This window comes from Suncus etruscus, chromosome 18 (assembly GCF_024139225.1).
Source record: "Suncus etruscus isolate mSunEtr1 chromosome 18, mSunEtr1.pri.cur, whole genome shotgun sequence".
Taxonomy (NCBI): Eukaryota; Metazoa; Chordata; class Mammalia; order Eulipotyphla; family Soricidae; genus Suncus; species Suncus etruscus.
The window spans coordinates 23,234,899-23,306,987 of record NC_064865.1 but is presented as its reverse complement, the minus strand read 5'-3'; the positions used below and the strand labels follow the sequence as shown (position 1 = coordinate 23,306,987).

Genomic DNA, 72,089 nt, shown 5'->3' with positions numbered 1-72,089 from the left:
CAAATCAGTTGACCCTTCGCATGGATTGTTTGGCCATAATTCTAAACGTGGCTGTAACTATCTCTCTCTTTATTTTTGACCATTATTAGAAATCAGGCCTCAGTAATTCTAACAAAGAAGGACAGTGAAAAGCCCGCCAAAAGTCTCCTGCTGAGAGCTCCTTTGTGATCTCTGTCTCCTCTCACTTCCTTAAAGGTATCTGGTTTCTACTTACCTGTCTCTTCACATGCTAATTCTAGCTCTGATCTCATTGGTTTATCCCCTTTTTCCTTTCTCTCTGGCTACGCCCCAAATATCCGTCTATTTAAGGCCCAATAAAGCTCTGGCCTCCCTCTCTCTGGCCTCACCTCTTGTTTTCACCATGTAATTCTGTGTGGTCTCATTTATTTCATATTTCATATTCGCCTCTTCATGCTCCCGCTTGACTCTCGGTGGGAAAATGAACTCACTAAGGTTATGCTTAGAGACTTTTTTTTTTATCTCATTAGGATAAAGGGTCTGCAGCAATACACAACATCAACAACAAGAAAAATAAAAATCATATTGATCATAACAATAGATGCAGAGAAAGCATTTGATAAGGTCCAACACCCATTCTTGATCAAAACTCTCAGCAAGATGGGAATGGAAGGAACCTTTCTCAATATAGTTAAGGCCATCTACCACAAGCCAGAGGCAAATATTGTCCTCAATGGAGAAAAACTGAAAGCCTTTCCTCTAAATTCTGGCACAAGACAAGGCTGTCCTCTCTCACCACTCCTATTCAACATAGCATTGGAAGTACTCGCTATAGCGATTAGGCAAGAAAAAATTATCAAGAGAATCCAGATAGGAAAGCAAGAAGTCAAGCTCTCACTGTTTGCAGATGACATGATACTTTACTTAGAAAACCCTAAAGACTCTACCAAAAAGCTTCTAGACCTCTAGAATTAGAGATGTGGGTTGTTGTACAGATCATAGGCCAAATCCTAGACTAGGGCTTTTTTATTGGTCCCAGGGTACATTGCCCAGTCATGGTTGTCACTGTCAGTCTTCTGTAGATAGCTATGTTGGCTTTTGCACTGATCAAAGGGTGATAAGTCTTCTGATTTCATTTTATCGTTAGATGGTGAGTTAAGACAACGTGCTCTTAGATCAAGATGTTGGCATTTCCTCATTGTCAGGACTTCATTTCAAAACTGGCACATATTTGTGTCATAGCAGAATTAAAATTGTCCCAGATGGAGTTAGGTTGCTGGAGCTGTTGCAAAGAACTGTGTCAGTTCTATGTCTGAGATCTAGGGTTAGGGGTTGGATGGTTCCTGTCTAATTACCTGGAGTTTAAGTTGGGGCCACATGACATATGTTCAAGGTGGGAGATGCCCCTGTTTGTAAAAAAGTATGTGTTCATATCCCTAGTAAATAAGAGCTTGTTTCTATACGTTAAATTTCCCTTTTTTTTTAGTATGCCTTTGCAGGAAGAAATGGTGCTATATTATACTGCTGGTGCATTTGGGGGTGGGAGTGTCAGGCTCCATCCTCTCTGTGCCCTGTTTTTGATCTGAGCTATTATCCCAGGCAATACTTTTTATTGTAGATTTTTGTACCAAGCAGAACCGAAAGAGGTGAAGTTAAAGAAGAGAAGAAAGCAGAAACAAGACTATACATGTATGTATACACTCACATATATAATGAAAAAAATTTTTAAATGAGTTAAAGAAGGTACTAATGGGAACAAATTGATGAAGGAAGCTACCTTACATTTGGGGATAAACAGGTTAAGAGGTAATATTATATAGATCTTAAACTTATAAAGGAAACATAGGCTCCCCTTTGTATTTTGAGATTTTCTTGTGAGGTGTGGAATCCAGGGCACATTTTAATCACACACTCTGGTCTTCTTGACATTGAGAAAAGATTTTTGGCAGAGAGGTCTCGGGTAGAGTTCTTGCACTAAGGATCTTTCTGAAGCTGAGTCTGGTATCAAACAACAGTCCACGTTTGGGAGAGGTGAGAAGGAGAGCCACACAGCATGAGTCAACCCTGATGTTGGTTCTAGTTTTTGCCAGGGATGAGGTGTGTTTCTGAGTGGGTGTCCCTTTCTTGGGTGCTGGGTAATGGTTTATTGGGGTAGGAGGTCGGTCTTGGTACCTAATGGGTTAAGAACTGAGGGTGAAGAGCTTTAATAAGGTAGAGTATCAGGTTGGGATTTAGGATTTCTGAAGGGGAAGAAAAGAGGATAGAATATAGAAGGGGCTATATATATTATAGGCATGAGTTGTTTACAATTTAGCTTTGGCTCTCATGGAAGAGTCCTTTATGTGCTCATGCTCACATAGAAACATACAATAGTTAGCTTAGGTATAGCTTAAGAAAAAGAGTAGGGAAGAGCAATAAATAAGAGGAGAACAGAAAAATAGGTAAATATAGTAAAAGTAAGGTAAAATACTAATAAATAAACTAAGAGAGGTTGGACTGATGTGTCAAAGTTGGGAGGTTTTCTTAATTTCTAGGGATTTTATTAGTAATGGGGTTGGGCCTTCCTGAATGAGGGTTTCAGTATTATGTGATGAGCAATTTAGGATACACATAGGTTTCACATTTCGAGTACTAAACAATGTGTTAGTGGGACCTGTCTATGTAGGCGGTTATGTAGTATTGTCCGCTGTACTTTATGTATTGAATTTGCTTTCCTAAACAGAAAGTAACAGTGTGTTTTTTGTTTTACATAGATTGAATTGATGATAATGAGGAAGAGAAGGTAGAAGAAGAAAAGGAAGAAAGAAGTAGAGTGAAGAGAGAAGAAGAGAAAGGAGATGTTAATTTGCCTAAACATGTTCGATGAGTAGGTACTATTATGTAAATCTGTGGGTCACAGTTGATTGCTTCAGTGTTCTGGCTGGTCACATGCTTCAGGTCCTAATAGAGGCCATAACCCAGAGATAAAGGGTATATTAAAGTGTTTTATCAGGACATTTTCATAATGCAAACTGAGTATGGTATCTAGTGTGATTGGGCACTGCGGTGTCAACTTAGGTTGTCTGCCCTTTGTATCCAAGAGCCCTCTTGTAGGGAGTCCCTTTAAGAACAGACAGAAAATACAGGATTGAAATGCAGGCACAGAATTTTGCTAAAAGCAGGCAGATTTGAGAATTTATTGTTAACCATTAAGACTTAAGGGCACCAAACAGAGAGCCATAAAGCAGGTAGCCTCGAGAAGTAAATGTAAACATTTATGATCCCTTTATCTGTATATTCCACCTGCCAGAGATAGGGTCCATTCTCAATACATACCCGACCTGATGGAGACAGAGCTCATTGTCTGAACATTCCATCTCACCTGCCAGTGGATCCTGTTATTCGTCCTGTTCAATATATCTACCTCTTATTGACATATTTACAAGCAGAGCTGTGCCTACAAAATAGTATTTAAGTTGGGCCTTGAGTTTCAATTAATGTAATTGGGTTCAGTCTTGGCTGAAATCCTTTTCCCATTTTTGTTTGTCTCCATGTCTTTGTCTGTCATGTCTGTCTATGTGACTGTGTTTGCATCTCCCTCCAAGAAAGAATAACCACATCTTAACTGGTGCCCCTGCAGAAAGGGCACCCACACTTCACCCCGCCTGAGATCCAGTGATGTTCCAGTCTAGGTCTCCTTGATTTCTGTTACGTTTTTATTTAATAATATTTTTAAATTTATTTTTATTTATTTCTTATATTTTATATATTTTTTTCTTTAACTTCACCTGTTTTGTTTATGCTTGGTACAAAAACCTAGAAGAAAAAGTCTTGCCTGGGTTAAAAGTTAGGGTCAAAACCAGGACACAGAGATTGTATAGTCTAACATTCTTACCCCCAAATGCACCAGCAACATAATATGACACCATTCGCTTTTATATAGGCACACTAAGAGGAAACCTCATGTACATAAACAAGATCTTATCTACCAGGGATAAGAACCTATACTCTTTAATACAGGTGTGCCTCCCACCTTGAACATATGTCATGTGAACCCAACTTAGACTCCATGTGATTGGACAGTGACTATCCAACACAGAACCCCAGATCCCAGACATAGAACTGATATAGTTTCCTGCAACAACACCAGAAACCAAACTCCCACTGGGAAATTCCAAATACTGCTCTGGTACCAACTTGTACCAGTTTTGATATGGTATCCTGATAATGAGGAAATGGCAACAACTTGATCAAAGAGCAGTTGTCATATCTAATCACTTAATGGTAAGATGAAATCAGAAAACATATCATCCTTTGATCTGTGCAAAAATCAAGAGCCCTAACTACAGAAGACTGACTTTGACAACTACGACTGGGCAGAACTTATTCTGGCACCAATAAGAAATATCCCAGCCTAGGCTTCAACCTAGGATTTGTACAAAAATCAAGATCTCTAATTCCAGAGGTCTTCCTTTGACAACTGTGACTGAGCAGAACTTCTGGAACCATAATGAAAGACTCTACCCAAAGCTTTGGACTAGGATCTGAGCAAAAACCAAGACCACTTATTACAGAAGACTGATTACAACAACAATGATGGAATAGAACTTCTAGAACCATAAAGAAAAACTCTATCACAGACTTCATCCTATGACCTATGATCTCTAGCTACAAAGGCTTGATTTTATCATCCACAACTGAGCAGAAAGTTTTCTGGCACCTTATAAAGACCTTGTGGTGTGATAATAAGCATGTACGAAGCCAGTATTTTCTCCCATTGACAATATGCTTCAAGGACGGAGAAATCCTAAATCTCTTAGGCCAAGGGAATTCCATTCCCTTCTTATTCCCCCAATATTTACTGTGCCTATAAAAAAAAGAAAACACAAAATCTTGCCATACCAGCACTCCTTCCTTTGTATTTTTTATTTTTATTTTTTCTTCTTTTTTCTTTCTTTTTTACTCTGTGTTTATTATTTGGTGATTTTTTTTGTTGCTGGATGCTTTAGTTTTGGAAAGTTACTGTTCTGTTCTTTTTTAATATTTTCTTTTTCTTTTTTCCCTTTTTGTCTTTTTTTTAAATAAATTTTTATTGTGATAGAAGTGTATTACAAGTCTTTCACAGAATTATTTACGGTACATAGTAACAATGAATGAAGGGCATTCCTACTACCAGTATTGTCCTCCTTCCACCCCTGTTCTCAGCATGTATCCCATATCTCCCTCCTTTACCCCCAGAATACTAGTGTAACTGGTCTCCACTTTACAGCTTGTTGTAGATTGGGTATGACTTTTTCCAACAGAATCACACAACTTGAATCATCTTGTTCTGAGGGGGGAGATTAAGAGGGAAGATAAAAATGAATGACACCAGGAACAATCATATGAACATCTAGTGGAAATAAGAAATGATCATACTTAAACACCAAACCCAAAGTCAATGACAACAGAATTGATACCCAATCTACAACAAGCTATACACAGAGGGAACAGTTACACTAGCACTCTGGGTGGGGCAAAGGAGGGAGATATTGGACACTTGCTGGGAACTGGGGTGAAGGGATGACAACACTGGTGGTGGGAATGGCACTGATTTATTGTCACTACATACCTTAAATATTACTGTGAAAGGTTTGTTATTCACTTTGGTCACAATAAAAATTAAAATTTTTTCCTCATCAAATTTCCTGGTATACTACTGAGTGAAACTACTATTAAATTTTGAGCCCAGGATCTATTTATCTGAAGCAATATTGGTGGCTTGGAAGTTTGACAAGTTTAAGTTGTTGAGCTGGATTATTTCTGTCTTAGGGTATAAAGTTTAGAACTATTGCGTTTTTATGCAGAAAGGGAGTCTTCTCCCACTCTTTTTGAGAAGGTTCCAGAGGTGTAATCCCAAATCAGACCACTTGGGAAGAGTTGGCGGCCATCATTTTCTTTTGGAGCTTAGTGGAGGAACAGAGCTGTTTTTCTCTGAACTCCATATATTTTCATAAAATACCCTATACTTGTACTCACTTTAATTTCAGCTTTGATCCATTGAAATAAGAAACATCTTATATGAATTGTGTCATCATGGAGTTAAAAGAAAATATGTTGTACATGTTAGAAAATTATATAATACAAGGCATAGTTCATAGTGATAGATTGGATAATGATCACTCAGTAATACCTAGAGAACCCATAGGTGTCTTACTTCATTTGATGACAACTTTAGATTACTTGATTCTTAATATAGTATTTGGAGAGCAGCAAGTTGAAGAACAGTAACTCATAATCTTAGAAAATATGGCTTTTTAAAATTATAAGTTCCATGCATTGTGAGGAGGCATTTATATCCAACTCAAACAGTGATCCTAATATAGAACGCTCAGTTTAAGGGTTATATAGAAATCTGAAGAGTCACTCAAAATATGTATGGTTATTCCAAAAAGGAGACAGATGTCCCCTGTCAGAAAGTAGAGGGTGGACTGTCCAAGTCTCTGGTTGTAGCCATCAAATTTTGAACATAACTAGAGTATTAATAAACTTGGGTCAGAAGATTAATCCAGGTGGTTCAGTACAGAGAAAGATCTGATAATTAAGAGCATTCTGTCATTTCTAGTACACTTTTTTTATCTTCAAATGATTATTTTTATTAGGGGAAATGGCTGAAACCACCCATAAAAAACCCAAGAGTATAACAATAAGCAATAATGAAGAAAGATAAAAATATAACTTATCGTTACTATTATTGCCTTATTTCTTCACTTCTTTTATACCAAGCACGAGTTTATCTATTGGTACTTAGACGTAGATGATGAATTTACTTCACAAAAGGCTGTAGTTTTCACATCAGATTTCCCTTGTGGAATCACCCATGACTGACTCAGGATGATTTCCACAGAGCAGCTAATTTTATGATTATCAGGGAGGCCTCAAGCTGTTCATGTGCTAAGATGTAAAAAGGAAGTGCTCCCAACACAGTCAAGTACTAAATTATCTTCCCATAGGCTGCAAAATATCCTATGGCACTGGTTTTTTTTTACATAGGCATATTAAAACTGGAAAATATTAGAAACTAAGAGGAGTTATCCATTAGGGATAAAGATTCAATAATTTTCTACTACAAGGGGCATTCCACTCTAATCATTTACTCATGAACCTTGGAACCAGCACAGTTCTCTGCACCTACTCTAGGAATCGACCATCTACCAGTAGACCTTGGATGGGCACCAACTAGCCACAGTCTGTTCTTCCCTCTCTATACCTATATGAGTTCTGGAAATCTAAGTCTATTCCAACCCCGAGGAGGGTTGGGACAGACTCCTTCTAACAGAACATTCCTACAAAGGATGAGAGGCTCAAGATCACCTTACGGCTCAAACTGTCTTTGAGAAAAATTTTTCCAAGGACCTTGAGGAACAATGAGACTGCAGATGGCAATAAGATGGGATGCTTTGTGGGTAGGCATACCTTGTTTATGGGCCAAAAACTTATTTTTATATTTTTCCAAAATTTTGCTGCACCTATGCAAAATATTGCTAACCTTTATCTTTAGAAGCATATGCCATAATCTTAGAATTTAGTATCTGAATTATTTTATTTTTCTGTAAATCAAATAGGGGGTGATGTTTGGTTATTGATCCTACCCTAATCAATAATTGTACTCCACCCTAGGGTGTGATCTGGTGATAGTATATTGAATTATTCCTTACTTGGTATTCTTCTCCCACCCTAGGGTAGGACCTGATTCTTGTCAATAAGAGGTCTGAGAAAGGCAGGGGTTATTTTTTGGTCTTCTTCCACTGAGCTGCACTCCATCTTAGGAGCAGAAAGCTTGGGTGGTTTGAGTTCCTTGTTTGAAAACTGGATTTCCTGAACCCATTCTTGTATCTCTTCACTGTGTAGATTATTTTCTGCTGATCTCTACAACTGGAACTGTTCCCCCTGTCCTAATTGGACAGGGGAATGGGAACTGCTTTTCCTGTCTGGGAGTTCTGTAAGAATAAAATTTCAACCAATCTCCTAGAGAACGTGACCCTTCAACTAACAACTTTTATCCAGATGTTGGATTGTGTGGAGTATTTATAATTCTCTTAATTTCAGAAAGAGACATGATATTTTAACAAAACGGTATTAGGGTATGTGCATTTGGGACTCTGATAAAAAGTGTATTTTGACAAAGGGTACATATCTACTATAATTTGCACATTAAGCAATGTGTAGGACTCTAAGGATATGGGTGATATGATTTCAACTCTCTTTTCCTGCTCCCTAAAAGTTAACATCACTCAAGATTAGAAAATAGTTCTTTGCATCAATGGTTTTCACACTATTGTATGTGAAAAAGGTCAATTCCAAGTTTTGCCAAAAATATCTGAATAAAGGGAAAAAACTTGAAGTCATTCTTTCTTTAATATATTAGACTACAATAAATGATTCCATTTAAATACACAATTTTCTTTTTTAATCATTTTTAGTTTTATTTATTTTTATTTTTATTTCATTGAAATCATTGTAATCTACAAAGTCCTTCAGAGTTGAATTTCAGATATAGAGTGAGTCAGGGTCATTCCCACCATCAGTGTTGACTTCCTTCCAGCAAAGAATTTATACTGCATCCTATACTATCACTTTTTTTTTTTAGTTTTTAGGTCACACCCGGCGGTGCTCAGGGGTTACTCCTGGCTGTCTGCTCAGATATAGCTCCTGGCAGGCACAGGGGACTATGTGGGACACCGGGATTCGAACCAACCACCTTTGGTCCTGGATCTGCTGCTTGCAAGGCAAATGCTGCTGTGCTATCTCTCCCTATACTATCTCTTTATATATATATAAATATATATATATATATATACTATATATATCTCTCCCTATACTATCACTTTTGACCCTTGGTCTGCCAGTATAACAGGCCCATTTAAGTTTAGATTGCTAAATTTTAGGCATCTTGATTCTATTGTTGTTGATCCTGGCTTGAGTATTTAGTTCTGTCCTTATTTTTTCCTCCACCAATGCACTTAAGATCACTTGGCCCCTGAACCTCAGCTTTTCTTTTTTCCTTTCATCTTAGTTTTATAGGAAAAGTGAAGAAATATGTGATAAAACAAAGTAATTGGTTTCCCAAGGTTCTATGAAAAATGTGGGAGCCCCTATTTTAAAGATAAGAAAAAAGAATAAATTAAATAAAGTAAAATTTAAAAAGGGTGTTTTTTTATGCATAGGCACAGCAAAAGATGGTTAAATAGAAAGCAAAAACCTTTGGCCTACCTATGAAACATCCTACCATAAGGCATACTAAATTGCCTAACCCAAAGATTTTTTTTTGTAGTTCAGCAAAAGTTCTTCTCAATCACAGTTGTCACATTAAGGTTTCTGTAGTTAGAAGTACTGTTTTTTGTACAAATCCTATGTCTAAGTTAGGGTGTAATGGAGCATCTTCTGGTTTCATCTCAATGATAGGTGGCAATGCAGGGAACATTGCCTTAAAAGCAAGTTGTCACTGTTATCAAGTCATCAAGACAATATATGAACCCACTTTGGAGTAAGTCAATGTCAGGGACTCATTAGGACCTTCCCTAGTAGAAGTCTGATTCCTGGTGCTGGTGCAGATAACTGCAAGTTCCAAAGACAGGATTCAAGTTTCTGGGATGAGTTGCTGATGACCAATCAACTGAAGCCTAAGTCAAGTCACTATGACAAAGGTGCAGAGTGAAAGTCGCCCTATGCAATATAAAATTTATGAGTTTCTATCCCTATTAGATAAAAGCTTGTTTGTACACATAAGATTTCCCCCATTTTAATGTGTCTATGCAGAAAAGAACAATACCACATATTACTGATTCATAGGAAGTTAACAAGTCAAACAATCTCTATAACCTGGTGCTAGTAGATAAAAGAAACCAAATACTAAAATTTCCTACTAAACAAACCCTAAAAGGTAATGGGGAAAAACTACCTCTACATAAAAAATATACAATAAGACTTATAACTATTAAAGTAATACATCTAAAGAAATATACAAAGGAGATATACATATCCCCTTTAAATCTTTAAAATAGCCTGGGGAGGGGGATAAAATCCAGCCTGCAACTTGGTCTTGTGGAGTCTGAAAATGGCTTCCATTAGTCACATATCAGTAAATGTCCTTGAATTGGGGGTTTGAATTGGGGGTATCTCAAAAACCAATCTTGTAGTGAGCAACAGTACACAGAAAAGGGAAGTAGGAGAAAAGGTGCTGCTGAAAGCAAATCAGCAGCAGCAGTGGTGTTGACAGTTTCTTCTTGGGCTGAAGTAAGGAGGGCTGGGAATCTGTCTTTTCACATTGGGAGTTTTTAGCCAGCTCATTGGGGTGAGGGGAATGTTCTGGTTCCCAAGGAGCTATGAACTAAGGTAAAAAGGGTTAAATGGGGGAAATATAACAAATCAGGGATGAGAGAGTGTGAAGGGTTAGAAAAGATTTGTAAAGTGGTAAGCGGAAAGTGGGAAGAATGAGTTATATATATCAAGGGGGAAGGTCAATATACAACATAGACTGACATTATGTATATTACAGATGGACATTAGACAGATATAGAGTTGGCCAACACAAACACTCATACACACACACACACACACATTAGTAGACACAGTCCTTTAGTTACAGTTTAAAAGCTGACCAGTTGGAATGGGTCAGAACGCTTATAAAAATTAAGCTGGAAAATCAGATATAAAGGTTTTTATTTTCTAGGCAAATCATCATTGGTGAGGGTAAACTTTACTGAAGAAAAGCTTCCTGGGTTAGATTGTAAATACACAATTTTCTTATTAAGAGTTGTTCTTTTTAAAATTTTTAAAAAGTTAATTTTTCCTAACCTCTATTTTATTCAGTTCTGGGATGGAGGGGTCAGGTCACTATTATATAGCTCCTTTATATTTCCAGCAGAGAGATGGGAGAATCAATACTGTCAGTCTCTTGGTAGAGCTGAGCTCTTGTGTGAGGTCTTCAGGGAGTTACTACAGAAAGTTACCACAAAAAGATGTGGTCAATGATCCTATACTACACCCTTTTATTGTCAGTAAGCTAAGATGGAAATGAAGATCTTTGGACTCTGTGGTCTAACATTATATTACTAAATGATAAAATATTAAAAACCACTTTAAAGAAAGTTTTCTGATTCACATAAAATATATGGAAACAAATTATTCTCTTCCCAAGTGGTTTAAAATGAGCTCCAGATACCACTATTAAGAAACACTTTCCCATTACCTGTTTTTAGCAGTAATAATGATAATAGTTTTTAGCAGTAATAATGATAATAACAACAAAAGTATGTAATAGCTAAGAAATGGAATAAACTTAGGGATTCAAAAACAGTTAAATGGAATCTGAATGTGTAATATACATATACACAGTAGAATACAACACAGATGTAAGGAACAATGAAATCATGCAATTTGATATAACAGATGGAACTAGGGATATTATGTTAAATGAAGAATGGCAAATACATAATGATCTTATATCTGCATATTATTTACCTATATCCAATTTAATTTCTTTTGTTTGATCCTATAATCTGAATATCAATTAGTCTTTGAGCAATACAATATACTTTGAGGAACATTACTTTAAAAGTTACTCTACATTGGCCTCTACAGTTCATAACTAAAACTGATTTGTCTATTTCATTTGACTATTTTGAAATCAGAAGGATTATGAATCTTACTCTATCTAATTCTTGAAGCTAACAAGTATACAGAAAAGTATTAAACATATAATATGTTCATATTAAGATTTCTAAATTCTTATACCTATAAATTATTAGTAATACATGTCTTTGACTTTGTTTTGTTTTGGGGACACACCCATTGATGCTCAAGGGTTACTCCTGGCTACGTGCTCAGAAATCGCTCCTGACTTGGGAGGACCATATGGGATGCCAGGGGATCAAATCGCAGTTCGTCCTAAGCTAGCACTTGCAAGGCAGACGCCTTACCTTTAGTGCCACCGCTACGGCCCCTGTCTTTGACTCTTATTCTAAACTCCTATCCTTGTATAATGTTTTACATTCTGAAAATTTTAGCTTTTATATTACATTCTACAACAAACATAATATGATCTCAATACATATAAAGTAAGAAATCTTTCATAGGCATCACAAGAAAATTTTTAAAAAGTTTAAAATGTGCTAATGATTCTATTCTTTGTATCCCTGAATACTATCTTTAATGTTGTTGCCCCTTTTTCTATGTCTGGGTAATCTTTAACTAAGAAATTCATTGCAGCGAACTACACTAAATTCATCACATTCAAATACACTTTTTTTTGTATGTGGTATCAAGGTGTTTTCCAGCTAAGTATTTTCAATGAATAGATAATGCAGGATTTCTCTGACCTCAGTGTTTAGGAAAGTGTTTATCCACTGCTTTTTACCACACTAAAGATAAAGGAAGAGAAGATAAATTTTTGAGTGAATTTTTCAACATGCTAAAGTCATATTAACTGTGGTAGTTTAGTACATTTGGAATCGTTGGAGATTTGTCAATATTTGGAGAGAATAAAATATGTATGTTAAACTTCATAAAGGTGCTGATCCTTCATAGAGACAGAACAGAATGTGGCCAGAGACAGTGGGGTATGGGAAAGCTGGAAAGATGGGTAGAATACAACTTCAGTTAAAAGTTGAATGTGTGCAAATATAATGAATTATTTGTTGACTGCAGTTAATAGCTACCATCTACAGAACAAGTGACTGGCTGCAGAAACTACAGTACATACACAATGGAGTATTACTTGTAATCAGCTGTAATTATGCAATGTGCTGCTTTATGGATAAATTTGGATATCATACTGTGTGAAGGTATAAGGAAAAGGACAGAATGGTCTCTCTCAGATTTCAGATTTAAAAACACATAGTAGGGAATTAACTGTCCAAAGGCAACAGAAGCTAAGAATGGTCTTTAGTAGGAAGTTTACCATAGTATGTGAAGGAACATTGGGATTATAGTGGAGGGAAATAGAAACCCTGGTTCAGGGTGTAGTAATGGTACAATTAATGCAAAAAAAAATCCCGCTATTAGAAGTACTATAATCCACAGTTAGTTCCTTAAAATTAAACTGAATAGCTCCATATTATATGTAATCATTTTTTTAAAATGCTATCAAACATAAAAGGTAAATAATAACTGATTTTGAACATTTTTACACTTGATGGCCATCCATATATTTATGGTTGAGAGAATTAAAAAAAACTGTCATCTATACCCCCACATAATGGAATTCTACTTATTGTATTTTCAGGGTATAAAATGACTTTTTAACCCCTGAAAAAACTTGTTGAAAGTCGGGGGTCATCTTATACGCCAGTATATGGCATGCTGAAACTAACTCCAGCTTCAGGGATGATTAATCCAGCCTCGTCTTACTGCCGGCATCCCTCTGTTCAGCTTTTTTTTTGGTGGGGGGGGGGTTGGGGCCACACCCGGCAGTGCTCAGGGGTTACTCCTAGCTGTCTGCTCAGAAATACTCCTGGCAGGCACGGGGGACCATATGGGACACCGGGATTCGAACCAACCACCTTTGGTCCTGGATCAGCTGCTTGCAAGGCAAATGCCGCTGTACTATCTCTCCAGGCCCTCTGTTCAGCTTTGATGAGACACAGAACCCATCTTATTAATCACTGCACCCCAGTTATCTGCTCTTGGAGGAGCCTTCTTCTTGCTCTCAATGTAGATCACTGTTTTATGTTTACATGTTTGATGACAAACTTGTTTATAAGTGATAGTTTCCAGCTAAGTGCATGCATAACATAAGCATTTGAATTAAAATTTTCATATTGAGGGGAGTCTAGCAGGAGGAGGTTTGGTAGGCCCACGCCATGCCGGAGGCCTGCTTGGCCAGGCCTAGGGGGGGTGCGGGATTTGGGTAACCCCAGCACCCCTCGGCCACCTTGCTCCAGATCTCCAGGGCTTCCCCGGGCCACACGCCTGGGCAAGCCGGTGAGTTGGGTCCCTTGGTGGAGCCTGAAGGTACCCTAGGCCTTCCCCCACTATCCATGCAGCTCCCTAGGGAGGGTCTGGGTGGGGCTCTGAACTTCTGTTCTCCCAGCTTCTTGAAGGATCTCTCCTTCCTGGGAGCCGGGAGTCTAGCAGGAGGAGGTTTGGCTGGCACTGGTAATCTCTGTCCAGTCTACATTTTCAAAATCGCGCGGGGGGCTATCGCCCTCGCGCGCACAAGAAACATTAATAGTACTCTCACAAGAAACATTAATAGTACTCACTATCATTGAATTATGTTTTTATGTATGCAGAATGTCCATTTTGTACTCTGCCCTTTTGCATACCCCTTCATAATTTCATACTTCTCTTTAACTTCTTTAACTCCTATCATCATTACTCCTTTTTTACCCTTTCTAACTTAAGTACTGTTGAGTCCTAATTCACAGACCAAAGTGGTGCCCTAGAGTTAACACCCACCCAACTATTTTAAAAGGCATAAAAAGGACACATATCTTTTCAACATTTTATGGGTGTTTTCTTTGACGGCTATAACTTTTGCTAAATACTTTCTTATACAGTGATGATTCCCCCCCCCCGTGTTTTTTATCTTCTCTTTGTGAACTGCTCAATATGGAATTTGGTGTGAAAGAATCCCTCAGTTTAATACTTATGTTTGATCCAAGTCATGGGTCTTGTTGGAAATGTTCTTATGCCCCCATATATCTGATAGCACCACGTGGCTTTATATCTTGTTTGCATAGGCACACTAACATGGGAAAATACTATACATACCAAAAAGTTCTTATCTAATAGAAATGGGAACACACAAATCTTGTAGTGCAATGAGACCTTACACCCTGAACATTGACATAAAGATCTGGCACAGGCCTCAGAAGAATGGGCATTCTCCATTTACCCCTTGATCTACAGAAGACATTTACAAAACATCCAAGGTTGTATATAACATCACCCGGAGGCATTCCTGTACCAGGGACGATCCTACAGCTGCTCTGACATCGATCTACTCAAAAGAGACATCCCTTAACACTTAGAAGACAACAAGAACAATGACCTGCTTACTGGACAGGGCTTTCTGTATTGCCCCTTTATGGTGAGGTTTGTCTATAACATCACCTGGAAGCAATCCTCTACCACGAAAGACCTACAGCTGCTCTGACATCGATCTGCTCAAAAGAGACTTCCCTTAACACTGAGAAGACTTAACAACAACAACCTGCTTACAGGACAGGGCTTTCTGCATTCCCCTTTCATGGTGAGGTGAAATGAGAAGGCACTCCACATCATGACTTCAATGTAGGACATGCAGATTCCAGAATCTTTAATACAGAAACATGAGACCAACAACAGAGACTGTGTGATAAGTGTGTTGGCGCTACGGACAATGTCTTGGAGCGAACGATAACTTTCCTGAGGCCTAGAGCTGGTCTTATGCCAGGAAACTTCAGGGGTAGGATCTCTTTGTATTTAGCCCAAGGCTATTCCTTTCCATGCCTCTCATATTTTGGTGGGCCTATGCAAACAACAATTGCCACTCTAACACCGTTTTTACTGTGCTCCTTTGACTCTAATCCTTAAAACACACCCACTTAAAATTTGAGGTTAACTTAAGCTAATATGCATGTACATGGAAATGTAAAAAATACTATGCCTCGGGCACGGCAAGGACGCCCCTCCCGCCAGCCCCGACCGCGCGAACGGCTCCATTTCTTTGGCTGGGGCCCCCTAACCCCCGGCACGGTAAGGACGCCCCTCCTGCCAGCCCCGACCGCGCGAACGGCTCCATTTTTCCGGCTGGGGTCCCCTAACCCCCGGCACGGCAAGGACACCCCTCCCGCCAGCCCCGACCGCGCGAACGGCTCCATTTCTCCGGCTGGGGTCCCCTAACCCCCGGCACGGCAAGGACGCCCCTCCCGCCAGCCCCGACCGCGCGAACGGCTCCATTTCACCGGCTGGGGCCCCCTAGCCCCCGGCACGGCAAGGACGCCCCTCCCGCCAGCCCCGACCGCGCGAACGGCTCCATTTCTCCGGCTGGGGCCCCCTAACCCCCGGCACGGTAAGGACGCCCCTCCCGCCAGCCCCGACCGTGCGAACAGCTCCATTTCTCCGGCTGGGGGCCCCTAACCCCAGACAGAGTAAGGACACCCCTCCCACCAGCCCCGACCGCGCGAATGGCTCCATTTCTCCGGCTGGGGCCCCCTAACCCCCGGCACGGTAAGGACGCCCCTCCCGCCAGCCCCGACCGCGCGAACGGCTCCATTTCTCCGGCTGGGGCCCCCTAACCCCCGGCACGGTAAGGACGCCCCTCCCGCCAGCCCCGACCGCGCGAACGGCTCCATTTCTCCGGCTGGGGTCCCCTAACCCCAGACAGAGTAAGGACACCCCTCCTGCCAGCCCCGACCGCGCGAACGGCTCCATTTCTCCGGCTGGGGCCCCCTAACCCCCGGCACGGTAAGGACGCCCCTCCCGCCAGCCCCGACCGCGCGAACGGCTCCATTTCTCCGGCTGGGGCCCCCTAACCCCCGGCATGGTAAGGACGCCCCTCCCGCCAGCCCCGACCGCGCGAACGGCTCCATTTCTCCGGCTGGGGTCCCCTAACCCCCGGCACGGCAAGGACGCCCCTCCCGCCAGCCCCGACCGCACGAACGGCTCCATTTCTCCGGCTGGGGCCCCCTAACCCCTGGCACGGCAAGGACGCCCCTCCCGCCAGCCCCGACCGCGCGAACGGCTCCATTTCTCCGGCTGGGGCCCCCTAACCCCCGGCACGGCAAGGACGCCCCTCCCGCCAGCCCCGACCGCGCGATCGGCTCCATTTCACCGGCTGGGGCCCCCTAGCCCACGGCACGGCAAGGACGCCCCTCCCGCCAGCCCCGACCGCGCGAACGGCTCCATTTCTCCGGCTGGGGCCCCCTAACCCCCGGCACGGTAAGGACGCCCCTCCCGCCAGCCCCGACCGCGCGAACGGCTCCATTTCTCTGGCTGGGGTCCCCTAACCCCAGACAGAGTAAGGACACCCCTTCCGCCAGCCCCGACCGCGCGAACGGCTCCATTTCTCCGGCTGGGGTCCCTTTGCCCCCAGGAAGGTAAGGAAGCCCCACCCGCGCGCCCCGACCACGCGAAGGGCTGCTTCGCTCCTGCTGGGGTTCCCGTGTCCCCGGGAAGGTAGGGAAGGTCCGCCCACCCACTCTGACCCCGCGAACGGCTGCCCTCATCCTGCTGGGGCTCCTTTGCCCACGGGAAGGTAGAGAAGTTACGGTCACTCACGCAGACAGCGTGAACGTGCCCCGCCCCCCCTCGGAATCTCCTACCTCCCAGAAATAGCTGGCAACAATAAGGCAAAGCAACGAATCAGACCACAGAAGGAGCACAAGAAGAGCCAAACCGCAACAAGCCCACCTAACAGTACCACTAGATCCACCCTCAGGGAGGGGACCCATTCCCACACCACAGGGAATCAAAACAGGCTGAAAGTGGAAGAAACAGCACTCTAAAGCACAGCAATAAACACAAGGAAATATGGGTAAATCAAAGAGAACCCTAAGATCTGAAGATATGGAGACAAACCTTAAGTTTCCAAGTCCGCCAAAACACACAGATCTATGGGAAAGCAACCTAAAAGCAGCAATGAAGAAGGAAACGCAAGAACTAATTAAAGAAATGAGAGAAACTTTAGCTACCGAGTATAAAACAGCTATGGAGGAACAAATCACCCAAATTAAAGAAGAAATGTTAAAGAGTATGAGAGAGTCCATACAAAAAGAAGTGAAGGAATTAACAGACAAAGTAACAAGCCTTACTAGCAGAAACACAGAGTTGGAGAAGCACATCGAAGAACTCGAAGGAAAACTGCAAACAAAAAATGACCAAGAAACCAACAAAGAAATAAAAGGCAAAGCACTGGAAGGAAAAGTCCAGTACCTAATGAACAAGGACAAAAGAAACAATCTAAGAATCGTGGGTATACCAGAAGGGGAGGAAATAGGGAAAGGAGAAGAACAAGTAGTCAGAGACATAATAGCAGAGAACTTTCCCACCCTTTGGAATGAAACTTCAGGGCAAATCCAGGAAATCAAGAGAGTTCCTGGTAAAATAGATCCTAATAAAACTACACCAAGACATATAGTAATCCAAATGGCAAAAAACAAAGAGAAAGAGGAACTTCTTAAGGCAATAAGAGAGAAAAAAAACCTCAAGTACAAAGGTAGGGACATAAGAATCAAACCAGATCTCCCAATCGAAATAATCCAAGCAAGGAGACAGTGGAACGACATATTTAAACGACTGAACGAAAGAAACTTCCAACCTAGAGTCCAATATCCGGCAAAATTATCATTCATATGGGAGAACAGACTGAAAACATTTTCAAACAAGACCGAACTAGAACTATTTGTCCAAACAAAACCGATCCTAAACGACCTACTCAGAGATGAATTACACAATCCAAACCCCCGATTGTAACAAAAGCCACCCTACACAACACAACCACACAACAGTCCTCTCTCTCAATAATCTCCCTAAATGTTAATGGACTAAACTCTCCAATTAAAAGACACATAGTAGAGAACTGGATTAGGAAAAATAAACCGGACTTCTGCTGTCTACAAGAAACACACCTACAGCTACAGGATAAGCATAGGCTAAGAATCAAAGGATGGAAAGTAATTATTCAGGCCAATGGAAAACAAAAAAGAGCAGGGACAGCCATTCTCATATCAGACCAAATTGCATTCAACCTCAAGAGAGTGGTCAGAGACAAAGAGGGTCACTACGTACTGATCAGGGGAACATTAGATCAAGAAACACTAACCCTGGTCAATATCTATGCACCTAATGTAGAATCAGCAAAATATGTGAGACAACTGCTGGCAAACCTGGAGAAACACATGAAGGGAAATGTGATAATAGCAGGGGACCTCAACACTCCACTATCACCACTGGACAGATCCACCAAACAGAAAAATAGCAAAGAAATAAGAGCTCTGAATGAAAAATTAGAAGATTTAGGGCTAATAGACTTATATAGAGCCCTCCACCCCCAGAAAGTAGAATACACATTCTTCTCAAGCCCACATGGAACCTTCTCCAGAATAGACCATGTTTTAGGATACAAAGCCAACCTATATAAGACCACAAAGGTAAGGATCATTAGAAGTACCCTCTCAGATCACTATGCAACAGAGCTCAAAATCGATGTCAAGAAGAAGCAATGGAGAAAAACTAATACCTGGAGATTAAACAACATGCTGCTCAACAACAGCTGGATCAAAGAACAACTCAAGGAAGAAATAAAAAGATTCCTTGAGACAAATGACAATGAAGAGACAACATGTCAAAATTTATGGGACTCAGCAAAAGCAGTAATTAGGGGGAAACTCATAGCAATACAGACCTATGTCAAGAAACAGGAAAATAACAAAACCAACAGTTTAAAAGATCACCTCAAAGAATTGGAACAACAGCAACAGAGAAATCCAACCACATCCAGAAGGCAAGAAATAATAAAAACTAGAGCAGAAATAAACAACATAGAAACTAAGAAAACAATACAAAAAATCAATGAGACCAGGAGTTGGTTCTTCGAAAAAATAAACAAGATAGACAAACCATTGGCAAAACTCACCAAAAAAAAGAGAGAAAACACCCAAATCAGTAGGATCACGAATGAAAGGGGAGATATTGCAACAGAACCCCAAGAAATACAACATATCATGAGATCATACTATGAACAACTATACTCAACTAGGCTAGAGAACACAGTAGAAATCGATAGATTCTTGGAAAAACACCCTCTTCCAAGACTGGAAAAGGAAGATCTAGAGATCCTAAATAGACCAATCACCTCAGAGGAAATTGAAGATGTAATTAAAAAACTCCCTAAGAACAAAAGCCCAGGCCCAGATGGATTTACAGGTGAATTCTATCAAACATTTCAAGAAGAGTTACTACCACTTTTCCATAGGCTCTTCCAAACCATAGAAAAAACAGGAATCCTTCCCAACTCCTTTTATGAGGCTAATATCACACTCATTCCCAAAGAAGGCAAAGACACTACCAAAAAAGAAAACTACAGACCAATCTCACTAATGAACATAGATGCAAAGATACTCAATAAAATCTTAGCAAACCGAATCCAGCACTTTATCAAGAAGATCATACATCACGATCAAGTAGGATTCATTCCAGGAATGCAAGGCTGGTTCAACATACGCAAATCAATCAACATTATACACCACATCAACAACATGAAAGACAAAAACCACATGATCATATCAATCGATGCAGAGAAGGCGTTTGACAAAATCCAACATCCTTTCATGTTAAAAACACTCAGCAAAATAGGATTAGAAGGAACCTTCCTCAAGATAGTCACAGCTATATATGAAAAGCCTACAGCCAACATTATACTCAATGGTGAGAAGCTAGAAGCATTCCCACTAAGATCAGGAACTAGGCAAGGCTGTCCACTCTCTCCACTCTTATTCAATATAACCTTAGAAGTCCTAGCAATAGCAATCCGACAAGAGAAGGAAATCAAAGGAATTCAAATTGGGAAAGAGGAACACAAGCTGTCTCTATTTGCCGATGATATGATGATATACATCGAAAACCCTAAAGAGTCCACAGTAAAACTCCTAGAAACAATTAACCAATACAGCAAAGTGGCTGGTTATAAGGTCAATACACAAAAGACAGTAGCGTTTCTATATACAAACAATGAAGCTGAGGAGAGAGAGATTAAAAATACAATTCCATTTAAGATAGTATCAAAAAATATCAAGTATCTAGGAATCAACCTTACAAGAGAAGTGAAAGACCTATACCAGGGAAATTTCAAAATACTTCAGAAAGAAATTGAAGGCGATCTAATGAAATGGAAGAACATCCCATGCTCATGGATAGGTAGAATTAACATAATCAAAATGACTATCCTACCCAAACACCTATATAGATTTAATGCAATCCCTATCCAAATCCAGACACAATTCTTCAAAGAATTAGAACAATCATTCACAAAATTCATCTGGAACCACAAAAGACCCAGGATAGCCAAACAAATACTGAAAAACAAGAAGCTGGGAGGCATCTCCTTACCTAACTTGAAACTATATTATAAAGCCATAGTAATCAAAACAGCATGGTACTGGAACAGAGACAGGACCTCAGACCAGTGGATCAGAACAGAATTCCCAGACATAAACCCCCAGATATATAGCCAACTAATATTTGATAAAAGAGGCAAGAATCTGAAGTGGAACAAAGAAAGCCTATTCAACAAATGGTGTTGGTACAACTGGAAAACCACATGTACGAAAGTGAAAATCAACCCATACCTTACTCCTTATACAAAAATCAACTCAAAATGGATCAAAGACCTTGAAATCAGACCCGAATCTATAAAGTTTATCGAGAATAAAATAGGCAGAACACTCGAAGACCTATATATCAAAAAGGTCTTTGAGAATGGAGCACCAATGGCAAGAACGTTAGCATCAAATATAAACAAATGGGACTACATCAAACTAAAAAGCTTCTGCATGGCAAAAGAAACCCTACTTAATGCAAGAAGACAGCTAACAGAATGGGAAAAAATTTTTTCACTCGACATATCAGATAAAGGGCTAATATCTAGAACATACAAAGCACTCAGAAAGCTGAGCCCCCCAAAACCAAACAAAGCTATAAAAAAATGGGGAGATGAAATGAATAGACACTTCTCTGAGGAAGACAGAAGGATGGCCAACAAACACATGAAAACATGCTCACCTTCACTCATCATCAGGGAGATCCAAATCAAGACAACAATGAGATACCACCTTACACCAGTGAGGATGGCTCACATCAAAAATGACGGAAACAACCTTTGTTGGCGGGGATGCGGTATGAAAGGAACTCTCATCCACTGCTGGTGGGAATGCCCCCTAGTCCAACACCTATGGAGGAAAGTCTGGAGAGTGCTCAAAGAACTCAGAATCGAGCTGCCATTTGACCCCGCAATTGCTCTCCTAGGCATATACCCACAAGATGGAAGGACATTCATTCCAAAATACGTATGCACCCCACTATTTATCGCAGCACTCAGTATAATAGCCAAATCTTGGAACCAACCTAGATGTCCAACAACAGATGAATGGATCATTAAGATGTGGTACATATACACAATGGAATATTACATGGCAGTTAGAAATGATACAATCACAGACTTTGCAGCAACGTGGATGGACCTTGATCATGTTATGTTAAATGAAGTAAGTCAGAAGACAAAAGATAAACACAGAATGGTAGCACTATTCTGAAACACCTAGAACATATATTTTATACATAACTAATACCTAAGAATCAGATAACAGGGTTTAACAGGGTAGAAACTCCGAACACTGTAATAGTCAACATATACATGGGAGCAGTGACCAAAATACATGAAGAAGGAATAACGCAAACTCTTGACTGCACATTATACCGCAAAGAAAACAGTAACATAGAGAGAACAGGTATGTAATCAGACTACTACAACAAAGGTCCACAATAACCCCTTAGAGATCGTTAACAGGAACACAAGTATAGAACACCACGGGAAATCACGGAATGCGATGGCAACATACCATAACACTACGTTTTACTCCCTTTACCTTACTATATATTAAATAACCTCTCAGCTTTTCTGTCCACAGGCGCCATTAGATACAAAGGGCGGACAAACTAAGATGGCAACTCGGGACACCACACGAGATACCTTACCTTGCTTGCACTATGAGATGGCCATGAGAAAACTCTTTAACATACACTTTATTTCTAGGTTAAACCTTCTTTTAGGAATTGAAGCACGTGACCAGTCAGACCACCAAAGCAGTACCCGCGACGTACAGACCTAAACTACAGACTCTAGCCATCGAACACATTCAGCCAAACCAAAATTCCCTTGTTATTCTCTCCTTTCTTCTCACTACTTTAGTTTTTTTCTTTATTATTATTATTTTTTAAATATATATATTTTTTATATATTTTTTTTCCTTTTTCCTTTTTTCTTCTTTTCTTTTCTCTTTTTCTCTTCTATTCTTCTCTTTACTTTTTTCCCTTTCTCTTCCCCTTTTCTTTCTACGATATTTTCTCTTTTCTCTTCCTTCATACCCCTCCCATATACCTTCCCTGTTGGGGACTGACTTGTTTGAGGCCATTTTGCTGTTCTTTCTGCCATATTCCAGCTTTTCACCTAAAAGCTATTTTGCAGTCTTGCTGTAAGTTTTTGAGCTATAGAGAAAGGAATGTGCAACTGTAGATATAATTAACTCTAGCCCGGAGGAGAGCAACAGTGTCCGGTACCGTTATCAGAAACTAGGCCTCACTCCTTAAGACCACATTTCGGAGTGAACTAGGCTATTATCAATAAATGTATGCTACATTGTCTGTTCAAGATCACTGAGGCAAGCACATCTTGCACCAGCTCCTGATAGTTAAGCAATTAGGAATGCAGCTGGAAGGTCACTAGAAATTTCCATGGAAACAGCACGTTCATCATAACTTGAAGGTCATCCAGCCCCCCTAGACCCACTGCCCACTTCCTTATTTAGAGAATGCCTAAATTTCTTTGTTCCTTGAAACCTGAAATATATTCTTGCCTTGTATGGGCCTTCGCGCCAAAAGTATGACTGACATCACCTTTGTACTGCCCCCTTCTCCTTCATTATATAAGAAGGAGCTGTAGCCCAATAAAGGTACCCTTGAACAGTGAGACGCTGCCTTGGGTCTTTATTATTAACCTCTTTCAGATTTTTTACAGGTGTGGTTGCTCTTCTACTCAGCAAAATAGGAGTGCGGTTGTCTGAGAAGCCTTTCCAGCTAATTCCTGCTGGCCGGGTCCCCCCTGGGGGGGCTTCAGGACACCGCATTTTGGCGCCCAACGCTGGGCTCGAAGACCACCGCCACACTCCGAACGACTACGGGTCGGCGAGTCCGGAGCTGTTTCGTAAATCGCAGGATATACCCCATCCGGGTAGGCGTTGAAACGAGTTAGCCTTAATCAAATATTTAAACTGCAGTTTTTTCAGTCGTTCTGATCACCGCCCCTGATTGGCTCTTGGGGCTTCGCCCGTTGGCTTCACTTCCATGGGTGTTTTCATTGAGTACTGAACTTAAATTCATTATTGATATTCAGTCTGAGTTGAAAGCCAGACATGTAGAGGTTACCAAAAAAGAATATTTGTAATTTTCTTATGTTTATTCATAATGTATGTCATTGGTTTATTATTACCTGTCCAGAAATTGTTGCGTCCACTTGGGACAAAGTAGGACATGAAATGAGTGATTATTTTGTAAATAATGATGATTCACAGAAGGAAAAAATTATGTTCCAATATTGGAGCCTGTTAAGAGATATCATTGTAACTAAAAATGCCGGAACCGCCAAAGACATCATCCATGCCGTTGAATCTCATGTACAACAAGTCTCCCGTGAGTGTTCCAGGACTCCCTCTCATTCTAATTCTGTCTCTCATCTCCCTTCTCCCTCTGAGAATACTTCCCCTTGTCCTCCCTCCACCACTGATTCTTCTACCTTTGTCTCCAAAGTAACTAATGCTCTTAAAGATCTCTCTAATGCTTCTCATTTATATCCCTCCCTTACTTCTGTCCATGCTTCTGCTCTATGCACCCAGACCCCTACAGAAGAGGCCGCTGCACCCTCTGTGCAAAATCCTAAACAGCCCTTCACTTCCCTAGCTTCAGCTCCGTCCCTGTTTCACCACCCTCCCCTCCTTAGCCAGCAATTGCAACAATACAAAGCCTTTAATTGGAAAAGCCTCAAAGAGCCATTTCAAGCCGTAACCTCCTATGGCCCCCAAGCCCCTTACACGCTCTCCTGCTTAGAATCTAAAAGCTGAACTCTTTGTCTCTTGGGAAGTTAACTTTTTTTTTCGCTGCAAAGCCCTTGCAGATAGGCAGGAATCCTGATCTCTAAGCTCTTATAGCTGGCCTCGCCTCTTTTCATACCTTAAAGGTACAGCACACACTTTCCAGGTCCCAGCTTGCCAACATGGCTCTTGCTGCCCTCTATGCCTGGAAGTCGCTCCCTAGAGCCAGCATTCCAGCAGCTCCCCCAAACGCGGCAACAAACTGTTGCTGCTTTCTTCCCCCCCCCCCCTTTTCTGACTTGAGTTCCCAACTCACCACAATTACATCCATGGTCTCTCACCTCTCTAACAAACTTGATAATGCTCTTAGCTCAAAAGCCAGTGCTACTACCTTTCCTGTCTTTCTCCCTAATGGAGAAAGTCTTCCCCCGCCTGCTCAGCAGCCTCCACCGCGGAGAACGCTCAGTCCCTAACCATGGCAGATTCCCTCCTCTCACCGCTCCCCCTCTTAAAGCTATAGAAATGAAACTACTTGGCCAAATTAAAAATCTTAAACAAATCTTAAGCCTTCAAAAACAGGCTGCTTCTCTTAATTCACAGGTTTCTGCCCTTCAGGCGTTTCCCCCCCCCCTCCTAAATCTATAGTTGTCTGTCCTCTGCCCACTGAATTCCACGGCCAGGCCCCCCCTCTTGAGAACTCAAAGAGACAAACTAATGAAAGTGAGGCTAAGTGCCATAAAACAGAAACTGCTGCAGTGCCTACAAAAAATTCTAAGGGCACAGTGAGTAGGATAATTACAAAGTATCATCTGCTAAGCCATAAAACCTTGCGATATCTACACTTTGCTGTTAAAACTTCTAAGCCTAATGTACCCTTTACTCAGTACATTTTCTCAAACCAATCCTCAGCCTCCTTCGGCCTCTTTCCTGCCAGCCTTGGAAAACAGCCAGCTCAGGCCCTGCCACTCCCACTTTAAGCCTTCCAATTCACCTTGAAATACCCAATCTTTGTTATTCAAAAAAAAAAAAAAAAAAAATCTGAAAAGTAGCATCTCTTGCATATTCTCAAATCAATTAATAAAACCATGATTCTCATGGTGCTTTTGCAACCCAGACTCCCCTCTTCGGTTGCCACTCCCTCTAATTCCAATAAATTAGTAATTAATCTTAAAAGATTGCTTTTTTTTTCTCTATATCATTACACCCTGCTAACTGTAAATAATTTGCCTCTAGCCTTCCTGCTGTTAACTGTGCTAGCCCCTCCCCGAGCTATCAGTGAAAGACTCTGCTTCACCTTGTCAGCCCTACACTTCGTCAAATATGTGTTATTAGGTTTAGTGCATTAAGTGGTGTAAAGTAATTATTAAAACATTAAAAAGCAACAGAAAGATAAGAGCAATAAACTTTTTTTTTTCATGCCTCTCAGAAAATTTTAAAGCAAGGTCATAATTCTGTCACTTTACAGATAACAAAATATTGGTAAAAGAAAAACTTCTTTGTGTTTTAAAATCCAAACGAACACAAAAGTGTTAAATTTAAATCTTATATTTCTATTAAAAGTTTTATTTTAATTTTTAAAGTATTTACAAAATTATGTGAAAAATAATGTGGTTAGCCTTTTTAAACAATATAGTTAATTTAATGCACAGTGAACACCTAGGTGTGCTTTATAGTACCCTTAGTTTTAACTTTGTGCTACAGCAATGGTTGTTCTTTATTTCTGCATTGAAAGAACTATTATTTTAAGTGCATTCAAAATATCAGCACATTATACAAATCTGTATATTTGTGTCGCAGTAAAAAAATAATATAAATGAAAAATATATTATATATAATTTTATAAGTAATATATAAAAGTAACTAAACTTTATAAGCAAATTAACTAGTATTAAATATAATTTTAGTCTTAAGTTCTAAGTGTGTAAATGTATCAGATGTCTTTAACTATATTTTATAATAATCTAAGCATTTAGTTAATTTAGTATATAATATTTTTTACAAATTATTCACTTAAAGTCTTCATAGTAAAAACAGTTGTTTGTTTTTTAAAAAATCAGTTTTTATACCTTTAATAATCATAGTTCATGCTATTGTGTTTAATCATAAAAATTTTAACACTTTATTGCAGCTGTCTTACTGTTCTACTGCAAAACCAATTTAAAGAAAACCTATTCATTTACAGCAAATCATTTCATACTTCCAAGTAGAGACTCCTTCTACAGTGCTCATTAACCATTTTACTTAATGTTTTAAACTTCAAATTAAAATTGTTTTAAAAATGTTTTGTGTTAAATCTAAACCTTAAAATTTATTTTCAGCAAAGTTCCACTCCATCTACATTAAGTACTTCTCAAAACTAAAAAAGTTTTTCTACAAAATTTTTTTTCTCTTCTTCTCACAAACATGTTAGCTAAATATTTAAAAGCGCTTGTCAATTTTTTATAAATAAGTCTTAAATCAATCCTTTTGTCTGTTTATGTGTCTGTTGTGATGAATGAAAGTGGCCACAAGTGTAAAATGTTGTGTTTAGTGTTGTTTTGTTTTGTCTGTTTATTTGTTATCTCTACATTTTATAATAATACAATTTTTAAAGCCTTATCCATTTTTTAAATTTCAATTAATTTTTTCAACCTGGTTCAGTCTGGTCAGTTCACAAACTGGCATCTTACAATTAAAAATCATGTGTTAAAAATTATGTATTAAGCTAGCTTTGTCCTTCTAAGAACATGGCGGAAAGTGTGAGGGATGGCAAACCCCAGATTTCTCAATGGCCATCGGGGATAACTTTTCCCTGGAGAATTTCTGGACTTTGCAGTCACCTGGCTTTCCTGCTATGTGTAAGTTCAAGCCTATAGAATATGTATTTATGGCTAAAAAATAGCATCCAGCTTTAACATAATAACTAGAAGTTTAAGAAAAATCCTTTATATTCAGTTTAAAAAATTTTTTTTAATTAGCAATTGTTAATTATAAATTTTCTTTTATGCCAAAGTCTAACAGAGGTCAAATAGCATTCCCGTGGTATTCAAAAATAACTAGTGTAATGTAAATTGCTAATGTTTTCTGCAAATTCTTAATTTTTATATGAAGTAACCATTTTGCCTTCTGCCAAGCTGTTTTCTTATAAACCTCCTGCTAGACGCCATTCCTGCAAACCTGTTTCTAACTGACTCCACCTTTGACAATGCTGAATTAGACACTCTGCCTAGCTGCCTTGGATGCCCACCGATGCCACCAACAACCTCCATCCTCTCTACCTCCATCCCTTGGCCGGTCTTGCAAGTCGACCTTTGTGCCCTAACCATGGGTGCAAGCCTATACTGGGGCACCTCCAATTTCCGCCTGCCTCAACCTCGTGCTGTTGACCCCGATGACTATTACTCCCCTGCTAGCGGTGGCTGCAACTCTGTTATTCGCCGTGATGTACTACGCCACCCCTTCACCACCTTCTACGTCTGCCCTGGTCACCACCGGCCCCGTTCCAGCGACTATAAGTGTGGCGCTCATAACCAACACTTTTGCGCCTCCTGGGGCTGTGAAACCACCGGAACTGCTTATTGGAAACCCTCTTCCTCCTGGGACTTCATCACCGTTTCACGCCCCCCAACTCCTCCTTTTCTGAACTGTGATGCATCCTCTGCTACCCGTGGTTGGTGTAACCCCCTCATCATCGAATTTACTGCTGCTGGACGTCAGCATCACTGGACTCAACCCGTACAATGGGGACTCAGACTTTACGTTAGGCGTACCGACCCTGGACTTCTTTTTTCCCTCCGTTTACTTAAACAGTTGCCGAATTCTCACCCCCTCGCCGTTGGTCCTAACACCTTTCTTCATCCTCATTCAGGTCCATCACACATGCCTTCTCCTCCTTATCCTCTTCCATCTGCCTCTCCTTCTCTCAGACAGCTCACTATGCCTTCAGGTCCTTCTCCGTCCTCTCAGGTTATTCTCAATCTCATAAATGCTTCTGCTCTTGCCCTTACAGATCCTGCCTATGAAAGATGTTGGCTTTGTTTTTCTCCTCAACCTCCTTTCTATGAAGGTGTTGCAGTGTTTGGCAACCTTTCTTCTACCTCCAACCCCTCTGACCTCCGTTGGAACACACAACCTCAACATGGCATTACAGTCGGTCAAGTCGTAGGCTCTGGCCTCTGCATTAAGCCTAACGACTCCCTGCTTCCTAGCCAATTACTTGACGTGTGCAACGAAACTATTGACATCTACAATTCTTCCTCCTCACAACCCTATCTGTTAGCTCCCAATGGTACTTATTTTGCCTGTGCTTCTGGTCTTACTCCTTTTATCATTCGTTCTTCTTTCCTCCTTTCACATGATTACTGTATTCTCGTTATTCTCATTCCAAAAATCACCATTCACTCAGAACATATCTTTCCCTCTCCTGCCGCCTCACCCTATTCCTATTCTTCTCAATCCCTTTCTCGACAATGCCGTGAGCCCTTCACCTCCATTACACTTGCAGTGCTCCTTGCTGTTGGCGCTACTGGCGCTGGCACTGGTATCTACTCTCTTGTATCCTCTCAATCCAATTTCCGCACTCTTACTCAAGCAGTGGAACAAGACATTAATGAAATCAAAACTAGTCTGCAATTTCTCACAGATACTATTAGTTCCCTTGCTGATGTTGTTCTCCAAAATCGTCGTGCTCTATATTTTGCCCTTATGTAAGAGGGGGGAGTCTGTGTAGCCCTTAAGGAACAATGTTGTATTTTCAAAGATAAACCTGGATTAGTTAGGAATAGCGTTCAACACATTGGTGACGGTATAAAAGATTTTGAAAAACATTTCGATGAAGAACAAGGCTGGTACCAGGGCTGGTTTTTCTCTTCTCCTTGGCTTCACACTATCTTGTCCACTATTTTGGGCCCACTCATTAGCCTCATGCTGCTCCTTTCTCTTAGCCCATGGATTTTCCGCAAAATCACTGCCTTTATTAAGAACCAGGTAGATGAACAGGCAAAAACCTCTATTCAGGTTAACTACCAGCATCTAACCCCGCGTGACTCCTGTGAAAACTTGGCTTTAGTCACCAAGCCGCCTTTCCAGCCACTAAGTTTCCAGGAGATAGAGCGCATAGCTAACAAGCGGAGCTCGCTCCGGCACTTGTGCTCTTGGCTGTGGAGACACCTACGACGGGATTAGCAAGGTCCCAGTTAGGGCACGGCCCAAAAAGGCTACAGCGCATAATTCGGATCCCTGTGCACACCCACGGCGTTTGTAGCCACCTTTTAATTGCGGCTTTGGCCGTGTCCGACCTGGTCAAACCTTGTATGCCTAAGACACGGTTCTTCCACCCGCTCACGACTTTCCTTCTTTTATTAGAAGAGAAAGGGGGAGATGTTGGGGACTGACTTGTTTGAGGCCATTTTGCTGTTCTTTCTGCCATATTCCAGCTTTTCACCTAAAAGCTATTTTGCAGTCTTGCTGTAAGTTTTTGAGCTATAGAGAAAGGAATGTGCAACTGTAGATATAATTAACTCTAGCCCGGAGGAGAGCAACACTGTCCGGTACCGTTATCAGAAACTAGGCCTCACTCCTTAAGACCACATTTCGGAGTGAACTAGGCTATTATCAATAAATGTATGCTACATTGTCTGTTCAAGATCACTGAGGCAAGCACATCTTGCACCAGCTCCTGATAGTTAAGCAATTAGGAATGCAGCTGGAAGGTCACTAGAAATTTCCATGGAAACAGCACGTTCATCATAACTTGAAGGTCATCCAGCCCCCCTAGACCCACTGCCCACTTCCTTATTTAGAGAATGCCTAAATTTCTTTGTTCCTTGAAACCTGAAATATATTCTTGCCTTGTATGGGCCTTCGCGCCAAAAGTATGACTGACATCACCTTTGTACTGCCCCCTTCTCCTTCATTATATAAGAAGGAGCTGTAGCCCAATAAAGGTACCCTTGAACAGTGAGACGCTGCCTTGGGTCTTTATTATTAACCTCTTTCAGATTTTTTACAGGTGTGGTTGCTCTTCTACTCAGCAAAATAGGAGTGCGGTTGTCTGAGAAGCCTTTCCAGCTAATTCCTGCTGGCCGGGTCCCCCCTGGGGGGGCTTCAGGACACCGCACTTCCCCTTTCTCCCCCCCGGAAATCCAACTACCCCTTCACCCCTCAATCCCATCCAGATCTCCCACCATAATGAAACTCTCCACCCTCAGTCCTTAATCTTTTAGGCATCAAGATTGACCTCCTACCCAACGAACCAGTACCCAGCACCCAGGGGAGGGGACACCCAGCCGATCCCACACCTCATCTCCTGCAAGAAAAGACAGCCAACTCCCCTGTGGACTCATGCTGCAAGACCCTCCCTACCAACTCCCCATAAAGTGGACTGTTTCTTGAAACCGGACTTAGGTCCAATAGTATCCCCAATGCAAGAACTCTTCCAAGACCTCCCTGCTGCAAATTTATACCAATCTGAAGAAGGTCAGGGGGTGAGATTGGAAGATGCCTGGGAACCCACACACCACGAGAAAAATCCAAAAGACAAGGGGATAAACAGTACTTCCAACATAGGCATAAGACCTGTAATACACCACCTCTTTACCTGTTCTCCCCCAAATGTAAAGTAGTCTTTTGCACCACTTTGGTCCTTTAAAAACTTCACTAACTCATTATATTTCCTTTTTTTTATTATTATTTATTTTTTTTAAATGTTTGCCCTACATATACATTTGTGGGCACATGAATGTTTTTTTCAATCGTATTTGGGTACGTGACCTATTTATGTTACCCACTCTGTCCACCCCAAATACACCGACAATATAACGGAGCACCACTTCCCCCTGCAATGGCACACTAAATAAAGGGGAAATCTTACATAAAAAAAAATAAATACAAGAGCTCTTACCTACTAGAGATAGGAGCTCATAGTTGTTTACAATACAGGGATATCTCCTACCTTGAAAATATGTCATGTGGAATCAACTTAGACCTCAGGTGATCGGATTCCATTCATGCAGTCTTGAACCCTGGTTCCCAGGCATAGAAACGGCACAGCTCTTCACAACAGCTGCAAGAAACAAACTCCATCTGGGACGGCCTCAATACTGCAGGGTCAACAACAAGGGCCAGCGCTAACATGATATCCCGACAATGAAGAAAACGTGAACAACTCGACCTTAGAGCACTTTAGCCTACTTTACCAGCTAACGACAAGACAAAACCAGAAGACGTGGCACCCTTTGGTAGGTCCAAAAGCCAAGATCGTGATTTACAGGGACTGGCTGCTAGAACCACGACCAGACTGTATACATCTTGGGACCAATCAAAAAGCCCTAGTCTAGGCTCTGAACTAAGATCGGCACAATAAGCATGATCCCCAGTACCAAAGGTCCGGCAGAGACAACTGTAACGGAAAGGGGCTTCTGGAAGCACAAAGAAGGACACTATCCTAGATGCCATCCTAGGTTCAGTGCAAAGACCAAGATCACCAACCACAGAAGACGGATCCAATTGGCACTGAGGCAACAGAACCTCTAGACTCACAAAGACTGACTTCACCATAAGGCCCACCTCAGGGGTTGTACAGATACTGAGACCACTCAACACAGAGCTCTGAATGTATCACCCTGGACAAAGCAGAAGTCTTCCACACACACAAAAAAAACAAACAAACAAAAAAAAAAGAAAAAGAAAAAAGAAAAAACACCACCGGGAGAGTAATGATCCTGAGCAAAGCCTAGAACTGATCCCATGACAGTATACTCCAAGGACGGAGAATCCCCATAGCTCATAGGGCAAGTGAATTCCGTTTCGAATGACCCCAATATTTACTGTGCCAGGGCAGAGGGAAAAAACAAAAATGCAAAAACCACAAAACCTTGGATATTTATATATATATAAATATATATATATTTATATATATATTACCTTCATTTATTATTGTTATTATTAATTTTATTTACCTAGCTATTTTGGTCGATTTCTTGGTTCGGATGTGATTACTGAAATTGTTGTCCCCAATTATTCTTTTTTTTTTTTGTGTGTGTGTGTGTGTGTTTCTATTCTTTTTTATTATTTTTTTTTTATTTTTTATTTTTTTCCTTTCTTTTCTTTCGTTATGTGCTACAACCATGTCTCTTATTTCAAGACCATGGCGAGTTGTTTTTGTTTTTTTTTGTTGTTCATATGTTTGTTTGTTTTTGTTTGTATTTTTTTATCAGTTTTTTGTGGTGCTTATCGATATAACTGGAGTCCTCACTGGATATTTGACACTTCTTTTGGTACTGATGGGGTGTTTCACCTTCTTTTTCTCCTACATTATCCAAATCGACGAGGAGAACCTCTAGAAGGATTCTGCCCATTTTTGGGATAGTAGACTCTTACCCCAGTTTACTCATTTTCTCCTTTTCAGGCAAAACCACCTAACTTGAACTGCTAGCCCTGCCCCCACTTAGAGGGGGAAATAAGGGAGGCACCAAGACCAAACTGATGCAAGACTACTAAGTAGTAGGTCAGATACAGAGGGGATCACATATTCTAGCCACCCTGGGGGTGAGGGAAGAAGAAATGGGAGGTAGGACAAAAACGGAGGTGGAGGGAGGACAATTTAGGGATGGGAATCCCCCCTGATTTTATGTAAATATGTACCTAGAATATTATTGTCAACATTATGTAAGCCACTATGATCAAAATAAAAATTAAAAAAAAATACTATGCCTCTAATGTTTAAGGAGTTACGTAAGTTTGATGGCATTAGATTGCCTTGTGTGCTGTTAAGAAATAGTATAATGTGCTACAATCTGGGGACTTGAGGGAACAAGTAATTGCACATGGATTCTGTTTTATTTATCTTAACTTTCTTTGGTGAAAGTTCAAAGTTAAGATATCAGCAAGGGGACTTCTTCAGATAATTATGTTATGGGTGATTGTCCTTCCACTGTAACTTTACCTTATCCTCTTTCTTTGCATCTTTTGTTCTCATAATTCATAATAAAAAAAAAAGAAAAAAAAAACTTCAAAAAAAAAAGAAATATCTCCATAAAAAATTTTCATATTGAAATCAAATCTTTAGTCTTTATTTTTCCATTTAGTATGTGTTAAAAAAGAGGTAGTCTTATATGGCATATATAGCCCAAACCCTATATTATAATAGGAAAAGTAGGGGATTGTCTTATACACCCAGTTGTCATATGCTGGAAAATACAGTAGCTATAACAGAAGATATTTTTCAACCTTTTCTAACAAAATGAATAAAATAAGAGGTAATCATACTAAGCAAAATCAGTCACAAATAGAAAGACAGATATTGGAGATTGTCACACATTTGTAAATTACTCTTTTATTTTGGGGGCCATAGCCTGTTATGCTCAGGAGTTACTTCTGGCTTTATGCTCAGAAATCATTACTGGTGTTGCTTGGAGACCATATGGAGTGCCAGAGATCCAATACAGATTAGCCACATGCAAGACAAGCTTGCTACCTGTTATGCTATCTCTCTAGCCCCCATATGTAAGCTACTAATGAATGAGCAAAAGAGAATTAATTGATGAAACACAAAGTGAACTCTTAGACTTGCTGGACAAAATAGTGGTTTCCAGAAGAAAAGGGAGTGGAGGGCAGGAAGAATAGAAGAGATGCAAGCTAAGCTTCTAGGTCTCTGGGACTCCAGTGATTCTTAAGTTGTTTCTGTTGAGCTTATTATAGACTTCTTTTTTCATCTGTTCCCATTCTTTGAGTAATTTTTCATTGTTTGATCATTTGCTTTAAGGCTTTTTTCCAATTTCTTCTGCTGTATGGAATTGTTATTCATCTCACCTTCCAGTGTACTAATTCTATCCTCAGCTGCTGTTAACCCGTGGGAGAAAGCTCAACCATGTTTTTCTTCAATTCATCTACTGAATTTTTCAGACCTGTTATTTGACCTGAAATTTCAGTTTGGAGTTTTCTGATTTCTATCTTCATATTCTCTTGATTCTTATTAGTGTTCTCTTCTATACTTTCTTTGAGTTCTTTGAACATCTTCCATATTGCAACTCTAAACTCCTTATATGAGAGACTGACTAGTTGGTTGGTCATGTTCAAGTCATCAGAGTTGCCATTGTCATTCTCTATGTCTGGCACTGGCCTGCATTGTTTTCCCATTGTCACACTTGTATTGTGGGTTTTTCTACATGTTGTGGTTGTATTCATTGGCTAAATGATGTGCATGGCTGGGAAGCAAAGCAGAGCGGCTGTGCTCCTCTGGCTCCACCCTTTCTGGGCTTGTAAACTCACCTCCAGGGAAGGCTCCAGGGAAGGCAAGACCTCCTCAGATGAGCCACACACAGGATGAAATCTGGCTGAAAATGGAGCAAAGCACAGAAGACAGGCAGATAGGGGTGCTGGCATCTGAGTTCCAGCAGAGTTCAGTGGTTTCCCCTTTCTGGGCATGTAAGCTCAGCTCCAGGGAAGGCTTCAGGGAAGGCGAGCCATCTGCAGATGAGCCACACACAGGATAAAATCAAGCCAAAAATGGAGCACAGCACAGAAGACAGGCAGATAGGGTGCTGGCATCTGAGTTCCAGCAGAGTTCAGCCTCCAGCACAGTTCTTAGTGTGAATTTTTTCTTCTTGTTTCAATTGCATTCTTTCGTTAGAAAGAGCAAAGGCCGCTTAGAGAAGCGGAGCAGCCATGCTCTGCTGGAACCTCTTTTTGACCCATTTCCAAGAGGTTCAAGGGACAGGACAGGAGACAGACACACACAGACAGCACTCACAATTTCTCACTGTCGGGCCCCACTGGGCAGGCATAGTTTCGTAGATTTTTCCCAGCCTGACATCACAAACAGAGGACCTGACTTCTGCAGATTATATAATATATAATTATATATATAATAGATTATGGCCAGTTTTTATGTTGTGAATCAGTTCCTTGGTGTGCCCGCCCTTGAATGAGCCTCTGGGAGAGCGAGTTTTCTGGAGCCTCTTTTTGGCCCACTCCCAAGAGATTCAAGTGACAGGACAGGAGACAGACTCACACAGGTAGCACTCACAATTTCTCACGGTTGAGCCCTGCTCACAAGCTAAGTTTCTAAAATTCACTAATATACTGGTGTTTGACCTGAAAACTCTGTGGTGGCACTGGGATGGATCAGATCAAGTCTTTGCCCTGACAAAGCACTGGCAGCTGCATCCACACTCCACAACCACCATGTAAACTGCACAACTTGACTGCTTTACAATTCATCTGAGAAGAGATGCAAGTCAAGCTTGTTGAAGCTTGGCCCATAAGACTGAAACTCAACTATACTCAATTATCTATAATTTATCAAATTCCTCAATACTGAAAGTTCAGTAGCAAATTAGATAGAAAGATAGCCTAGTAGCTAACTAAACTCAATAAGCAAATGAAATAACACAGAAGGCTCAACTAACAACAACAAACTACCAACAAATTTACTAGCAAAAATCTCAATAAATCCTCAGACAATGGATTTTTGTGATATATAACAATTTCAACAAATTTTCTTTGAGTAGACTTTTTTAAATGATTGCACTTACCATTTTGTTATAAAAAGCAATATGAGATAAACTATTTTTGTCTGCAAAGAGGGAAGAATTGGGGGGAGTTGGAAACATGTCATATTGGTGACAAGCCTTTTAAAATTAAAAAATAGTCAATAAGTGAGGTTATGGATATGTTAATTAATATAATCTTGATAGGGGAAAATCGAATATATATGTAACATATGCATATTTACATATGAACATATAATTATTGAATACTTGGGTATCTTAAAACATTATTTGTCAATTTTACTTAAAAATAAAACAATTAAGGTAGTGTCATATCTTAGAACATTCTCTGTCTTAGACTTTTTTAGCTTCATTTCTATATTTTAATTTTTTTCACAATTCACTCTACCAAGTTTATGAACAATTCTACACAGTAAGACATTTTGTAATCTTATTCAGCTTCACAGTTGTCAAATCTAAATTTTTAAACTATAATATTTTTATTTAATCACAATGATTACAGACATGTTTATAATTGAGTTTCAGTCATAAAAAAGTACACCCCCCTTAACCAATGCAACCTTTATGCCAACAATGCACCTCCTTCTCCATCCCCCTCCTGCTGCCTGTCTTTGAGACAGGCATTCTACTTCTCTCACTCACTACCATTGTCATGATAGTTGTTAATGTAGCTATTTCTCTACCTTCCCTAACCACTCTTTGTGGTAAGCTTTTATATCATGGGCTAGTCCTTATGGTCCTCATCTTTATTATCTCTGAGTATTATTATGATACTGTCTTTTATTTTTTTTAAACCCCATACATGAGTGAGACTACTCTGTGTCTATCTCTCTCTGACCCATTTTACTCAACACAATAGTTTACATGTACATCCATAAATAGGAAGATTTCATGACTTATTTTTTCCTGACAGCTGCATAGTATTCTATTGTGTATATGTACCACAGTTTCTTTAGTCACCCATCTGTTGTCAGGCATCTGGATTGTTTCCAGATTCTGGCTCTTGTAAATAGAGCTGCTGTGAACAAAAGCATGCAAAGGGACTTTTTTGTATTGTGCTTTTATATTCTTTGTGTAAATCCCTAGGAGTGGTATTGCTGGATCATATGGAAGCTCAATTACCAGTTTTTTGAGAAATCTCCATAATTTTTTTCAGAAAGATTGAACTAGACATCATTCACACCAGCAGTGAATGAGAGTTCCTATCTCCCAACATCCCCACCAGCACAGACTGTTATTGTTCTTTGTGATGTGTGCCAGTCTCTGTGGCATGGGATGGTACCTCGTTGTTTTAATTTGCATTTTCCAGATGACCAGTGATGTGGAGCAATCTTTCATGTGTCTTTTGGACATCTGTATTTTATCTCTGAGGAAATGTCTGTTAATTTCTTCTCCCCATTTTTTTGATGGGGTTAGCTAATTGTCTCTTGTGAAGCCCTGTCAGTATCTTGTATAGCTCTAGATATTAGCCCCTTATAAGATGGGTATTGGTTGGAATAGTTTCTCCCATTCTGTGGGGGCCATTGTATCCTAGTTTTCATTGAGGTGCAGAAACTTCTGTTTAATGTAGTGCCATTTGTTTATCTTCACTCCCACTTGTTTAGATATTAGTGGTTTTTCTTTGAAGATACCTTTAGTCTCAAGGTAATGGAGTGTTTTACTTATGTTTTCTTTTATATACCTTATGGTTCAGTGTCTAATAACAAGATCTTCAATCCATTTTTATTTGACCTTGGGGCATGGTGTTAGATGAAGGTTCAAATTCCCTTTTTTGCACGTGACTAGCCAGTTGTCCCAATATCACTTGTTGAAGAAGCTTTCCTTGTTCTATTTTGCATTTCTTGCCCCATTATCAAAGATTAATTGATTCTATGTTTAGGGAATAATCTCTGAATAATCAAGTCTATTTCATTGTTCTGAGGGTCTGCTTTATTACAATGTCATACTGTTTTAATGAATATTTCTTTATAATACAATTTAAATTTGGCAAAAGTGATGCCTCTCAATTTTTTCCCAAGGGTTGCTTTAGCTACACATGGGTGTTTATTGTTCCAAATAAATTTCAGGAGTGTTTAATCCACTTCTTTGAAGAATATCATAGATATCCTTAAAGGACTTTAAAAAAGGGGGTGGGCTGGAGAGATATTACTGTGGTAGGGCATTTCCCTTGTAGGCAGCTGATCCAGGACAAAAGGTGGTTCTATTGCCAGCATCCTATATGGTCCCTCTATACTTCCAGGAGTGACTTCTGAGTGCAAAGCCAGTAGTAACGCCTGATCAAACCAAACCAAACAAAATAAAATGGACTAGCATAAAATCTGTACAATGCTTTGGGGGAGTATTGCTATTTTATTTATGTTAATCCTCCTAATCCATGAACAGGATATGTGTGTATATTTCATTGTATCCTGTTTTATTCCTTGAAGCATTGTTTTGTAGTTTTCTTTTTTCCCATTATTATCTTTATTTAAGCACCATGATTAGCAACATGTTTGTGTTAGATTTTAGTTATAAAAAGAACACCCTCCTTCACCAGTGCAACTTTGTAGTTCTCTTTGTATAGGTCCTTCACATCTTTAGTTAACTCCAAGGTATTTGATTACTGTGGCACTAACTATTATGAATAGGATTATTTTTAAATATCCATTTTTTCTCCATTATTATTTGTGTGTAAAAAGACCATTGGTTTTTGCATGTTAATTTTTTTGTTTGTTTTCAGGTCGCACCTGGCAACGCTCAAGGTTTTTCCTGGCTCTGCTCTCAGAAATTGCCCCTGGCAGGCGCAGGGGACCTTATGGGATGCTGGGATTCAAAGCACTGTCAGTCCTGGGTCTGCTGGGTGCAAGACACCTTATTGCTGTGCTATCTCTCTGGCCTCTGCATGTTAATTTTGTAGGCTGCCACTTTTGATAAAAATCTATTGTTTCTAAAATCTTTTTTATAGAGCCTTTAGGGTTTTCTAAATATAGCATCATATCATCTGCAAAATATGAGAGGGTGGCAGCCTTTTCTTGTATCAGATTTAGAGATAAAGCTTGTAGTTTTTCTCCATTGAGTATATTATTTGCTATGGCTTGAGGTAAATGGCCTTGACTATATTGAGAAAAGTTTCTTCCATTTCCATCTTGTTGAGAATTTTTATTAAGAATGGGTGTTGACCCTGAACATTGACATAAAGACCTGGCACAGGCCTCAGAAGAATGGGCATTCTCCATTCACCCCTGATCTAGAGAAGACATCTACAAAACACCCAAGGTTGTATATAACACCACCTGGAGGCATTCCTCTACCAGGGAAGACCCTACAGCTGCTCTGACATCGATCTACTCAAAAGAGACTTCCCTTAACACTGAGAAGACTTAACAAGAACAATGACCTGCTTACTAGACAGGGCTTTCTGCATTCCCCTTTCATGTTGAGGTGAAACGAGAAGACACTCCACATCATGAATTCAATGTAGGATATGCAGATTCCAGAATCTTTAATACAGAAACATGATACCAACAACAGAGACTGTGTGAAAAGTGCGTTGGAACTATGGACAATGTCGTGGATCGGACGATAACTTGCCTGAAGCCTAGAGTTGGTCTTATGCCAGGAAACTTGAGGAGTAGGGTCTCTTTGTTTAGGCCAAGGTTATTCCTTTCCATGTCTCATATTTTGGTGGGCCTATGCAAACAATTGCCACTCTAACACCGTTTTTACTGTGCTCCTTTGACTCTAATCCTTAAAACGCACCCACTTAAAACTTGAGGTTAACTTAAGCTAATATGCATGTACATGGAAATGTAAAAAATACTATGCCTCTAATATTTAAGGAGTTACGTAAGTTTTATGGCTTTAGATTGCCTTGTGTGCTGTTAAGAAATGTTATAATGTGCTACAATCTGGGGACTTGAGGGACAAAGTAATTGCACATGGATTCTGTTTTATATATCTTAACGTTCTTTGGCTGAAAGTTCAAAGTTAAGATATTAGCAAGGGGACTTCTTCTGAGAATTATGTTATGGGTGATTGTCCTTCCACTGTAACTTTACCTTGTCCTCTTTCTTTGCATCTTTTGTTCTCATAATTCAAAATAAAAAAATTTAAAAAAAGAAGGGGCATACCTCAATACCTTAATAATGACACAGCTCATGAAATTAAAAAATGATCACAAAAGGAACCAAAAATAGGGAGACAGAAGGAAATAATAAAGCTTAGAGCAGAAATCAATGAAGTGGAAACACAAAAAACAATCTGAAAGATCAACGAAATCAGAAGTTGGTTCTTTGAAAAAGTAAACAAGATTGATAGACCATTGACAAAACTCAGAAATAGAGAGAAACTTGATGACTCAAATTAAAAAAGAAAAGGGGGATCACTACAGATACTGCAGAGATTCAAAGGATAATCAGAGACTACTTTGAGAAACATTATGCCACCAAATAGGAGAATTTGAAAGAAATGGATAAATTTCTGTACTCCTATAACCTTCCTTGGTTGAATAAGGAGGATGTAGTATATCTAAACACCCCCACTACCATTAAGGAAATTAAAATGGTAATCAAATATCTGCCCAAAAACAAAAACCCAGGCCCACATAGATTCACTAATGAGTTCTTTCAAACCTCTCAAGAGGAACTACTAACAATCCTGGCCAGACTAATTCATGAAATTAAAAAAATTGGGAATATTTCCAAATAGCTTTTATGAAACAAACATCACCATGATATCAAAACCAGACAGAGATGCTGCCAAAAAAGAAAATTACAGACCAATATTCCTGATGAACTCAGATATGAAGGTTATCTACAAAATCTTGAAAAATAGGATTCAATGCCTCATCATGAAGATCATTCACTATGATCAAGCAGGTATCATCCCAGGAATGCAAGGATGGTTTAACATTCCTAAATCTATCAGCATAATACACAATATCAAAGACAAGGAAAAAAATCACATCATCATATCAATAGACGCAGAGAAAGCATTTGATAAGGTCTAACACCCATTCTTGATCAAAACTATCAGCAAGATGGGAATAAAAGGAACCTTTATCAATTCTGTTAAGGCCATGTACCACAAGCCAATGGCAAATATTATACTCAATGGAGAAAAAACAAAAGCCTTTTCTCTAAATTCTGGTATAAGACATGGCTGTCCTCTCTCACCACTGCTATTCAACATAATACTGGAAGTACTTGCTATAGCAATCAAGCAAGAAAAAGATATCAAGGGAATCCAGATAGGAAAGGAAGAAGTCAAGCTCTCATTGTTTGAAGATGACATGATACTCTACTTAGAAAAACCTTAAGGACTCTACTAAAAAGCTTCTAGAAACAATAAACTCATATAGCAAGGTGGTAGGCAACAGAATTAACACAAAAAAATCAATGGCCTTTTTATACACCAATAATGATAGGGAAGATATGAACATTAAGAAAACAACCCCATTCACAATAGTGCCACAAAAACTCAAATAATTGGAGTCAACTTGACTAAAGACATGAAGGACCTATTAAAAGAAAACTATAAAACACTGTTTCAAGAAATAAGATAGGACATTAGGAAATTGAAACATATATCCTGCTCATGGTTTGGCAGGATTAATATCATCAAAATGGCAATACTCCCTAAAGCATTGTACAGATATAATGTGATTCCTCTAAAGATACTGTTGACATTCTTCTAAGAAGTGGATCAAACACTTATGAAGTTCATTTGGAGCAATAAACACCGTCGAATAGCCAAAGTAATCCTTGGGAAAAGAAATATGGGAGGCATTACTTTCCCCAACTTTAAACTGCATTACAAACAATTATTATCAAAACAGCATGGTACTGGAATAAAAAAGGCCCTCAGATCAGTGGAGTAGGCTTGAGTACTCAGAGAATGTTCCCCAGATATAGAATCACCTAATTTTTGATATAGGAGCAAGAAACCCAAAATAGAGCAAGAAAAACCTCTTCAACAGGTGGTGTTGGCACAACTGGTTAGCCACTTGAAAAAAAGTGAGCTCAGACCCCCAGCTAACATCATGTACAAAGATCAAATCCAAATGGATTAAAGACCTGGATATCAGACCTGAAACCATAGGTATATAGAACAACACTTAGGTAAAACACTCTGTGACATTGAGACTAAAGCTATCTTTAAGGAGAAAATAGCACTCTCCAAATAAGTGGAAATAGACGTGAACAGATGAGAATATATTAAGCTGAGAAGCTTCTGCACTTCAAAGTAAATAGTGCCCAGGATACAAGAGCCACTCACTGAGTGGGAGAAACTATTTACTCAATACCCATCAGATAAGGGACTAATATCCAAAATATACAGGGTACTGACAGAACTATACAAGAAAATAACATCTAATCCCATCCAAAAAAAATGGGGAGAAGAAATGGACAGATAATTTGACAAAAAAAAAGAAAGAAATACATTGTCAAAAGACACATGAAAAAATGCTCTACATCACTAATCATCTGAGAGATGCAAATCAAAACAACTATGAGTTACCATCTCATGCCATTAGAGATTGGCACACATCACAAAGAATAAGAACAAGTAGTGCTGGTGGGGATGTGGAGAGAAAGGAACTTTTTTTAACTGCTGGTGGGAATGCCATCTAGTCCAACCTTTATGGAAAGCGATATGGAGATTCCTTCAAAAACTGAAAATTGAGCTCCCATACGATCCTGCTTTCCACTCCTAGGGATATACCTTAAGAACACAAAAATACAATACAAAAATCCTTTCCTCACGCCTATATTCATTGCTATGCTATTTACAAGAGCCAGACTCTGGAAACAACCAAGATGCTCTTCAAACGATGAATGGCTAAAGAAACTCTGATACATATACACAATTGAATATTATGTAGTCATCAGGAGAGATGAAGTCATGAAATTTTCCCATACATGTATGTACATGGAGTCTATTATGCTGAGTGAATTGAGTCAGAGGGAGAGCAATAGACACAAAATAATTTCACTCATTTATGGGTTTAAAAAAATTTATGCAATAATCCTCAAAAATATCCTCACAAAAAGTGGTGAGTGCAGTTAGAGAAATAACTACACTGAGAACTATCCTAACAATGTGAATGAATGAGGGAAGTAGACAGCCTGTCTAGAGAACAGGTGGGGGTGGGGTGGGCAGGAGGGATATTTGTGACACTGGTGGTGAGAAAGTTGCACCGGTGAAGGGGTTGTTCTTTACATGACTGAAACCCAAACACAATCATATTTGTAATCAAGGTGTTTAAATAAAGATAAAAATGTTTACAATTGTCTAAAAGCAGTGTAACAAGTTAAATTTCCATTAAAATTAGATCCCCCCCCAAAAAAGAATGGGTGTTGAACCTCATCAAATGTTTTCTCTGCATCTATTAATATGTTTGTATGGTTTTTTAATTCTGTCTTTTGTTGATATGGTGTATTATGTTGTTTAATTTACATATATATTTTTAATTTTTATTTTGATCATATTGGCTTACATATCTTTCACAGTAGTATTTTAGGTACATATTAACATTGAATCAGGGGAATATCCATCACCAAATTTTTCCTCCCCCATCCCCGTTCCCTTCCTGCAACCCATATACACCATTACCCTTGGGCTGCTAGAGTAGGTGGTCCCCTCTTTGTCTAGCTTACTATTAGTGATCATATATCTGTTTGGTCCTGGTACCCTCCCTTGTTTCCCCCTCTATTTGAGAGGGGAGCTAGATAATTCAAAATATGTGGTTTTGTTTGAAGGAAAGAAAAGCAATAGAATGGGGTAAATAAATAAATAAGAAAAAAATTAACCAAATAAGCTAAAAATGGGTGGAGTCCTTCTAGAGGCTTGCAACGTCAGTTTGAGAGAGGACATAACAAAGGTAATTGAAACACCACGACAATACAGAAAGAAATATCAAATTAAATATCCAGTGATCACTACAGCAATAAAGACAAGCACCACACAATAGTCTCGGTTCTGAGTGCAAAAAAGAAAGAAAAAGAGAAAGTAAAATAAAAATGGAGACATCGACTTCACTATCTACACCAAAATAAAGAAGTTAAAAAAAATCAATCAATCAAATAATATATATGTATAAAATGATTATTTCGTGCTTTTCTTTTTCTTTTCCTCCTGTAATTTATGTATATTAAACCGTCTTTGCATCTATGGAATGAAACCTACTTGGTCATGCTGTTATGACCTACTTGATGAGGCATTGGTTCCTATTTGCTAGGATTTTGTTCAGAATCTTTGCATCTGTGTTCATCAGGGATATTAGTCTGTATTTTCTTTATTTTGCAGCATCTCTGTTTGTTTTTGGTATCAGGCTGATGTTAGCTTCATAAGAACTATTTGGGAGTATTTTTATTTCTTCAGTTTTTGGAAGAACCTAAAAGGGATTGGTAGTAGGTCCTCTTGAAAGGTTTAAAAGAATTTGTTAGTGAATCCATCTGGACCTGGGCTTTTGTTTTGAGAAGACTTTTGATTACCATTTTAATTTCCTCAATAGTGATGAGTCTGTTTAGATATGCGAGGTTATCCTGGTTCAACTGTGCAAGATTATAAATTCTTCCAAGAATTTATCTATTTTTTCCAGCTTCTTTTGTTTGTGGCATAGAGATTCTCAAAGTTTATGATTACCATTTGAGTATCTATAGTGATCTCCCCCTTTTATTTCTAATTAGGTTTATTAAGTTTCTCTCTTTCCCTTTCTTTGTGAGTTTTGCTAGTGGTTTATCATTGTGTTTATTTTTCAAGACAAATTCTTGCTTTCATATGCCTTTAGGTATTTTTTTTTATTTCCACTTCATTAATTTCTCCTCTAAGCTTTGCTATTTCTTTCTGCCTACATATTTTTGGCTCCTTTTGGTGACCACTTTCTAATTTTATAAGCTGTGTCATTAAGTTATTTATGTAAGCCTGATTTCTTAAAGTTATAAATTTTCTCAGTACTACTTTTGCTGTGTCCCACAATTCTGATAATTTTTGTCTTCTTTCGCATTTGTTTACAGATATATATATATGTAAATCTTCTGATTTCCTCTTTGCATTCATCACTGACCCACTAGTTGTTCATAATGAGTTGTCTAATTTCCAAGTGTTAAAGTTTTTTCTTTGTGTCTGTAAATCTCTTCTAATTTCAGTGCATGGTAATCTGAGAAGATGGTTTGTACAATTCCTATTCTCTTGGTTTTATGAAGGTATTTTTTGGTATATGTTGGGGGGGTTTGGTCACACCCAGCAAAGCTCAGGGGTTACTCCTGTCTCTACACTCATAAATAGCTCCTGGCAGGCTCAGGGGATCATATGGGATGTTTGGATTCGAAACACCATCCTTCTACATGCAAGGCAAACACCTTACCATGCTCTCTCTGGTTCTATACAAAAGTATGTTTTATGGGCCAGTATGTGGTCTATCCTGCAGAATGACCAATGTGCATTGGAGAAAAATATGTATCCAGTTTTCTGGGGATGGGAAACCATATATATATACATACACTAGTCCACCTTCTTTCATTTCTCCTTTCAGAGATAGTGTATATTGTTGTTAGGTTTTAGTCTGGTTTTAGTCTGTTGACCAAGGGGTGACAGGGCAGTGTTGAGACCTCCCACTATTATTATGTTACTATTTTTTCAGGTTTATCAAAAATTGAATTAAATATTTTGCTAGATCCTCATTGGGTATGTATACATTTAGGAGTGTTAATTCTTTTTTGTTTTACATATCCCTTGATTATTATAAAATGTCTATGTCTATCCCTATAACTTTTAAGTCTAAAGTTTGTGTCATCTGATATTAATACAGCCACTCCACTCCACCTTTTTTTTTCCCCCACTGCTGTGCTATCTCTCCAGCCCCCTACACTACATAGTTCTCCAGGCACCCACCACCAAGAATGATCCAGAGCAAGCCCTGAGCACCACTGGGAATGGCCCAAAAAACAATAAATAAAATAAGCATACTTTCGGGGCCTGCGAGGTGGCGCTAGAGGTAAGGTGTCTGCCTTGCAAGCGCTAGCCAAGGAAGGACAACAGTTAGATCCCATGGCATCTCATATGGTCCCCCCAAGCCAGGGACGATTTCTGAGCACTTAGTCAGGAGTAACCCCTGAGCATCAAACGAGTGTGGCCCGAAAAGCCAAAAAAAAAAAAAAAGCATACTTTTATAACGAAATAATAAGCCTATAAATAAGTTTGACAATAGATATAATTACAGGCCGTAGAGATAGCATGGAGGTAGGGCATTTGCCTTGCATGCAGAAGGACGGAGGTTTGAATCCCGCATCCCATATGGTCCTCCAAGCCTGCCAGGAGCGATTTCGTTTTTTTTTTTTAATTTATTTAAACACCTTAATAACTACATGATTCTGTTTGGGTTTCAGTCATGTAAAGAACACCACCCATCATCAGTGCAACATTCCCATCACCAATGTCCCAAGTCTCCCTCCTCCCCACCCGACCCCCGCCTGTACTCTAGACAGGCTCTCCATTTTCCTCATACATTGTCATTATTAGGACAGTTCAAAATGTAGTTATTTCCCTAACTAAACTCATCAATCTTTGTGGTGAGCTTCCTGAGGTGAGCTGGAACTTCCAGCTCGTTTCTCTTTTGTGTCTGAAAATTATTATTACAAGGGTGTCTTTATTTTTCTTAAAACCCATAGATGAGTGAGACCATTCTGCGTTTCTCTCTCTCTCTGACTTATTTCACTCAGCATAATAGATTCCGTGTACATCCATGTATAAGAAAATTTCATGACTTCATCTCTCCTGACAGCTGCATAATATTCCATTGTGTATATGTACCACAGTTTCTTTAGCCATTCGTCTGTTGAAGGGCATCTTGGTTGTTTCCAGAGTCTTGCTATGGTAAATAGTGCTGCAATGAATATAGGTGTAAGGAAGGGGTTTTTGTATTGTATTTTTGTGTTCCTAGGGTATATTCCTAGGAGTAGTATAGCTGGATCGTATGGGAGCTCGATTTCCAGTTTTTGGAGGAATCTCCATATTGCTTTCCATAAAGGTTGAACTAGACGGCATTCCCACCAGCAGTGGATAAGAGTTCCTTTCACTCCACATCACCCTCCAACACTGTTTATTCTCATTCTTTGTGATGTGTGCCATTCTCTGGGGTGTGAGGTGGTATCTCATCGTTGTTTTGATTTGCATCTCCATGATGATTAGTGATGTGGAACATTTTTTCATGTGTCTTTTGGCCATGTGTATTTCTTCTTTGTCAAAGTGTCTGTTCATTTCTTCTCCCCATTTTTTGATGGACTTAGATGTTTTTTTCTTGTAAAGTTCTGTCAGTGCCTTGTAAATTTTGGAGATTAGCCCCTTATCTGATGGGTATTGGGTGAATAGTTTCTCCCACTCAGTGGGTGTCTCTTGTATCCTGGGCACTATTTCCTTTGAGGTGCAGAAGCTTCTCAGCTTAATATATTCCCATTTGTTAATCTCTGCTTTCACTTGCTTGGAGAGTGCAGTTTCCTCCTTGAAGATGCCTGTAGCCTCAATGTCCTGGAGTGTTTTGCCTATGTGCTATTCTATATATCTTATGGTTTGGGGGCTGATATCGAGGTCTTTAATCCATTTGGATTTTACCTTCATACATGATGTTAGCTGGGGGTCTAAGTTCAATTTTTTGCAAGTGGCTATCCAATTGTGCCAACACCACTTGTTGAAGAGGCTTTCCCTGCTCCATTTAGGATTTCCTAATCCTTTATCAAAAATTAGGTGATTGTATGTCTGGGGAACATTTTCTGAGTATTCAAGCCTATTCCACGGATCTGAGGACCTGTCCTTATTCTAATACCATGCTGCTTTGATAACTATTGCTTTGTAGTACAGTTTAAAGTTGGGGAAAGTAATTCCTCCCATATTCTTTTTCCCAATGATTGCTTTAGCTATTCGAGGGTGTTTAATGTTCCAAATGAATTTCAAAAGTGTCTGATTCACTTCTTTGAAGAATGTCATGGGTATCTTTAGAGGGATGGCATTAAATCTGTATAATGCCTTGGGGACTATTGCCATTTTGATGATGTTAATCCTGCCAATCCATGAGCAGGGTATGTGTTTCCATTTCCGTGTGTCCTCTCTTATTTCTTGGAGCAGAGTTTTATAATTTTCCTTGTATAGGTCCTTCACATATTTAGTCAAGTTGATTCCAAGATATTTGAGTTTGTGTGGCACTATTGTGAATGGGGTTGTTTTCTTAATGTCCATTTCATCCTTATTACTATTGGTGTATAGAAAGGCCATTGATTTTTGTGTGTTAATTTTGTAACCTGCACCTTGCTATATAAGTATATTGTTTCTAGAAGCTTTTTTATAGAGTCTTTAGGGTTTTCTAAGTAGAGTATCATGTCATCTGCAAACAGTGAGACCTTGACTTCTTCCTTTCCTATCTGGATTCCCTTGATATACTTTTCTTGCATAATCGCTATAGCAAGTACTTCCAGTGCTATGTTGAATAGGAGTGGTGAGAGAGGACAGCCTTGTCTTGTGCCAGAATTTAGAGGGAAGGCTTTTAGTTTTTCTCCATTGAGGATAATATTTGCCACTGGCTTGTGGTAGATGGCCTTCACTATATTGAGAAAGGTTCCCTCCTTTCCCATCTTGCTGAGAGTTTTGATCAAGAATGGGTGTTGGACCTTATCAAATGCTTTCTTTGCATCTATTGATATGATCATGTGGTTTTTATTTTTCTTGTTATTGATGTTGTGTATTATATTGATAGATTTATGGATGTTAAACCAGCCTTGCATTCCTGGGATGTAACCTACTTGATCGTAGTGGATGATCTTCTTAATGAGGCATTGAATCCTATTTGCCAGGATTTTCTTGAGGATCTTTGCATCTGCATTCATCAGCGATATTGGTGTGTAATTTTCTTTTTTTGTAGCATCTCTGTCTGGTTTAGGTATCAGGGTGATGTTGGCTTCATAAAAGCTATTTGGAAGTGTTTCTGTTTGTTCAATTTCATGAAAGAGTCTTGCCAGGATTGGCAGTAGTTCCTCTTGGAAAGTTTGATAGAATTCATTAGTGAATCCATCTGGACCTGGGCTTTTGTTTTTCGGCAGACATTTGATTACTGTTTTAATTTCATCAATGGTGATGGGGGTGTTTAGATATGCTACATCCTCTTCCTTCAACCGTGGAAGATTATACGAGTCCAAGAATTTATCCATTTCTTCCAGGTTCTCATTTTTAGTGGCGTAGAGTTCTTCAAAGTAGTTTCTGATTACCCTTTGAATCACTGTCATATCAGTAGTTATCTCTCCTTTTTCATTCCTGATACGAGTTATCAAGTTTCTCTCTCTCTTTCTGTGTTAGGTTTGCCAGTGGTCTATCAATCTTGTTTATTTTTTCAAAGAACCAACTTCTGCTTTCGTTGATCTTTCGGATTGTTTTTTGGGTTTCCACTTCGTTGATTTCTGCTCTTAGCTTTGTTATTTCCTTCTGTCTTCCTATTCTTGGGTCCTTTTGTTGAGCATTTTCTAGTTCTATTAGCTGTGTCATTAAGCTACTCAGGTAAGCTCCTTCTTCCTTTCTGATGTGTGCTTGCACAGCTATAAATTTTCCTCTCAGTACTGCTTTTGCTGTGTCCCATAAGTTCTGATAGTTTGTGTCTTTATTGTCATTTGTTTTCAGGAACCTTTTGATTTCCTCCTTGATTTCATCTCGGACCCACTGGTTATTGAGCATGAGGCTGTTTAACTTCCAGGTGCTAAAGTGTTTCTTCTGAGTGTCTTTGGAGTTCACAAATAATTTCAGAGCCTTGTGGTCAGCGAAGGTAGTCTGCAAAATTTCTATCCTCTTGATCTTATGGAGGTATGTTTTATGTGCCAGCATGTAGTCTATCCTGGAGAATGTCCCATGTACATTGGAGAAGAATGTGTATCCAGGTTTCTGGGGATGGAGTGTCCTATATATATCCACTAGGCCTCTTTCTTCCATTTCTCTCCTCAGGTCTAGTATATTCTTGTTGGGTTTCAGTCTGGTTGACGTATCCAGTGTTGACAAAGCCATGTTAAGGTACCCCACAATTATTGTGTTGTTGTTGATATTATTTTTCAGATTTGTCAACAGTTGTATTAAATATTTTGCTGGCCCCTCATTCGGTGCATATATGTTTAGGAGAGTGAATTCTTCCTGCTCTACATACCCCTTGATTAATATAAAATGTCCATCTTTGTCCCTTACAACCTTCCTGAGTATAAAGTTTGCATTATCTGATATTAGTATGGCCACTCCAGCTTTCTTATGGGTGTTGTTTGCTTAGATAATTTTTCTCCAGCCTTTTATTTTGAGTCTATGTTTGTTCTGACTATTCAGGTGCGTTTCTTGTAGGCAGCAGAAGATTGGATTGAGTTTTTTGATCCATTTAGCGACTTTGTGTCTCTTAACTGGTGCATTTAGTCCATTGATGTTGAGAGAAAGAATTGTCCTGGGATTTAACGCCATCTTTATTTCGAAATTTGGTGTGTCTTTTGGGTAGTCTTGTCTTAGATTAGGTCTTTCAGTTTTTCTCTTAAGACTGGTTTTGTGTCTGTGAAGTTTCTGAGCTGTTTTTTGTCTGTGAAACCATTTATTCTTCCGTCATACCGGAAAGTGAGTTTTGCTGGGTATAGTATTCTGGGTGAAGCATTCATTTCATTCAGTCTTGTCACAATATCCCACCACTGCTTTCTGGCATTGAGTGTTTCTGGTGACAGGTCTGCTGTAAATCTCAGGGAAGCTTGCTTGAACATAATTTCCCCTTTTGATCTTGCTGTTTTCAGAATTCTGTCTCTATCTGTGGGATTTGTCATTGTGACTAGGATGTGTCTTGGGGTGGCTTTTCTGATGTCTCTTTTGGTTGGTACTCTTCGGGCATGCAGGATTTGACCACATATATTCTTTAGCTCTGGAAGTTTCTCTTTCATGATGTTCTTGACCGTTGATTCTTTCTGGAAATTTTCTTCCTGGGTCTCTGGGACTCCAATGATTCTTAAGTTGTTTCTGTTGATCTTATCATAGACTTCTATTTTCATCTGTTCCCATTCTTTGACTAATTTTTCCATTGTCTGCTCATTTGCTTTAAGTTTTTTGTCCAATTTCTCCTGCTGTATGGAATTGTTATGTATCTCATCTTCCACAGCACCAAGTCTATTCTCAGCTTCTGATACCCTGTCCCAGAGCTTATCCATTTTGTCATTCACTTCGTTTACTGACTTTTTCAGGCCTGTTAGTTGACATGTTATTTCAGTTTGGAGTTTTGTGATTTCTGTCTTCATATTTTCTTGGTTCTTATTAGTGTTCTGTTCAACTTGATCCATGGTTTCTTGGAGGTCTTTGAGCATCTTCCATATTGCTAGTCTAAAGTCCTTATCTGAGAGGTTGATTAGTTGGTTGGTCATTATCTGGTCATCAGAATTGTCATCTTCATTCTCTATGTCTGATGCTGGCCTGCGTTGTTTCCCCATTGTCACACTTGTATTGTGGGTTTTTCTACGTGTTGTGGTGGTATTCATTGTCTATATGATGCAGGCAGCACACTCCTCTGGCTCCTCCTTTTCTGGATGGGCTGACTTGCCTCTAAGGGAGGGGAGTCCTCCGTGGATGAAGCCTCACACTGGGTCAAATCTTAGGACCGAGCATGCAACAGAGAAGACAGTCCGGAGAGAAATGTTTGCTTCTGTGATATAGTGCCGTTCTTAGTGTGATTTTTCCTTCTTGTTGCAATGGCGTTCTTTCCTTAGAAAGAGTGCATGGCCGCGTAGCGAAGCGGAGCGGCCATGCTCCGCTGGAGCCTCTTTTTGCCCCACTCGCAAGAGTTTCACGCAAGAGGACAGTAGACAGACATATACAGGTCACACTCACAGTTTTTCACAGTTGGGCCCCACTGGGCCGGTGTACTTTCATGGATTTTCCCCGCCTGATGGCACACACAGGGAGCCGGCTTTTGCAAAGGCTTGCTGGTTTTTATGCTCTGTAGTCCCTCCCTGAAAATGGCCTCTGGGCGAGCGAGTTTTCTGGAGCCTCTTTTTGCCCCACTCGCAAGAGTTTCACGCAAGAGGACAGTAGACAGACATATACAGGTCACACTCACAGTTTTTCACAGTTGGGCCCCACTGGGCCGGTGTACTTTCATGGATTTTCCCCGCCTGATGGCACACACAGGGAGCCGGCTTTTGCAAAGGCTTGCTGGTTTTTATGCTCTGTAGTCCCTCCCTGAAAATGGCCTCTGGGCGAGCGAGTTTTCTGGAGCCTCTTTTTGCCCCACTCGCAAGAGTTTCACGCAAGAGGACAGTAGACAGACATATACAGGTCACACTCACAGTTTTTCACAGTTGGGCCCCACTGGGCCGGTGTACTTTCATGGATTTTCCCCGCTTGGTGTCACACTCAGGGAGCCGGCTTTTGCAAAGTCTTGCCGGTTTTCATGCTCTGTAGTTCCTCCCTCCACTCCACTCCACCTTTTTTAAGAGAGTTGTTTGCTTGGACTTTGTACTCCAATCCTTTTTTTTTTTTTTTGAATCTATGTTGGTTTTCACTATTTAGTTTGTTTCTTGTAGGCAGCAGAATGTTGGATTCAGCTTTTTAATCCATTTTGCCACTTTGTGTCTGTTAACTGGTGCATTTAGGCCATTGACATTGAGAGATAATCTTCATAGGATTTAGTGTTAACTTTATGCAGGACTTTGGCATGTCTGTTGGTCTATCTTGTCTTAAAGTAGACCTCTCACTATTTCCTATAAGGCTGGTTTTGAGTTGGTAAAGTTTCTGAGCTGTTGTTTATCCTTGAAGTTATGTATGCTTCCTTCAAACCTAAATGTGAGTCTGGCCTGGTAGAATATTCTAGGAGAAACATTTATTTTGTTGAGTTATTTCACTATATACCATCACTGCCTTAGGGTGTTAAGGGATTTTTGTGATAGGTCTGCTGTAAATCTTTTTTTTTTCTTTAATTTTTATATTTTATTTAAACACCTTAATTACATAACATGATTCTGTTTGGGTTTCAGTCATGTAAAGAATACCACCCATCACCAGCGCAACATTCCCATCACCAATGTCCCAAATCTCCCTCTCCCCATCCGACCCCCGCCTGTACTCTAGACAGGCTTTCCAGTTCCCTCATACATTGTCATTATTAGGACAGTTCAAAATGTAGTTATTTCTCTAACTAAACTCATCACTCTTGTGGTGAGCTTCCTGAGGTGAGCTGGAACTTCCAGCTCTTTTCTCTTTTGTGTCTGAAAATTATTATTGCAAAAATGTCTTTCATTTTTCTTAAAACCCATAGATGAGTGAGACCATTCTGTGTTTTTCTCTCTCTCTCTGACTTATTTTTCACTCAGCATAATAGATTCCATGTACATCCATATATAGGAAAATTTCATGACTTCATCTCTCCTGACAGCTGCATAATATTCCATTGTGTATATGTACCACAGTTTCTTTAGCCATTCATTTGTTGAAGGGCATCTTGGTTGTTTCCAGTGTTTTGCTATTGTAAATAGTGCTGCAATAAATATAGGTGTAAGGAAGAAGGTTTTACATTGTATTTTTGTGTTCCTAGGGTATATTCCTAGGAGTGGTATAGCTGGGTTGTATGGGAGCTCGATTTTCAGTTTTTGGAGGAATCTCCATATCGCTTTCCATAAAGGTTGAACTAGATGGCATTCCCACCAGAAGTGGATAAGAATTCCTTTCTCTTCACATCCCTGCCAACACTGTTTATTCTCATTCTTTGTTATGTGTGCCATTCTCTGTGGTGTGAGGTGGTACCTAATAGTTGTTTTGATTTGCTTCTCCTGATGATTAGTGATATGGAGCATTTTTTCATGTGTCTTTTGGTCATTTGTATTTCCTCTTTGTCAAAATGTCTGTCCATTTCCTTTCCCCATTTTTTGATGGACTTAGATGATTTTTTCTTGTAAAGTTCTGTCAGTGCCTTGTAAATTTTGGAGATTAGCTCCTTATCTGATGGGTATAGGGTGAATAGTTTCTCCCACTCAGTGGGTGGCTCTTGTATCCTGGGCACTATTTCCTTTGAGGTGCAGAAGCTTCTCAGCTTAATATATTCCCATCTGTTAATCTCTGCTTTCACTTGCTTGGAGAGTGCAGTTTCCTCCTTGAAGATGCCTGTAATGTCCTGGAGTGTTTTGCCTATGTCCTTTTCTATATATCTTATGATTTGGGGGCTGATATCGAGGTCTTTAATCCATTTGGATTTTACCTTCATACATGATGTTAGCTGGGGGTCTAAGTTCCATTTTTTTGCAAGTGGCTAGCCAGTTGTGCCAACACCACTTGTTGAAGAGGCTTTCTTTGCTCCATTTAAGATTTTTTGCTCCTTTATCAAAAATTAGGTGATTGTATGTCTGGGGAACATTTTCTGAGTATTCAAGCCTATTCCACGGATCTGAGGGCCTGTCCTTATTCCAATACCATGCTGTTTTGATAACTATTGCTTTGTAGTAAAGTTAAAAATGGGGAAGGAAATTCCTCCCATATTCTTTTTCCCAATGATTGCTTTAGCTATTCTAGGGTGCTTATTGTTCCAAATGAATTTCAAAAGTGCCTGATCCACTTCTTTGAAGAATGTCATGGGTATCTTTAGAGGGATGGCATTAAATCTGTATAATGCTTTGGGGAGTATTGCCATTTTGATTATGTTAATCCTGCCAATCCATGAGCAGATATGTGTTTTCATTTCCGCATGTCCTCTCTTACTTCTTGGAGCAGAATTTTCTAGTTTTCTTTGTATACGTCCTTCAAATTTTTAGTCAAGTTGATTCCAAGATATTTGAGTGTGTGTGGCACTATTGTGAATGGGCTTGTTTTCTTAATGTCCATTTCTTCCTTATTACTATTGGTGTATAGAAAGGCCATTAATTTTTTTTTTGGTTTTTTGGGCCACACCCGTTAGATGCTCAGGGGTTACTCCTGGCTATGCGCTCAGAAATTGACCCTGGCTTGGGGGGACCATATGGGACACCGGGGATCGAACTGTGGTCCTTTCCTTGGCTAGCGCTTGTAAGGCAGACACCTTACCTCTAGCGCCACCTCACCGGCCCCATAGAAAGGCCATTAATTTTTGTGTGTTAATTTTGTAGCCTGCCACCTTGCTATACGAGTCTATTGTTTCTAGAAGCTTTTTGGTAGAGTTTTTAGAGTTTTCTTTTCTTTTCCTTTTTTTTTTGTTTTTGGGCCACACCCGGCATCTCAGGGGTTACTCCTGGCTGTCTGCTCAGAAATAGCTCCTGGCAGTCACAGGGGACCATATGGGACACCGGGATTTGAACCAACGACCTTTGGTCCTGAATAGGCTGCTTGCAAGGCAAATGCCACTGTGCTATCTCTCTGGGCCCTCTCTAGAATTTTCTAAATATAGTATCATGTCATCTGCAAACAGTGGACTTGACTTCTTCCTTTCCTATCTGGATTCACTTGATATCTTTTTCTTGCCTAATCACTACAGCGAGTACTTCCAGTGCTATGTTGAATAGGAGTGGTGAGAGAGGACAGCCTTGTCTTGTGCCAGAATTTAGAGGGAAGGCTTTTAGTTTTCCTCAAGTTATTTGCCACTGGCTTGTGGTAGATAGCCTTAACTAGATTGAGAAAGATTCCTTCCATTCCCATCTTGCTGAGCGTTTTGATCAAGAATGGGTGTTGGACCTTATCAAATGCTTTCTCTGCATCTATTGATATGATCATGTGGTTTTTATTTTTCTTGTTGTTGATGTTGTGTATTATGCTGATTGATTTACGGATGTTAAACCATCCTTGCATTCCTGGGATGAAACCTACTTCATTGTAGTGGATAATCTACTTAATGAGGCATTGAATCCTATTTGCCAGGATTTTTTTTTTGAGGATCTTTGCATCAGCATTCATCAGGAATATTGGTCTGTAATTTTCTTTTTTTGTAGCTTCTCTGTCTGGTTTAGGTATCAAGGTAATGTTGGCTTCATAAAAGCTATTTGGAATTGTTTCCATTTGTTCAATTTCATGAAAGAATCTTGCCAGGATTGGTAGTAGTACCTCTTGGAAAGTTTGAAAGAATTCATTAGTGAAACCATTTGGGTCTGGGCTTTTGTTTTTGGGTGGACATTTGATTACCGTTTTAATTTCATCAATAGTGATGGGGGTGTTTAGATATGCTACATCCTCTTCCTTCAACCATGGAAGATTATACAAGTCCAAGAATTAATCCATTTCTTCCAGGTTCTCATTTTTAGTGGTATAGAGTTTCTCAAAGTAGTTTCTGATTACCCTTTGAATCTCTGCAATATCAGAAGTGATCTGTCCTTTTTCATTCCTAATACGAGTTATCAAGTTTCTCTCTCTCTTTCTTTGTTAGGTTTGCCAGTGGTCTATCAATCTTGTTTATTTTTTCAAAGAACCAACTGCTGTTTTCATTGATCTTTTGGATTGTTTTTTTTGGGGTTTCCACTTCATTGATTTCTGCTCTCAGCTTTGTTATTTCCTTCTGTCTCCCTATTTTTGGGTCCTTTTGTTGAGCACTTTCTAGTTCTATTAACTGTGTCATTAAGCTACTCAGGTAAGCTCCTTCTTCCTTCCTGATGTGTGCTTGCAAAGCTATAAATTTTCCTCTCAGTACTGCTTTTGCTGTGTCCCATAAGTTCTGATAGTTTGTGTCTTTATTGTCATTTGTTTCCGGGAACCTTTTGATTTCCTTCTTGATTTCATCGCGGACCCACTGGTTATTCAGTATGAGATTGTTTAACTTCCAGGTGTTAAAGTTTTTCTTCTGTGTCCCTTTGGAAGTCACAAATAATTTCAGAGCCTTGTGGTTAGCGAAGGTAGCCTGCAAAATTTCTATCCTCTTGATCTTATGGAGGTATGTTTTATGTGCCAGCATGTAGTCTATCCTGGAGAATGTCCCATGTACATTGGAGAAGAATGTGTATCCAGGTTTCTGGGTATGGAGTGTCCTATATATATCCACTAGGCCTCTTTCTTCCATTTCTCTCCTCAGGTCTAGTATATTTTTGTTGGGTTTCAGTCTGGTTGACCTATCCAGTGTTGACAAAGCTGTGTTGAGCTCCCCCACAATCATTGTGTTGTTATTGATATTATTTTTCAGATTTGTCAACAATTGTATTAAATAATATGCTGGCCCCTCATTCTGTGCATATATGTTTAAGAGAGTTATTTCTTCCTGTTCTACATACCCCTTGATTAATATAAAATGTCCATCTTTGTCCCTTACAACCTTCCTGAGTATAAAGTTTGCATTATCCGATATTAGTATGGCCATTCCAGCTTTTTATGGGTGTTGTTTGCTTGGATAATTTTTCTCCAGCCTTTTATTTTGAGTCTATGTTTGTTCTGACTATTCAGATGCGTTTCTTGTAGGCAGCAGAAGGTTGCATTGATGTTTTGATCCATTTAGCGACTCTGTGTCTCTTAACTGTTGCATTTAGTCCATTGATGTTGAGAGAAAAAATTGTCCTGGGATTTAATGCCATCTTTATATCAATATTTGGTGTGTCTTTTGGTTAGTCTTGTCTTAAATTAGGTCTTTCAGTTTTTCTCTTAAGACTGGTTTTGTGTCTGTAAAGTTTCTGAGCTGTTTTTTGTCTGTGAAACCATGTATTCTTCTGTCAAACCAGAAAATGAGTTTTGCTGCGTACTGTATTTTAGGTGAAGCATTCATTTTATTCAGTCTTGTCACAATATCCCACCACTGCTTTCTGGCCTTGAGTGTTTCTGGAGACAGGTCTGCTGTAAATCTCAAGGATGCTCCCTTGAATGTAATTTCCCTTTTTGATCTTGCTGTTTTCAGAATTCTGTCTCTATCTGTGGGATTTGTCATTGTGACTAGGATGTGTATTGGGGAATTTTCTTGGGTCTCTTTTGGTTGGTTCTCTTCGATCACGCAGGATTTGATCACATATATTCTTTAGCTCTGGAAGTTTCTCTTTAATGATGTTCTTGACCGTTGATTCTTTCTGGAAATTTTCTTTCTGGGTCTCTGGGACTCCAATGATTCTTAAGTTGTTTCTGTTGATCTTATCATAGACTTCTATTTTCATCTGTTCCCATTCTTTGACTAATTTTTCCATTGTCTGTTCATTTGCTTTAATTTTTTTTTAAATCTCTCCCGCTGTATGGAATTGTTATTTATCTCATCTTCCACAGCACCAAGTCTATTCTCAGGATCTTATACCCTGTCCCAGAGCTTATCTATTTTGTCATTCACTTAGTTTACTGAGTTTTTCAGGCCTGTTAGTTGATATGTTATTTCAGTTTGGAGTTTTGTGATTTCTGTCTTCATAGTTTCTTGGTTCTTATTAGTGTTCTGTTCAATTCGATCCATGGTTTCTTTGAGTTCTTTGAGCATCTTCCATATTGCTTGTCTAAAGTCCTTATCTGAGAGGTTGATTAGTTGCTTTGTCATTATCTGATCATCAGAATTGTCATCTTCATTCTTTATGTCTGATGCTGCCTTGAGTTGTTTCCCCATTGTCCCACTTGTATTGTGGGTTTTTCTATGTGTTGTGGTGGTATTCATTGGCTAAATGATGTAGGCAGCCACACTCCTCTGGCTCCGCTTTCTGGATGGGCAGACTTGCCTCCAAGGGAAGTGAGTCCTCCATGGATGAAGCCTCACACAGGATCACATTTTAGGCCTGAGCACACAGCCAAGAAGACAGTCCAGATAGAAATGCTGGGCTTCAGTGATCCAGGACAGTTCTTAGTGTGATTTTTTCTTCATGTTATGATGGTGTTTTTTCCTTAGAAAGAGTGCACAGCCACATAGTGAAGTTGAGCGGCCGTGCTCTGCTGGAACCTCTTTTCGGGCCACTCCCAAGAGGTTTACGTGACAGGACAGTAGACAGACACACACAGGCAGCACTCACAATATTTCACTCTTGGACCCCACTGGCCAGGCATAGTTTCGTAGATTTTCCCAGCCTTATGTCACAAACAGGGGATCTGGCTTTTGCAAAGTACTGCTTAAGGCCGGTTTCATGTTATGGAGCAGTTCCTTGGTGTTCCCGCCCTAGAATGGGCCTCTTGGAGAGCAAGTGTCCTGGAGCCTCTTTTCGGCCCTCTCCCAGAGGTTCACATGGCAGGATAGTAGACAGACACACACAGACAGCACTCATAATTTTTCACAGTCAGGCCCCACTGGGCAGGCATAATTTCGTAGATTTTCCCAGCCTGATGTCACCAACAGGGGATCTGGCTTCTGAAAAGTACTGCTTGTAGCCAGTTTTCACATTATGGAGCAGTTCCTTGGCGTTCCCACTCTAGAATGGGCCTCTGGGAGAGGAAGTTTTCTGGAGCCTCTTTTCGGCTCACTCCCAGAGGTTCACGTGGCAGGATAGTAGACAGACACACACAGGCAGCACTCACAATTTTTCACAGTCGGGCCCCACTGGGCAGAAGTAGTTTTGTAGATTTTCCCAGCCTGATGTCACAAACAGGGGACCTGGCTTCTGCAAAGTACTGCTTATAGACGGTTTTCACCATCTGCTGTAAATCTTAAGGATGCTCCTTGGAATGCAATTTCCCTTTTTGATCCTCTGCTTTTAATATCTTATCCCTATCATGGGTTTTGTCAGTATGACTAAGATACATCTTGGGGTGCTTTACTTCAGGTCTCTTTTAGCTGGTACTTTTCAAGCATGCAGAATTTGGTTTCATGCATTCTTTAGCTCCTGGAATTTTTCTGCAATGATGTCTTGAACTGTTGATTCTTCAAGGGAATTGTTTCCTGGGTTTTTGGCACTCCAGTGATTCTTATGTTGTTTCTGTTGAGCTTATCAAAAACTTCTATTTTGTCTGTTTGAATTCTTTGAGGAACATTTATTGTCTGATCTCTTGGTTCAAGGCTCTTTTCCAATGTCTTCTGTGTATGAACTGTTATGCATCTCATCTTTCAGCTCACTGATGCTATCCTCTGTCATGTTACTCTGTTGTAACTTAATTCTGTTGCTTTTTATTGAGGTTTTCATTTTGTCTACCAAATTTTTTAGTTTTATTATTTCAGTTTGGGTTTTCTCATTTCTATTTTTATATCATCTTACTTATTATGTGTAGTTCATTCATTTTGTTTCATACTTTCTTTGAGTTCAATGACGATCTTCCATATAGCTTTTTATAGTACTTATCTGAAAGGCTAAATAGGTGGTCTGCACTTTCAGGTCATTAGAGCTGCCATCTTTAATTTCTGTGCATGATGAAGGCCTGCATTTTTTCATCCTTTGTCATGCTTGTAGTGTATTGTTTTCTGTGTTTTGTGTTTGGAGATGTGTGTGGCCATGAAGCCAAGCAAAGAGGCCAGACCCCTCTGGCCTGTCTTGGGCATTTTTATGCTTGCTAATCTGAGTTTAAAATATTTGTTAAGTCTAGTTTAGAAAACAAATGCTTATCATTATGGTTACTATTTCTCATTATGCTTTTAATCTTTTAAGTGCCCCTTTATCTTCCAGAAGTTGTTAAATTATGTTTTCTGTGGGTGAATTATTATTGCTGATATAAGAGGTTTAATTCATGCCTTATAATCAACCATTGCATGCATTGGAAAGAATTGGGAGTCAATATTGACTCTATACGCATTTCTAAATTAGAGAAAATACAATGATTTTGTGACACTTTTTTGAGAAAATCTACCAAACTTTTCTGAAGTCAAAAAAAGAAAACTTATTAATAATGCTTTGGATTATTCATGAACCTACTTTCTTTTTTGATTCATACTCAGCTGTGCTCAGGACTTCTATTCAACATAGTGCTGCAAGTTCTTGCCTTAGCTATTGGGCATAAAAAAAGATATCAAGGGTAACCAGATAGGAAAGGAAGAAGTCAAGCTCTCACTGTTTGCAGATGACATGATACTATATAGAGAAAACCCTGAAGACTCAGCTTTGCTCAGGAATTACTCCTTGTTCTGCACTCAGGTGACATTTCTTGTAATACACAGTGGATAATATAGGTTTCTGGAGATAGATTTGGTTCATACACATGCAAGGCAAATGCCTTACTCTCTGTACTATCACTCTGGCCCCAATTAATTATATTTTTAGTATTTTTTCATTAGGATCAAAAAGCACAAGTCTAATCTGACATAAGTGAATGATCAGTATTTATTGTCAGATTTATTCAGAGCCTTTCCTGAAACAACAGAGTTAGATATATTTAGATTCTATAATAAATTCTGATGGTGCCTATATAACAAACCCTAAAGTAATTTTTAGTTTTCTTGATAGTTCTTGTCTGTGATGGGAAAAACAATGATTTAGTAAAACTGAAAGGAGAAAAAGACTTGAATAAATATGTAAATTATTTACTGTGCAGCATCTCTGTTTTTCAGCTAGCAGGTTTTGACATGTTGATGTACTTCACAAGGCTCTCAATTGAGCCTAGAGAGCCAAGGTTATCATTGTAGTTTACTTAGGGAAGAAGTAAAAACTAAGAAGGCAAGATTCAGTAGTGTAAAGATTTCTTTTAAATAAAATATTTAAGCACCATGATTACAAGCGTGATTGTAGTTGGGTTTCAGTCATAAACAGAATACCCCCCTTCACCAGTGCAACATTCCCACCACCACTGCCCCCTCCCACCATTCTCACCCCTACCTGTATTAATTTTTTTACAGTTGCTTTATTAGATGTGAGCATGCATAAGTACATCACATATATTATACATACAGAGATACATGAATTTATACAAGTTATGAGAATAATAGAGCATTAACATGCGATTATTTGGGATGAAATCTAGGCATTGAGGTGTATAAGTCATCTACTCTACAGATTAAACCACATCCTTAGCTTCCTCCTCCTTTTTTCTTGTCTTCTTTTTCTTCATCCTCCTCCTCTTCCTTGTCTTTTTTTAATAAATTATCTTTATTTAAACAACGTGTTACAAATATAATTGTAGTTGTATGATTACAGTCATGTAATGAACACCCCCCTTCACCAGTGCAGGATTCCCACCACCAATTTCCCAGATCTATCTACTCCCCACCACACCCACACCTGTACTCGAGACAGGCTTTCTTTTTCCCTCATTCATTCACATTGTTATGATAGTTTTCAGTGTAGTTATTTCTCTAACTGCACTTATCACTCTATGTGGTGAGCTTCATGTCATGAGCTGCACCTACTTGGGAAGATGGGGGAAAATAAGAATTGGGACTGAGGCAGTAAAATATTAGAAATGAGATTTGTAGGGCAGTATCAAGGTCACAATACAAGATGGATGTTATGGATATGTAAAATATATGCATAAAATACTATCAATAGGAAAACAAGGAGAAAAAAATTCCAGTGACTGTCCCACATAAACCAGTACTAAAACGGCCCACCCTCCTCCCAAAGCGCATTTCCATTAGTGTAGGGAGAGTTAGGAGGGAAGCCTGAGGACCACTAAGAGTCCATCTGAACCCACTTCTGGCCATCTGAGCTGGCACCCAGGGAAGGCCTGGAGTCAGGGGAAAAAGACAAGGATGACTGGGGGCCTATCAAGCCTCCCAGCACTCCCCAGGCTAGGGAGAAGGGCTCCGGTATGGGGCCTCCCCAAACCCCATACCTGGCAAGAGCTGGTCTCCAGAATCAAGAAGAAAACCGGAAGCCAGATGTCTGCCTGCCCTCCTCCCCATGCACCTCCCCCCTGGAGTACGGAGGGAGGGGGGAACCTGAGGACCACTTATAGTTAACCAGAACCCACTTCTGGCCATCTGAGCTGGCATCCAGGGAAGGTGTGAAGTCAGGGGAAAAAGACAAGGACGACTGGGGGCCTGCCAAGCCTCCCAGACTCCTCAGGCTAGGGAGGAGGGCTCAGGTATGGGGCCTCCCCAAACCCCATACCTGGCAAGAGCTGGTCTCCAGAATCAAGGAGAAAACCAGAAGCCAGATGTCTGCCCACCCTCCTCCCCATGCACCTCCCCCCTGGAGTACGGAGGGAGGGGGGAAACCTGAGGACCACTAAAAGTCCACCTGATCCCACTTCTGGCCATCTGAGCTGGCACCCAGGGAAGACCTGGAGTCAGGGGAAAAAGACAAGGACAGCTGGGAGCCTGCCAAGCCTCCCAGAACTCCCCAGGCCATGGAGAAGGGCTCCAGTATGGGGCCTCCCCAAACCCCATACCTGGCAAGAGCTGGTCTCCAGAATCAAAAAAGAAACCGGAGGCCAGATGTCTGCCCGCCCTCCTCCCCATGCACCTCCCCCCTGGAGTACGGAGGAAGGGGGGAAGCCTAAGGACCACTAAGAGTCCACCTGAACCTACTTCTGGTCACCTGAGCCAGCACCCAGGTAGGGCCTTGATTCCAGGAGAAAAAGAGGGGGTAGGCTATGGGGCCTGCCAAGCCTCCCAGCATTCCTCAGGCTAGGTAGAAAGGCTCCGGCATGGGGTCTCCCCAAACCCTGTGCCTGGCAACACTTGCATAAGCTCAGTTTTTCTGATCTGTTAGTTCAGTGTGAAAATTTCTAATTTCAGTTGACAAATCTTGATGCTTAATTTTGCTCTAGTCAAGTCTATCGATGCTTTTTTTTTTTTTGAGCTCCCTGAACATTTTCCATAATTCTACTCTAAACTTCTTATTTGAGAGGATACCTATTTGTTTTCTACTTTTTAGATTATTAGAGGAGCTATCTTGATTTCTGTAAATATGGGGGTGTACTGCAAAATTACTGCAAAAATTGGCAAGGCTGTAGATTGCTTCTGAAAATGTGCAGAAATGGAATTCAGGGGTTACAAGATAACTTTTCGGTGTGAGTCCTGGAGAGATTATAGTCCTTGGAGTGTCTAGGTAGGCTCAGCAGAAAAGAAGCAGAGAGCATGGCCACCATGCTTTATAAGTCTCTGGGTACCCAATCACAGGGCAGGAACTGGCCCCACATGCGTTGGGTGGGGACATCTTACCAGGTGTGAGTCCTGGAGAGATTATAGTCCTTGGAGTGTCTAGGCAGGCTCAGCAGAAAAGAGGCAGAGAGCATGGCCACCATGCTTTATAAGTCTCTGGGTACCCAATCACACTGCAGGAACTGGCCCCACATGCGTTGGGTGGGGACATCTTACCAGTGTGGGTCCTGGAGAGATTATAGTCCTTGGAGTGTCTAGGCATGCTCAGCAGAAAAGAGGCAGAGAGCATGGCTGCCATGCTTTACAAGTTTCTGGGTACCCAATCACATGGCAGGAATTGGCCCCACATGCGTTGGGTGGGGACATCTTACTGGGTGTGGGTCCTGGAGAGATTATAGTCCTTGGAGTGTCTAGGCAGGCTCAGCAGAAAAGAGCCCTCCTCTTTTTTTAAAAAAATTATCTTTATTTGAACACTGTATTTACAAATATAATTGTAGTTGTATGATTTCAGTCATAAAGAGTACCCCTCTTCACCAGTGCAACATTTCCACCACCAATGTCCCAAATCTCCCTCCTCCCCACCCCACCCACACCTGTACTTGAGACAGGCTTTCTACTTCCCTCATTCATTCACATTGTTAGGATAGGTCTCAATGTAGTTATTTTCCTAACTGCACTCATCACTCTTTGTCATAAGCTGCACATTTCAGCCCTCATCTCTTTTGTCTCTGAGAATTATTGCAAAAATGTCTTTCATTTTTTTAAAAACCCATAAGTGAGTGAGACTATTCTGCGTCTATCTCTCTTTCTCTGACTTATTTAACTCAGCATAATAAATTCCATGTACATCCATGTACAGGGAAATTTCATGACTTCATCTCTCCTGATGGCTGCATAGTATTCCATATGTACCACAGTTTCTTTTTTTTTTTTTTTTTTTTGGTTTTTGGGCCACACCCATTTGACGCTCAGGGGTTACTCCTGGCTCTGTGCTCAGAAATCACCCCTAGCTTGGGGGGCCATATGGGATGCCATTGGATCAAACCACTGTCCATCCTATGCTAGCACTTGCAAAGCTGACACCTTACCTCTAGCACCACCTTTGGCCCCTACCACAATTTCTTTAACCACTCATTTGTTGAAGGGCATCTTGGTTGTTTTCAGAATTTGAATATTGTAAAAAGCACTGCAATGAATATAGGTGTGAGGAAGGGATTTTTGTATTGTATTTTTGTGTTCCTCGGGTATATCCCTAGGATGGTATAGCTGGATCATATGGAAGCTCAATTTCCAGTTTTTGGAGGAATCTCCATATCGCTTTCTATAAAGGTTGGACTAGACGTCATTTCCACCAGCAGTGAAAAAGAGTTTCTTTCTCTCCACATCCCCGCCAGCACTGCTTGTTCTCATTCTTTGTGATGTGTGCCAATCTCAGTGGCATGAGTTGGTACCTCATAGTTGTTTTAATTTGCATCTCCCTGACGATTAGTGATGTGGAGCGTCTTTTCACGTGCCTTTTGGCCATTTGCATTTCTTCTTTTACAAAGTGTATGTTCATTTCTTCTCCCCATTTTTTGATGGGGTTACTGGTAGATGTTTTTTTCTTGTAAATTTCTGTCAGTACCTTGTATATTTTAGATATTAGTCCTTTATCTGATAGGTATTGGGTGAATAATTTCTCCCACTCAGTGGGTGGCTTTTGTATTCTGGGCACTATCTCCTTTGAGGTGCAGAAGCTTCTCAGCTTAATATACTCCCATCTGTTTATCTCTGCTTCCACTTGTTTAGAGAGTGCTGTTTCCTCCTTAAAGATGCTTTTAGTCTAGGTGTCATGGAGTGTTTTACTTATGTGTTGTTCTATATACCTTAAAGTTTCAGATTTGATATCAAGGTCTTTTAGTATAAAGATTTAAGAAATCATGAAATCAAAGATTTCTAGCAAATGAAGTTTATGAAAAGAGCTATCAGTGCAAAAAGAGAGAGGAGGATTTGGAGCCAGAGTTGTGGTGCAAACTGTAAGACGTCTGTCTGACTTGCCTGCACTAGCATAGGACGGACCATGGTTCAATCCCCCGCCATCCCATATGGGCCCCCATGCCAGGAGCGATTTCTGAGACCATAGCCAGGAGTAACCCCTGAGCATCACTGGGTATGATCTGAAACAAAACAAAACAACAAAAAGTCGAGGATTTGGAAAACCAGAAAATAAACTATTCATAGTTTACCACAAGATTTTGTATTTTGAATAAGTCAGACATTTGTGTAAAAATTGGATAAATTATTCTTTGATATGGTCAAAAAATCTAATCATTTCACAAATATTGATTCACTATTAAGCTATCCTTTATGAGGATCCTGTGGATTCATTGTAGGAGATCAGTCTCAAAGAAAGACTGAGCTCTATGAATATTGATAATTAAAGAGAAAATTGTTTTTTCAGGACTTAGAATGAAAACATTTAAGAGTAAGTTAAATTTGTCATGACTGAAATGTTTTTCTATGACAATTACATTGACTCACGATGTTTTAAATTTATAAATGTTGGCATTAATAAAATCAATACACTAATAAAATAACCATTGGTAGAAAGTTACCTCTTAACATATATTTCTCAGCTATATGTAAATATTTAGAAGCATGCTCCCTAAATTTTGCACACAGAAACTACAGATAATTTTCTAATGCTCTATTGATATCAGAAAATTTTTATAGGGTATGAAATTCTTTTTTTTTTTCAAAATTAAAAATAGAAATGTGCTAAAAATTTTACTTTGGTCATGTTCCAACATCAATGTATTAAATCTTGATAAACATCTTTTTGTTCTTCTATTTTATCCTGATCACTATCTGGCTGGTTAATTACAATGATAGGATTTAATAAAAGTAGCATTATGGTTTTGAAAAATATTATTTACCTTAAAGTAAAACAAAGAAAATGTTTGATAAACAAGAATGAACTGAATTTAATACGTTTAACAAGCTAAAGTTATATCAAAGGGATAGAAAGGAACTACCTGAAAATAAAAGTGTTGCTTTGATTGAAACTGGGCAATAAGCCAAAGGTACTGAAATGAGACTCTTCAACAAAAAATAAATTATTTCTGGATCAAGTGCTCCATAAATCTAGGGTAAAATGTGAGAAGTTTTTTCTAAACAATTGTGAAGTTATATCAAAATGGGCCTTGCTGAACTCCAGAGTAAAGCCATAGTTCCTAAGTTTTTTTATTTAAATAATATAAAATGACTTCTATAAAATGGTTTTATTAAATGTCAAACATGTACATTTTTCTCTATTTCTAAAGAGATGTTTGTTCTTTCACAAATCTTTTTGATTATAACAAAGTCACTTAATATATTTCACTAAAGGGATTTTTTTCCTTTGGGTTTTGGGCCACATCCATGACACTCAGGGTTTACTCCTGGTTATTCGCTCAGAAATCGCTCCTGTTTTGGGGGACCATATGTTATGACAGGGAATCTGACTGCGGTCCATCCTAGATTAGCACTTGCAAGGCAGACACCTTACTGCTAGTGCTACAGTACCGGCCCCAACTAAAGTTTTTATTGAAACATTTACTTAATAAAAGCATTGCTAAGAGTGTAACAATACTATACACATAAGGCAATGTATTTTAATACAATGAACAAACCTAATAATCAACTATGCAATAATATGTCATAGGCTATTAGAGTCACTGCTCTTTCAATGTCTTTTTTGTTAGTATTTTAAACTATAGTTTAATAAAAATGTTCATATTTTTTGTTGTGGAAAATGAAAAAAATGTGTATCATGATTTTGATTTAAAAAATCAAGCAGATTTAAAGAAAAATGACCTAACTTCTCCACCATGCTCTAAAAGAAAATAATGGTCATTGATATTTTCCAGGTAGTCTGGTCATGGCTGATACTTCTGTGGCATTCGTAGAATGGGGAGGGGATAGATTCCCCTTTCTTTTTTTTCCCCTATTTTAATTTTTTTAATCTTTATTTAAACACTGTGATTACAAATGTGACAGTAGTTAGATTTTAGTCACAAAAAGAACACCCCCCCCTTCACCAGTGCAATATTTCTTTCAATAATGCACCCCATATCCCTTCACCCACACCTCCTGACTGTATTATATTATAGAAAGGCATTCTACTTCTCTCACTCATTAACATTGACATGGTAGTTGTTAGTGTTCTAACTGCACTCACCCCTCCTTGAGATGAGCTTCATATCATGAGCCTGTCCTTCAGACCCTCATCTCTAGGCATTATTACAATAATGTCTTTTATTTTTCTTAAAACAAATAGATAAGTGAGGCTATTCTGTGTATCTCTCTCCCTCTGTCCTATTTCACTCAGGATAATAGTTTCCATTGTTCATCCATGTATAGAAAAATTTTATGACTTCATCTCTCCTGATGGCTGCATAATATTCCATTGTGTATACATACCACAGTTTCTTTAGCCTTTCATCTGTTGAAGGGCATCTTGGTTGTTTCCAGAGCTGGCTATTGTAAATAGTGCTGTGATGAATATAGGTATGAGGAAGTAATATTTGTATTTTATTTTTGTGTTCCTAGGTTATATTCCTAGGAGTGGTATAGCTGGATCATACGGGAGTTCAATTTACAGGTTTTTGAGGAATCTCTATATTGTTTTCCATAAGGACTGGACTAGACAGCATTCCCACAAGCAGTGAATAAGAGTTACTTTCTCCCCACATTCCCACCAGCACTTGTTGTTCTTGATCCTTGTGATGTGTGTCAGTCTCTGTGGTGTGAGATGGTACCTCGTTGTTGTTTTGATTTGTATCTCTCTAATAATTAGTGATGTGGAGCATTTCTTCATGTGTGTTTTGGCCATTTGTAATTCTTCTTGAAGAAGTATCTGTTCATTTCTTCACCCCATTTTTTGATGGGCTTAGATGTTTATTTCTTGTTACGTTCTGTCAGTAACTTGTATATCTTAGATATTAGCCTGTTGTCTGATGGGTTTTGGGTGAATAGTTTCTCCCAATCTGTGGGTGGCTTTTGTATCCTATGCTATTTACTTTGAGTGCAGAAGCTTTGTATCTTAATAGTCCCATCTGTTTATCTCTGTTTTCATTTGTCTAGAGAGTGCTGCTTCTGCCTTGAAGATGCCTTTAGTCTCAATATCATGGTGTTTTTCTACCTATGTGTTATTTAATATACCTTATGGTTTCAGGTCTGATATACAGATCTTTAATCCATTTTGATTTGACCTTTGTGCATGGTGTTAGATGAAGATCCGATTTTTTTGTTGTTGTTGTTGTTTTTTTTGCAAGCAGCTGACCAGTTGCTCCAACACCACTTGTTGAAGAGGCTTTCCTTGCTCTATATTACATTTCTTGCCCCTTTATCAAATATTAATTGATTGTATATCTGGGGCACTTTCTCTAAATACTCAAATCTATTCCACTGCTCTGAGGGTCTGTTCATTCAATGTCTTAAGATCAACTATTTATTAGAATGTTTCCCTCATTACATTGCAGATACTGAGACAGGCACTGTGATGAATTATTTTATAATCACACAGTATTATTTTAATTACCTAAAACTACCAAAATGGGGTATCTTGAAAAAAAGTTTGTATTACTTGATTATAATTTATTTCTAATTGCTAGTTAATATTAGTCTGATTATAAACTCACAAGAAGATATATTAGAGAGAAAAAGATGAGATCCCAATACTGAGATTCTGATAATTAGTGTGCAAAAGAGATGATAGTTTATACTACAGAGAAAAATTTTCTAGGTTAGCTGAGTAGTATAGGCAGAAATCTTATTCCTGGACAACTGTGATAATCTTGAACCCACAGCAACATATTAGGATTCTTAAAGAGCAGGAACAAAGAAGTCTTTTTTTTTTTAATTTTTATTTTGATCATAGTGGTTTACATAGTGTTGACAATAATATTTTAGGTACATATTTACATAAAATCAGGGGGGATTCCCATCACCAAATTGTCCTCCCTACACCTCCATTTCTGTCCTACCTTCCATTTCCTCTTCCCTCACCCCAGGGCGGCTAGAATATATGGTCCCCTCTGTATCTTTTTTTTATTTATTTTGGTTTTTCGGGCCACACCCGTTTGATACTCAGGGGTTACTCCTGGCTAAGTGCTCAGAAATTGCCCCTGGCTTGGGGGACTATATGGGACACCCTGAGATCGAACTGTGATCCTTCCTTGGCTAGCGCTTGGAAGGCAGACACCTTATCTCTAACGCCACCTCGCCAGCCCCGACAAAGAAGTCTTAATAAAGGACAAATCTAGATAAAACTATATCTAGATAAAAATTTAGTCACATGTGAGTCTGCTCTGAGGTTTTTGTTGACTTCTAAAGAGATGGATGGAATGGAGTTTCTGTATGGCTAATGCCAATTTAAAAAGAACATAGTACAACAAGCCACACAAATAACTTAACAGTGCAAGTAAAAAGCAGTAGAAAAATCTGGAAAAATATTTTTAATGTTCATTACAAGGAATTAGCATTTGTAATATTAAGAGTCTAATAATTATGCAACTCTTGAGAAAAATGAGTAGCAAAAGGAGAACAAATATAAGAGAAAGAAGAGCAGCCAATAGACATTAAAAATTTAACCCAACTGGAGACCAAAGAAATGCAAAATAAAATGACAGTGTTTTTCACCTGCTAAATTGACAAGAGTGGCCTCTTTCTTTTGTCATTTTGTTTTTAAAATAATACTGGCATCTTTGAGTGTGTAGATAAATGAAAATTCTCATTCATTGTTGACAGGAATGCAAATTACCCTTTTTTCCTGGAAGGCATTTTGCTAACTTGTATCAAAAGTCTTAAAATATTCATTTTCTTTGATTTAGTAATTTCACTTCTGGAAATTTATTCTAGGAAGAAAAGGCATTTATTTACACAATGATGTATTCAAGGAGAATTCAGCCCAGGTGTATCTAGATAGACTTTTTTTCTATTGTATTTTACTAAAGACAAAACTTAAAGTAGGAAGCTTGGAAGCAATTAAAATTTGTATCTGGGGCTGGGGAGATAAAAAGTAACGTAAGTTGCTTGCCTTGCATGCAGCTGAATTGGGTTTTATAATCAGCTCTACATAGGATTCCCTGAACACTGCTTTGGGAACTGAGCACCGAACCAGAAATAGCCTCTAGAGCACCACTGGGTATGACCTCAACACCCTCTCTCCCCCATTATATGTTTTATGTTTTTGAAATGTATATCATAATAGAAAATTCCTAACATAGCATTAAATTAAAAAAAGGAATCAACAATTTAATTACTTAATTTAATTACTTAAATTATACTTAAGGTATGTTGATGAAAGGATTAAAAGCAGTATTAAAACATATTTTGGAATTATAGGGTTGCTTCTAGTTGGGTAATCTTATATATTTCTAAAATTAACTACAATCATGAATCAATTTGATAGTAATATATGATTTAAGAAGACCCAAATACTAAAAAAACTCAGTACTTTTCATGAGATTATATGTGTACTGTATTATTTAGAGAAATAACATGCAGGTGTATCTAGGAAGGTAACATCAACCAACTGGAGGAAACCATCCTCCAGTCCCTTTGCAACTCTTAGGGAGAATCTCATATCAGAAGTCTTAACTAGAACCTTTTACTGAAATCAAATAAAAATAAAATAGATAAGTACTATGGTTTCGAGTCTAGGGTTACAATAGTAATCAAGTCTGATGTTGAGGTAGAATATGCCCAGCCCTGGTAATCAAGTGCCTATGACTCTTCACCCTTGTGAAACATTCCTTTCCTCCCACCTTGCCCCATTACACGTTCCTTGATTGCTATGGACTTGTAGCATCCTTGTTGCTCTCTTAGCAGTTTGGTTCTTCCTGATCATCTTCCACTAAGGGTCTCAGGTTTCTGGCAGCCTAAGGTTCCCCTTCCTCTGCCCCCTAACTTGGCATGCTCAGCTGTCTACTCTAGTCTCTGAGATTTATTATGGCTTGGTATTTTCTATTTCATTTGTTTTCCTATCAACCACAATTTTGTGTT

General features: G+C 39.4%; 1 non-coding gene across 1 annotated transcript; it reads left to right on the top strand.

Annotated features, from left to right (window-relative positions):
- The first annotated feature begins 26,402 nt into the window (after nucleotides 1-26,402).
- LOC125996868 (small nucleolar RNA SNORA22) lies at nucleotides 26,403-26,532 on the top strand. Its single transcript, XR_007491531.1, has one exon. It is a non-coding gene; the product is annotated as a small nucleolar RNA SNORA22 (small nucleolar RNA).
- The last annotated feature ends 45,557 nt before the right edge of the window (nucleotides 26,533-72,089 follow it).